This window comes from Loxodonta africana, chromosome 9 (assembly GCF_030014295.1).
Source record: "Loxodonta africana isolate mLoxAfr1 chromosome 9, mLoxAfr1.hap2, whole genome shotgun sequence".
Taxonomy (NCBI): domain Eukaryota; kingdom Metazoa; phylum Chordata; class Mammalia; order Proboscidea; family Elephantidae; genus Loxodonta; species Loxodonta africana.
This window is the reverse complement of record NC_087350.1, coordinates 95009670-95081758: the sequence shown is the minus strand read 5'-3', so window position 1 is coordinate 95081758 and position 72089 is coordinate 95009670.

Below are 72089 nucleotides of genomic sequence, written 5' to 3'. Positions count from 1 at the left end.
CTGCAGAATGTAGCTAGTGATTCTTAAATTTTGGTATACACCAGAATCACTTAGAGTATGCATTAAAATGAACGCTTTTTCCAATATTCTGATTATGTTTTGGATGTGCCTGATGGATCTGCATTTAGTCCATTTGCTAGATAATTCTGATGCAGGCAGTCCTTGATTTGAGTGATTTAACTTCATTAATTCCCTGCCCTTTAATATATAGTCTACTATATTGGTTTCTTCTATGAATATCTTTTGCATTCTGGAAAGCATTGTGTGTTAGCTAACTAATTGTGCCCAGAAATAAAGCTACAGTTAAAAGGAGAAGCTGTGTGGAAATAGCATTTTTCCCAGGATTAGAAATTTTTCATGACTCTGAATTCTTATATCAACAGCTAGATGGCCAGTAATACATTTTTGTCAACGTCTTAGCTTCCAGAAGACAAAAAAAAAAAGAGCCCCAGATTTTCCTAAAACTGCTATTCTATATTATTTCTTTCTGAATTATCTACAACCTCTTTAAAAAGAATCTATAGTCAGAAGACTTGGGAGAAAAATAAAATCATTCTCTATGCTTTTACCTTGAGTAAAATTCTTCTAAGCTTGAGTCAATTCTTTCCTTCAGTGTTTTTTTTTCTCCCCCCTTCTCTCATTTAGGCATCTTCACATGCCTACATTTGAGCTGCTTGTCACCACCACCAACCTTATGCCAGAGGCTATAAGAGAATAATAGAGCTTTCTCCATGGAAAAAAAGCTGTGTAATGCCACAACTTCACCTAGTCTGGCTGACCCTGGCCTATTTTGGAAGAAATTGAGCCCCCAATTTCCTGCCTGCATGACCTAGGTGAACTATTCTTTCCAGACCCCAAAGCTTCTTTCTGTGAAGGACTTAAACTACATAGACAACATTGAAATCCATTCTTGTGTCCTGGTTTCTCTGGTTTGGCAGATATTCCGTTCAATTACTGCCATGTGTTACCAAAAAAACTCATCGCCTCCAAGTCGATTCCAACTCACAGCCACCCTATAGGACAGAGTAGAACTTCCCCATAGGATTTCCAAGGAGCAACTGGTGGACTCTGCCAATCTTTTGGTTAGCAGTCTGAGCTCTTAACCACTGCGCCACCAGGGCCCAGCATTGTGTTATGTTTTATCATTTGCTAGAGACTGGCTAAGTGCTAGAAAAGGGCAGACATGGTCTCTGCCCTCTAGGAGTTCATCAGCTACCCAGGAAGTCAGCACAATAATTGACTACAATGCAACGTGACTTGTACGATAACCGAGATGGACCAAGTGCACAGAAGTGCTCTCCTGTACAGCCTCACGATTCACAGTGTCCTTGGAGCCTTTGGGACTACCAGAATTGAAGTACCACAGTCACCTAAACCTCAAACTTTCACTTTGCTCTGTTCATCCACTCTTTTCTTGATTACTGATACATTCCTAGAGTCCAACCTAATGGTGACACCTGAGATCTGCCTTTACTCCTCACCAAACATAAAAGGCTCTGCAGTCTTCCATCATTTCTCAATGGGAAATGATTTCTCCTTCTTTTGAAATCCCAAAATACGATGCCTCAACATCCCTGGGCTATTTACCAAAGTTTCCCTTGCATCATGACTATTTCATTATATATCTTCTCTCCCCTCCAGATTAGAAATTTCCTCAGGGCATTGACTCTGCCCATTTTAGTGCCCAGCACATAGCACGGCACAGAGTTGATGCTTAGTAAGTATTTGAATAAATGAATCAAGAAAGGAAACACCTTTTGACAACAGGTCCTGAACCTGAACTATCAGAGATCACCCTTATTTCAGTCGTTTCCTGTTTGTTTTAGCTAATGCAATCCTCCATCTCTGGCCATGAGACAAAAGTCCTAAGTTCAAGAACAAATTTAGCAGATCCATAGAATTTTTAATCTACATATAACGTATTGAAAGACAAACATCGCAGATTCTAATTACTCCATGTTTATATTTTAGTAAATGTGTTGTTCATTAAAGTCTCCTATATAATCCCAAAAGCTAAATTTTGTACTTTATTGAGAAACAGACACAATAAAAACAGTGACAGTAGAACTATCCCCAAAACTATTGAACTCAAGTATCCTACCTTCACCTTGTAGACCAATTGAAAAGAGTCAATACAGAGTACCTACTTAATTGCTAAGGCAGCAGGTGAAATAATGAAAGGGAAGAAAATGGAGCATTTACATAGAATGTTGCCCAGTGCTAGATACCATGCAAGTTGCTTTCATATACATAATCTATTTAATCCCTATGGAGACTGAACAACAGTGGCGTTATTAACTCTATTTTACAGATCAGAAACTGGGGCTCAGAGAACCTAAGTAACTAGGACAAGATCACCTAGTTAATATGCGGAGGAGCCAGGCTACAAACCCAGCCAGGCTACAAATCCAAGTCTCATCTTCTTTAATTAAGTTGGCTATAGATCAGAGATGTAGCTGAGCCACTAAAATTTTAGGTATCAGGGACAGCCCATTTGAATACATTTTTAATGTATTATGAGTAAAATTAATAATTCATTTACTCTGCAAATGTAGTCTTTTAGTGGCTACATTATTGTTCAAAGCTCTTACTGATTATAATATAACATGCAGGTATGGAGGTACATAATTGCACTAAACGGCCTTGGAAATGCAACATGAGGCATATTAGAGTTAGGATCTGGGAATACCCCCAAATAACTTATCATCCAATTTAAAAACACTCAGGTTATGGTTTGGCAACCTTCTGTAAGGGGCATGCCATAAGCAGTTGGCATTGACAGGATGGGGATTGGCAGAAGCATTTAGATTCTTTACTTAGTAACACTACCACTCATCTGTTGGTTTGTCATACTGTGGTGGTTTGCCTGTTGCTGGAAGCTATGCCACCAGTATTTCAAACACCAGCAGGGTCACCAGAGCTCAGCAGGGCTGAACATTGTGAAGAATGGGAATTCTGGAACACTTAATTGTGCTTATGTGGAACCCATACATAGACCAAGAGGCAGTTGTTGAAACAGAACAAGAGTTTAAAATCAGGAAAGGTGTGTTTCAGGGCTGTATTATTTCACCATAATTATGCAGAGCAAATTCTACAAGAAGCTGGACTATGTGAAGAAGAATGCGGCATCAGGATTGAAGGAAGGCTCATTAACAACCTGTGATATACAGATGACACAGCCTTGCTTACTGGCGGTGAAGAGAACTTGAAGCACTTACTGATGAAGACCAAAGGCTACACCCATTAGTATGGATTACACCTCTACATAAAGAAAACAAAAAATTCTTACAATTGGACCAATAAGCAACATCATGCTAAATAGAGGAAATACTGAAGTTGTCAAGGATTTCATTTCACTTGGATCTACAATCAACACCTATAGAAACAGCAATCAAGAAATCTATGTTGTCATTGTTGTTAAGTCTGGTTGAGTCAGTTCAGGCTCATAGATACTCTATGTACAACAGAATGAAACACTGACTGGTCTTGTGCCATCCTCACAACCGTTGCCATGTTTGAGACCATTGCTGCAGCCACTGCGTCAATCCATCTTGTTGAAGGTCTTCCTCTTTTTCTCAGCAGATTATCTCAATGAAATATGTCTTCTGATTTCTTGATTGCTACTTCCATGGGTGTTGATCGTGGATCCAAGTAAAATGAAATCCTTGACAACTTCAGTATTTTTTCTGTTTATAATAATGTTACTTATTGGCCCAGTTGTGACAATGTTTGTTTTCTCTATATTGTGGTGTAATCCATACTGAAGGCTGGAGTCTTTGATCTTCATCAATAAGTGCCTCAAACCCTCTTCACTTTCAGCAAGAAAGTTTGTGTCATCTGGATATTGCAGGTTGTTTATGAGTCCTCCTTTGGGAATTCCAGAGCACTTAACTGTGCTCATGAGGAACCTGCACATAGACCAGGTGGTAGTCATTCGAGCAGAACAATGTATATTATGTGGTTTAAAATCAGGAAAAGTGTGTTTCAGGGTTGTTTCATTTCACTATACTCATTCAGTCTATATGCTGAGCAAATAATCTGAGAAACTGGACTTTATGAAGAAGAACGTGGCATCAGAATTGGAGAAAGATTCACTAACAACCTGTGATATGTAGATGACACAACCTTGATTGCAGATGCAAATTTTATAGACCGTACAACTTAGGGAAACAGAAATGAAATTTTATTTCATTCCAAATGAAGTAGTGGATCCCTTGTCTATTAATGGCAGCAAACTTAAAATTTGCCAAATCGAGTTCACTGAAGCTCTTCTGGATTAAAACATGAGTCTCTTTGATTCTTCTTCTCTTCTAGGTTCTCTTTTATCCCCCCACCCCCAGACACATCTAAGCTCTGAGGGGTTTACCTTTGCTTCTCATTGTCTACTGGAGAGATTTCTGGAATATGCTTTTGATGAAACTTCTTTGTTCTCTTGCTCTGGAAGTACATGATGTTTGCTCCTGGAAACCCAGTGGTTGGCCTCTGTTGACTCATGCCCTACCTCAGCACTGGCTGGCACTGTGATCTTTTCAGACTTAGTCATATCCTCCTTTCACTCACAGCTTTGGCTGGCCAGCCTACAACTCCTGTTAAAGGCTCCCTTTGCCTCATTTTATTCTTTAATAACTGATCATTTTGACCCATTATCTTTGTACCAACCCCTTGCAGGAAGACTACTTATCAACTCTCAGCTATTTCTAATGCTTCATCCATTAGACATATAAAACTTTTTGTGGATCTCTTATATACCTCAAGGAAATGTAAGGAGTCTGAGAGGTGGGTACAGGAATTGGAGAGAGGCCATCTCAGTCCACAATCTGCCTAGATAAGCCCTGACATTTCCACTTTCCTCTGGCTATCCCATGACAGCAAAGACTCTCAGGCAATCTATCTCCACTCAGAGTTGAGAAAAGGAGCACAACCCAAAAGGACAAATATTGTATGATCTTACTTATATGAAATCTCTAGAATGATTATATGCATAGAGACAAAAGTTTATTAGTGATTACCAGGGACAGGGGAAGAGAAGGGACTGGGGCGGGGGGTGGTTACTGCTTAAGGGTACAGAGTTTCTGTTTAGGAGGATGAAAAATTTTGGAAACAGATAGTGGTAAGGGTTGCCCAACATGCTGAATGTAATAAATGTCATGGAGTTGTATACTTAAAAATGGTTAAAATGGCAAATTTTTTTATTATATACATTTTCAAAAAACACAATAAAAATTGGAAGGAAAAAGAAAAAGGAGTACATGCCCCCTTGCTATTCATTCCCCAAACCTACATGTGTGTCTTTCTCATCCACCTAGATTTTGACCCTGAGACAAGAACTCATGCTAACATTCAAACTTCCTTGCTCTCTTCTGCTATTCCGTCCAAGGTTCTTCCACAACCCACAAAGGATCCTTAACTGTATGTTGCAAAAGTCTGCTCTTGAGTCACGATAAATTCTCACAGATTTATAGCTTAAAGAATAAAATACTCTGAGTCCACCAAACTGCTACCTTTGGGAGGCTTAAAAAAAAAAATTCAGCCATTCAAAGTTAATGTCTGTATTACTGACTTTCAAGAACATCTTTGGAACTCAAAAAGAACAATCTGACACTTTTTTCTTGTCAGAATGTCCCCCACCCCTTTATTCTTTGTTTCCTTAACACATTAAGCCTCAGCCTCAGGATTTACAGTTAACTAGTAAATATGGCCTTGATAATAGAAATGATGCCAGTGATCACATGATTGAATTTTGCAAGACCAACGACTTCTTCATTGCAAATATCTTTTTTCACCGACATAAAGCACAACTATACACATGGATCTCACCAGATGGAATACACAGGAATCAAATTGACTACATCTGTGGAAAGAGGCAGTGGAAAGGCTCAATATCAGCAGTCAGAACAAGGCCTGTGGCAGATTATGGATCAGACCATCAACTACTCATATGCAAATTCAAATTGAAATTGACAAAAATTAGAACAAGTCCATGAAAGCTAAATTACGACCATGAGTATATCCCATCTGAATTTAGAGAACATCTCAAGAATAGATTTGATGGGTTGAACTTTATGATAGAAGACAGGAAAAGTTGTAGAATGACATCAAGAACATCATAAATGAAGACAGCAAGAGGTCATTGAAAGGGCAGGAGAGAAAGAAAAGACCTAAATGGATGTCAGAAGAGACTCTGAAACTTGCTCTTGAACATTGATTAGCTAAACCAAAAGGAAGAAATGATGAAGCAAAAGAGCTGAACAGGTTTCAATGGGTAGCTCAAGAAGGCAAAATAAAGTATTATGATGACATGTGCAGAGACCTGGAGATAGAAAACCAAAAAGAAAGTACACACTCAGCATTTCTTAAGCTGAAAGAACTGAAGAAAAAATTCAAGCCTCGAGTTGCAATATTGAAGGATTCTACAGGAAAAATATCAAACAACGCAGGAAACATCAAAAGAAGATGGAAGGAATACAAAGAATCATTGTAGCAAAAAGAATTGATCAATGTTCAACCATTTCAGGAGGTAACGTATGAGCAGGAACAGAGAGTACTGAAGGAAGAAGTCCAAGCTGCACTGGAAGCATTGGCAAAAAAACAAGGCTCCAGGAATTGACAGAATACCAATTGAGATGTTTCAACAAAGGGATGCAGCACTGGAAGTGCTCACTCGTCTATGCCAAGAAATTTGAAAGACTACCAGGCCAACTGACTGGAAGAGATCCATATTTATGCCTGTTCCCAAGAAAGGTGATCCAACCAAATGTGGAAATTATCGAACAATATCATTAATATCATACACAAGCAAAATTTTGCTGAAGATCATTCAAAAGTGGCTGTAGCACTACATCAATAGGAAACTGCCAGAAATTCAAGTTGGATTTAGAAGAGGACATGGAACAAGGGATATCATTGCTGATGTCAGATAGATCCTGGCTGAAAGCAGAGAACACCAGAAAGATGTTTACCTGTGTTTCATTGACTATGCTAAGGCATTCAACTGTGTGGATCATACCAAATTATGGATAACCTTGTTGACAATGGAAATTCCAGTGCACTTAATTCTGCTCAGGAGGAATCTGTACGTGGATCAAGAGGCAGTCATTCAAACAGAACAAGGGAATATTGCATGGCTTTAAAGTCAGGAAAGGCGTGCATCAGGGTTGTATCCTTTCACCATTCCTATTAAATCTGTATGCTGAGCAGATAATCTGAGAAGCTGGACTATATGAAGAACAATGGGGCATCAGAATTGGACGAAGACTCACTAATAACCTGTGCTATGCAGATGACACAATCTTGTCTGCTGAAAGTGAAGAGGACTTGAAGCAATTACTGATGAAGATCAAAGACTACAGCCTTCAGTATGGATTACACCTCAAAATTAAGAAAACAAAAATTCTCACAACTGGGCCAACAAGCAACATCATGATAAACAGAGAAGAAATTGAGATTGTTAAGGATTTCATTTTACTTGGATCCACAATCAACACCCATGGAAGCAGAAGTTAAGAAATCATAAGACGCATTGCATTGGGTAAATCTACTGCAAGAGGTATCTTTAAAGTGTTAAAAAGCAAAGATATCACCTTGAGGACAAAGGTGCTCCTACCCAAGCCATGGTGTTTTAAATCGCCTCATATGCATGCCAAAGCTGGACAATGAATAAGGAAGACCGAAGAAGAATTCACAGCTTTGAATTATGGTGTTGGCAAAGGATATCGAATATTCCATGGACTGCCAAAAGAACGAACAAATCTGTCTTGGAAGAAGTACAGCCAGAAAGCTTCTTGGAAGGAAGGATGGTGAGACTGTGTCTCACATACTTTGGACATGTTGTCAGGAGGGATCAGTTTCTGGAGAAGGATAATATGTTTGGTAAAGTAGAGGGTCAGCAAAAAAGAGGAAGACCCTCAATGAGATGGATTGACACAGTGGCTGCAACAATGGGCTCCAGCGTAGCAACGATTGTGAGGATGGTACAGGACTGGGCAGTGTTTTGTTTTGTTGTGCATAGGGTCACTATGAGTCGGAACCGACTGGATGGCACCTAACAACAACAACATGTACAAAAAGGAGTTGGCAAGCAGGAAAAATACAATACATTGGGCAATGTTTCAAAATATTCTGCTAGATTGTCCTTTCTTGTCAATATTGATGTTAATCAAGATATATAGAAAAAAACACTCTTTGTTCTTTTTATATGTTTTCTTTTGATGGCTAAATATACTTTCTTTTTTTCTTTAATAAAGATGATGCTTTATTTATTTAATTTTCCTCATCTTGTACTTTTGTTTGTGTGCCTATGCTTTAGGTGAAAGTCTACAGCCCAAATTAGTTTTTCACTCAAAAATTTACATACACATTGTTTCATGACATTGGTTACAATCCCTACAATGCAATAGAACTCTCCCCCTTTCCATCCCAGGTTCCCCGTGTCCATTTGTCCAGTTTTCTTGTTCCTGTCTTATCTTATTGCTTTTGGGCAGGAGTTGCCCATCTGGTCTTGTATGTTTGATTGAACTAAGAGGCACGGTTCTCGCTTGTGTTATTGCTTGCTTTACAGACCAGTCTAATCTTTGCCTGAAAAGAGGGATTCCAGAGTGGTTTCAGTTCTGAGTTAGTGGAGTGTCCAGGGGCTATAGTCTCAGGGGTTCCTCTAGTCTCTTCTTTGGGATCAAGTCTGGAATTACAACTAAGAAATTGTAATTCACTTAAGATTTATTTCTCAAATATGAAAACCAAAAAAAAAAAAAAACAAACAAACCTGTTGCTGTCAAGTCGATTCTGACTCATAGCTACCCTACAGGACAGAGTAGAGCTGCCCCATGGGGTTTCCACCAAGTGTCTGCTGAATTTGAACCGCCAGCCTTTTGGTCAGCAGCCAAGCTCTTAACCACTGATATGTAAAACTTACAGAACTCTGAGACATCCACCTTCGAATAGGTGGAGTGAGTAGCTGAAAAACTGGATATGTTGAGAGAAAAATAAATAAATAAGTAAAAATGATCATTCAGAGAGAAGCAGGAGCCAGAAACTCAGAATCCTGAGGGAGTATCCCCTAGTTCCTAGCTTCCCAACACCAGGTTCTTTTTCATTCCTGAAGTCCAGCTGTATTCCTGCCCTTGGGTGCTGTGGGCACTCCTTTTTTATTCTTAAAAATTTTAAGGAAATTCTTATTTCTTTGTTTGCTTACTCTGGCTTGTTGCTTTCTGTACCCCCCACCCCCACCCTGGGAAGTGTGTTAAAATAGAATTTGTCCTGTGTCACCTAGGCAAAATAATAGATGTTATATTTCAGACCTGCCATGTCTATAAACTATTGGCACCACTGTTGAACTTCCTCATTCATATGAGTCTATAAAAGCTGAAACAGTGGACAGCAAGAGAGAATTTGTGAGAGGGTTTCTATTCAGGGACTCCAACCTCCCAATACTGAGGCTCTTAATTCCTAACACTAAACCCGGTGAAAGAAACCTCAATAGAACCCAGTAATGTATTCATTTAAAAAGTGACCCTGCCCATAAGAGAAGCCTGAAGGGGGAGTCCACCACAGGGAAGAGAGGGGCAGTAGCCCGGGGTGAAATCAAGAGTTTTCAGACAGAGAAAAGTCACTGCTGTATCAAGAGCATTGCCCGCAAGTTGTACCTCAGCACAAATTTTGTGCTTGAAAACTCTAGTATTTACTTGTCTTTGTGTTCTGCTTATTCCCTTCTTTCCCCTCCCCCCCCCCGCCCCCACCAACTTAATATCTTACTGTCTTTTAAACTGTAGGCTTGGACGGGAAGCCTGTTTTTGGCTTTTGCCAATTGTCTTGCTCCCACCATTTGGTAAAAAAAAAAAAACAACCAAACCCATTGGCATAAAGTCGACTCTTACTGCAACTCTAGGAATCCCTGGTGGCGTAGTGGTTAAGTGCTATGGTTGCTAACAAAAAGGTCGGCAGTTTGAATCCACCAGGCGCTCCTTGGAAACCCTATGGAGCAGTTCTACTCTGTCCTATGAGGTCGCTATGAGTCGGAATCGGCTCAACAGCAGTGGGTATAGGACAGAGTAGAAGTGTCCCCATAGTTTCCAAGGCTGTAATCTTTATGAAAGCAGACTGCCACATCTCTCTTCCTCAGAATGGCTGATAGGTTCAAACCTCTGACCTTTTGGTTAGCAGCTGAGTGCTTAACCATTGCACCACCTTCTGGCCAAGATGTCTTAATGGGATGTTCCTGGGAAAAGTGTGACAACTGTATCTCCTATTAAAGCTGCCACTGATCAAAACTTAGATTTATCGTCACACCTATCTCACAGGAAGTTGGGAAATGTTGACTTTAGCTGACTGCTGTTTGATCGGCTAATACTCTGGTGTTCTCTTGTTAGTAAAAGAAAGGGATAACAAATACTGAGTCTTATGGATTGCATTGTTTCCCCAAAAATACCTGTTGTAAATCCTAACCTCAATGCCTGTGGTTATAATCCTATTTGGGAATGAGTTGTCTTTGTTAAGTTAATGATAAATGATAAATGATTAGTGTAGGAAGTCTTAAATCAATCTCTTTTGAAATGTAAGAGATTAAACAAGCAAGTGAGTAGCAGAGATGAGGGGAGAGAGATGCCAAGCCACATGAAGATTGCCCAGGAGCAGAAGATAAAGGAGATAAGGACCTTCCTCCAGAGTCAATGGAGACAGAAATCTTTTCCCTAGAGCTGGCACCCTGAATTTCGACTTCTAGCCTCCTAAATTGTGACAAAGGAAACCTCTGTTTGTGAAAGCCGTACATTTGTGGTATTTCTGTTATAGCAGTGCTAGATACCTAAGACAGAGGGCAACTGGTAATCTTACCCACAATTCTCATACTAGTTCAGTTGACTCTACAAACTACTGTCTATTCTTGCTACAGAGCAACTTGATCATTTTGCTTATCTCCTCTAAAAGTTTCAATAGTCTCCAGCCCTCTACTAAATAAAGTTTAAACTCAGCCCTCCCCCTTAAAATGAATTCTTGGTGTTTTATTAGACAAACATACAATAGATTTACTTGTCGTTTTGTTGAACTTTTATACTATTTTCTTTCTTTTAGTATTAGGAGCACTGTTTTCTTAATATCCTTGTAGTTAATATCTTTGTGTACATCCGCAGTGGCTTCTAACAGGACATTTAAAATTTTTCACTTTTAATCCCTTTTGATGCTTCACACATAACACAAGATACCTTTATTAGACACTTGCTGAGAAACAAATGGACTAATTCTGTCATGGAAAATGAGCTATCATCTACAGAAGCTCAAGTTCATGAATTAAGTTCAAATAATTAAGCACATCCTTGTTATTTCCCAAGGGCTCCAGACATCCAATTTTTTAATTCTACATGTTATAAGAATTTAGAAAAAAAAATCTTTACAAGATAATATCCTTTATTTTAAATTATTTTCCATCCTCCTTTTCTTTTTCTTGGAAACCCTGGTGGCTTAGTGGGTAAGTGGTATGGCTGCTAACCAAAAGGTCAGCAGTTTGAATCCACCAGGCACTCCTTGGAAACCCTGTGGGGCAGTTCTACTCTGTCCTATAGGGTTGCTATGTGTTGGAATTGACCCAAGGGCAACGGGTTTGGTTTTCTTTTTCTTAATCTAAAGTATTAAAAATGAAGCAGGAGAAAAGAGAAAAATAGGCATCAAAGAGCCTGGATAATTTAATTTAACTGTTTTAGTTGAAGTGATGCCAGCTGCTATAACAAACCGACCTCCAGATAGCAATGGCTTAACACAAAATAAAACTTTCTTACTTGTGTAAGAGTTCAATGTTGGTCTTCACGACTGGGGAGGGGAAGAGGGTGGAGATGATGGTAGGTTTGGCTCCATGCAATTCTTCAGGAGCGAGGCTGATAGAAGCTCTGTGGTCTTCAACAGGTGGCTTCCAAGGTCATTCTGGCTGTTAATATCTAGCTGGAAGAGAGGGGAAGAGGGAAGGTGAAGAAGGCACACCTGTTTCTTAACCATCTGGAGGCATATAATTACATGGGCCTATTTAGATAAAAGGCTGGAGAGTGTAGGCCCTTGCTGAACAACAACCCTACACCAAGGAAAAAGAGTATAAATCTTTGGAGGACAGCAATCTATCTCTCCCATTTCAGCACTGGTTCAATAATCAAAAAATGGCTTGAAATCTGTATGTGCGTGTTAGACACCACCGAGCTGGTTACAACTCATAGCAAACCCATGTACAACAGAACAAAATGCTACCCAGTCCTGCATCATTCTCAAAATCATTGCTATATCTGAGCCCTTTTTTGCAGCTACCATGTCAATCCATCTCGTTGAGGGTCCTCCTCTTTTTCATTGACTTCTTCTTTACCAAGCATTATGCCCTTCCCCAGGGACTGCTCCCTCCTAATAACATGTCCTAACTACGTGAGACAAAGTCTTGCCATCCCTACCTCTAAGGAGCATTCTGGCTGTACTTATTTCAAGACAGATTTGTTTGTTCTTCTGGTAGTTCACAGTATATTCAATATTCTTTGCCAACACCACAATTCAAAGGCATCAATTCTTCTTCGGTCTTCCTTATTCATTGTCCGGCTTTCACATGCATATGAGGCAAGTGAAAATACCATGGCTTGGGTCAGGTGCACCTCAGTCCTTGTCTTAAAGTGTTAAAAACCAAAGGGTCAGACTACGATCACATCAGATTACAAAATGGTGGATAACCACATAATACTGGGAATCACGGCCTAGCCAAGTTGACACACATTTTGGGGGGACACAATTCAATCCATAACAACCCTCAAAGAGACATCTTTGCTTTTTAGCACTTTAAAGAGGCCTTTTGCCACAGATTCGCCCAGTGCAATACATAGTTTGATTTCTTGACTGCTGTTCCCATGGGTATTGATTGTGGATCCAAGTAAAATGAAATCTTTGACAACATCAATATTTTTTCTGTTTATCTTGATGTTGCTTATTGGTCCAGTTGTAAGGACTTTTGTTTTCTTTGTATTGAGGTGTAATCCATACTGAAAGCTATAGTCTTTAATCTTCATAAGTAAGTGCTTCAAGTCTTCTTCACTTTCAGCAAGGAAAGTTGTATCATCTGCATATCACAAGTCGTTAATTTGCAAAGACCTGGAGTTAGAACAGCAAAAGGAAAGAACATGTTCAGCATTTCTCAAGATGAAAGGCCTGAAGAAAAAATTCAAGCCTCAAGTTGCAATATTGAAGGACTCTATGGGCAAAATATTGAATGAGACAGGAAACTTAAAAAGAAAGTGGAAGGAATACACAGAGTCACTGTACGCAAAAGAATTGGTTGATGCTCCCCCATTTGAGGAGGTAGCATACAATCAAGGAAACTGTTGTTGTTGTTGTGAGGTGCCGTTGAGTCAGTTCCGACTCATAGCAACCCTGTGCACAACAGAACGAAACACTGCCTGGTCCCGAGCCATCCTTACAATCATTGTTATGCTTGAGCTCATTGTTGCAGCCACTGTGTCAATCCACTTCATTGAGGGTCTTCCTCGTTTCCTCTGACCCTTTTCCAAGCATGACATCCTTCTCCAGGGACTGATCCCTCCTGACAACATGTCCAAACTATGTAAGACTCAGTCTTGCCATCCTTGCTTCTAAGGAGCATTCTGGTTGTACTTCTTCCAAGACAGATTGGTTCGTTTTCTTGGCAGTCCATGGTATATTCAATATTCTTCACCTACACCACAGTTCAAAGGCATCAATTCTTATGTCTTCCTTGTTCATTGTCCAGCTTTCACATGCATATGATGCAATTGTTTTTTTGGGTCAGGTGCACCTTAGTCTTCAAGGTAGCATCTTTGCTTTTTGACACTTTAAAGAGGTCCTTTGCAGCAGATTTACCCAATGCAATGTGTCTTTTTATTTCTTGACTGCTGCTTCCAAGGCTGTTGACTGTGGATCCAAGTAAAATGAAATCCTTGACAACTTCAATCTTTTCTCCATTTGTCATGATGTTGCTCATTGGTCCAGGTGTGAGGATTTTTGTTTTCTTTATGTTGAGGCGCAATCCGTACTGAAGGTTATGATCCTTGATCTCCATTAGTAAGTGCTTCAAATCCTTTTCATTTTCAGCAAGCAAGGTTGTGTCATCTGCACAACTCAGGTTGTTAATGAGTCTTCCTCTAATCCTGATGCCCCGTTCTTCTTCATATAGTCCAGCTTCTCGGGTTATTTGCTCAGCATACAGATTGAATAGGTATGGTGAAAGGATACAACCCTGATGAACACCTTTCCTGACTTTAAACCAATCGGTATCTCCTTTTTCTGTCTGAACAACTGCTTCTTGATCTATGTAAAGGTTCTTCATGAGCTCAATTAAGTGTTCTGGAATTCCCATTCTTTGAATGTTATCCATAATTTGTTATGACCCACACAGTCAAATGCCTTTGCATAGCCATTAAAACACAGGTAAACATCCTTCTGGTATTCTCTGCTTTCAGCCAGGATCCATCTGACATCAGCAACAATATCTCTGGTTCCATGTCCTCTTCTGAAACCAGCCTGAATCTCTGGCAGGTCCCTGTCAATACACTGCTGCAGCTGTTTTTGAATGATCTTCAGCAAAATTTTGCTTGCTTGTGATATTAAAGATATTGTTCTATAATTTATGAATTTGATTGGATCACCTTTCTTGGGAATAGACATAAATATGAATCTCTTCCAGTCATTTGGCCAGGAAGCTGTCTTCCATATTTCTTGGCAGGCACAAGTGAGCACCTCCAGCGCTGCATCCGTTTGTTGAAACATCTCAATTGATATTCTATCAATTCCTGGAGCCTTGTTTTTCACTAATGCCATCAGAGCAGCTTAGACTTCTTCCTTCAGTACCATCGGTTCCTGATCATATGCTACCTCTTGAAATGATTGAACATCAACGAATTCTTTTTGGTATAATGACTCTCTGTATTCCTCCCATCTTTTTTTGATACTTCCTGCGTCGTTTAGTATTTTCTCCATAGAATTCTTCACTATTGCAACTCGAGGCTTGAAATTTTTCTTCAGTTCTTTCAGCTGGAGAAACTCCGAGCGTGTTCTTCCCTTTTGGCTTTCTATCTCCAGCTCTTTGCACATGTTACTATAATACTTTTACTTTGTCTTCTTGAGCTGCCCTTGGAAATCTTCTGTTCAGTTCTTTTTCTTCATCAATCCTTCCTTTTGCTTTAGCTGCTCGATGTTCATGAGCAAGTTTCGGAGTCTCCTCTGACATCCATCCTGGTCTTTTCTTTCTTTCCTGTGTTTTCAATGACCTTTTGCTTTCTTCATGTATGATGTCCTTGAAGTCATTCCGCAACTCGTCTGGTCTTCGGTCACTAGTGTTCAATATGTCAAATCTGTTCTTGAGATGGTCTCTAAATTCAGGGGGGATATACTTAAGGTCATATTTTGACTCTTGTGGACTTGCTCTGATTTTCTTCAGTTTCAGCTTGAACTTGCATAAGAGCAATTGATGGTCTGTTCCACAGTCAGCCCCTGGCCTTGTTCTGACTGATGATACTGAGCTTTTCCATCGTCTCTTTCCACAAATGTAGTCTATGTCATTCCTGTGTGTTCCATCTGGCGAGGTCCATGTATATACTTGCCGTTTATGTTGGTGAAAGAAGGTATTTGCAATGAAGAAGTCGTTGGTCTTGCAAAATTCTATCGTTCGATCTCTGGCATTATTTGTATCACCACGGCCATATATTCCAACTACTGATCCTTCTTCTTTGTTTCCAACTTTTGCATTCCAATCACTAGTAATTATCAATGCATACTGATTGCGTGTTCGATCAATTTCAGACTGCAGCAGCTGATAAAAATCTTCTATTTCTTCATCTTTGGCCTTAGTGGTAGGTGTGTAAATTTGAATAATAGTTGTATTGATTGGTCTTCCTTGTAGGTGTATGGATATTATCCTATCACCGACAGTGTTGTACTTCCGGATAGATCTTGCAGTGTTCTTTTTGACAATGAATGCAACACCATTCTTCTTCAAGTTGTCATTCCCAGCATAGTAGACTTTATGATTTTATAATTCAAAATGGCCAACACCAGTCCACTTCAGCTCACTAATGCCTAGGATATCGATGTTTATGTGTTCCATTTCATTTTTGATGATTTTCAATTTTCCTAAATTCATACTTCGTACATTCCAGGTTCCGGTTATTAATGGATGTTTGCAGCTGTTCTCATTTGCTGATGTGGCATGACTCAAAATGAGAAGAAACAGGTACAAACATCCATTAATTAATAAATAAAACTGTATAGATAGTATATTTGTGGAGGGGCTGAATTAGGAGCCATGTACTTGTTGGACCCCTTTATTCTACTTCTCTCCACCAAAATGGTGTTGATACATTTTTTGTTTCCTTTAAAATTTATTAAGGCTCTCAAGAGTAGACTCTCTCTTCTATTTAATGCTGAGGTTGGAAATAGAGGCCAGAGCAGGGTAGTTTTCTGAATTCAAATTTCTGAATTTGAAAGCCATTATTATAAATTAAAAAGAGCCTGAGTTTTTGAAATACAGATCTGGGTTTAAATCCTGCCTAGCCAACTGCTAAGTACGTGTTTTTGGACAAATGATTTAACGTCTCTCAGCCTCAGTTTGGCCATCTATAAAATTTAAAAAAAACGCTGCCATCAAGTCAATTCCAAATCATAGCAACCCTATAGGACAGAGCAGAACTGCCCCATAGAGTTTCCAAGGAGTGCCTGGTGGATTCGAACTGCCAACCTTTTGGTTAGCAGCCATAACACTTAACCACTATGCCACTACGGTTTCCACCTATAAAATAGGGATGAGCATTTAGCTGGTGTGAGATTAACAAATGTAAAATGCTTGATTTCAACCTGTTTTGCCTTTTTAAAGGACTTGATTGCATCCAGACTGTATGTACTAGGTGCTCTTACACAACACTGAAAGATTTATTTTCCTATTTCACAGTTGCATATTTATTCTATAAGTGGCTTCTTGTTCTATTCTTTCTCCTCCCCTGGTAACTGACCTATTTGTTCATTCTGTTCTTTTTTTCAAACCCCTTTAGTTCAATGCCAAGTCTAACTTCTCTCTGCTAACAAAATCCTGGCTCATCATCTGAGTTTGTTTTTTTATCTCTGTTTTAGCCATATTCACTCATTATTTCCTCTGAGTAATTCTCCTCTGAACTTAATCTGGACCCTGAAATTCCCTTTCTTGTAGACTCCCTTCTTGAATTTCCCTGTTGGTTTCACAAAGCAAATCAATAGATACTATTCCCGTCCTCCGATTAAATCCTAAAGCCCCTGAAGCTATTGTCTTGTTCTCTGCCTCATCCCATTCCTAGTCTTCCTTTACAGTCTATGGAGAATCACCTGCTAGACTGCACACATCAAACTCTCATCCTCTGCTGAGGATGTCATGCGGGGAATTCATTGAAAGGCTTTCTTGCATGTCACTCTGAAAATGCTATTCTTATACAGACCATCAGGTTGTAATCTTAGCCTGAAAGAAGACTCATGTAACATCGACTTTCACACCGTCATCTTTTCTGATTGCTTTACACTGATAGATAAATGCAGCCATTGCTGCCATGGACACAAGGACAAGTCCCAGCCTTGAGCAGGCTCTTTCCTGCTTTCTGCACTTTTTTCCCCACCTCTCATTCACAAGCTACAAAGGGCAGAGTGTGAACCACAGAATGTGAACTGCACTCACCGTTATCTTGTGCTTGATGGGGCATTCCTTGCTTTCATCTCCTAGCATCCTTGCCTCAAACCATTGCATGTGCCCAATGAGAATTGTGTCTTCCGTTAGGAGCCTCAAAATAGATTGAGTGGAAAAATGAGGTCACTGAAGGTAAAAGTGTATACAGCGGACACTTGCTGTTATTTTTGGTTATCCAGCAATCAAGCCTTCATTGGGGCAAGTTCACCCTCCCCCACACATATGTGCCTTGGTGAGAGAGAGAGACACAGGCCTAGATGATTCTTCTGTAAACAACTTGGCAGCTTGGGCATGTGGCCCAGACTTGATCAGTCAGATCCTTTCACCTGGGACTTTAGTTCTTGAGGGATGACACAAAGACTCCAAGATATTCACTGAGATTGTGAATTAATACATTAATACAAGAGTTGGTGGCTCCAAGTGTCCAGAGCCATTAACTGCTAGTGACAGTCCCTAACCAGACTCTTCCTGTGGCCTGATCATGACTCCCTCAGTATTTTCTGAAATTGGCTCTCCAGCTTTCCTATCCATGCAGAAAGCCTTCCAATAAATTTCCTATCTGCTTACACTAGCCAGAGCAAGTTTTTGTATTTACAACCAAGAACTCTGACAAGGAACAGTATATGACATTTTGTTTAGGCAATCTCATAACATGGCAGAAACTGTCACTGAATTTCTAGCTTTATGACCGGAGCTTGAATCCTGGCTCTGTCACTTAACGAACATGTTGCCATTGCGTTGACTTCAACTCATGGTGACCCCATGTGTTACAGAGTAGAATTGCTCTGTAGGATTTTCTTGGCTCTAATCTTTATGGAAGCAGATTGCCAGGCCTTTCTTTCATGGTGCCACTGGGTAGATTCAAACCACCAATCTTTAGGTTAGTAGTCAAGTACAAACCATTTGCACCACTCTGACGCTTAGCTAGCTATGGATTTTAGGGTAAGTCACTTAATCTATATGTGCCTCCTTTCCTCATCTATTAAATGAAGATAATAAAGCCTTTCTTAAATGTCTAGTGAGTTTTCATTAAAGCCCCTTCCCCCTGACTCATGTAAGAATTCCGTGAAAATGAACTCTAGTTTGAGCAGTGTTCACAGGTTCATTTCCAAGCTGCCACACTTCTCACTTTCACATATGATATTCTTCTACTAAATACTTGGCAAATAACTGCACTCTCCTTTTCCTGAGCTTTTTGGACAACATTTCATTCTGTTGTACATAATGTCACTATGAGTTGGAGCTGATTCGACAGCAACTCACAACGCCTTTCATCTCCAGTACCCAATTCTTTGCTTCTGCCTCTTACCCTATGACTTGGTCTGCTAAGAATGCTGCATACCTCTGGAAAAATACTCCCAGGGATGGAGTTACCAGTAGTAAATGATGTCTTCCCTTGGAAAATCATTGGATCTTCTTTTCATGTTCTGCTTTTAATGCTTAACACCCTCACGCCACTACATTACAGGTATAGTGAGTGCCATTGCAGATAATCAAGAAGATTAAAATAGTGTCAGTGAAAAAGCCTGGCTCAGAATTGGACTCCAAAAGTGGTGATTACTGTTATTATTATTATAATCTGTCTCTTACTTAGAGACAGATTGAAACAGCTGCTTGAAAATAACTATCCATTGTTTTTATCTACTTGAGACCAAAGTCAATGGGCAAAGTTGAATTGAAGAGGGGTTTAGCTTTCTGGGGTGCAAGAGGCAGTAACTCTGGAAACTTTAATGGCCATTGGTGTGGTCCTTGAAGAGGTTTCGGTTTTTTACAGAACATCACATAAGAATTGTTTGCTGTCCTTACTGTATCCCTTTAAAATCAATACTCTGACTTGCTTCGTAGCTCATCTGAGAGGTTGCTTCTGGCCAAAAATAGCGCTGGGTCTGCCTTATTCCTGCCTGTTGGGCACAACCAGGAACTGAGTCCTGTACAGGAAAGCAAGGCTGTGATGGCAGTAAGAGGTCTGTTTTGCTGTTTACAAAACATTACAAATGTGGCCTTTCAGGAATTGCTGGAGAGAGCTCTGAATTATTTACTGAGTAGCAACAGTACTTAAATGTCCAATACCCAGGTTACAGTTTGCGTCGACTACAAAGGGACCACAGGTATCACACAGGTACATATGAGACCTTCAACTAAGGAAGGCAGCTATTGCATTTATATATGAATTTTCATGATCGTAGAATGGCCTTAATGCTCAACGTTCATCCTTTAAAATCTAATCGAGCACTACCTGGAAGCTTCTCTGATCCTGATCATCTTCCCACAAACATCGTTCACTGTGTTTAATCCCACAGAGCTGCAATTACTAATTTACACTACTTCTACCAGGGTGGGAGCTCCTGAATAACACGGTTCCTCTTTGCATTTTTGTATCTATATTGCCTAGCACACAGTAGGTGCTTAATAAATATGAGTTAATTAAATTAGTCTGCTCAACATGAAGCCTAACATATGCAGTGTTAGAAATATCTTAGACAGTTTTTCTTCCCCTGCATTTGCTTAATAGAAGCTTAAATTAGAGGAGTTTAAGACAGAGATTAGAAAACACTAAGTTCAACCAACGAACATTCCACATGAAGATTCTAAGAGGCAGAGAGGTGATATAAATTACCTAAAATGTCAGCTCTGATCAATGGCAGAGGCAATACTAGAATCAACTATCTGACTCCTAATTCAGTATTTTCAGATGATATGTAATAAAACATCATTTTAGAACCAGAAAAACCATTTCTCTCAACCATAGTGTTTCTTTTGGTTGCCTATGGTAACTCAGGTTTCCATGGGGTTTTATCCTACAGAGGCACCCACAGGGCAGGCACTCACGGGGCAGACCCCCTAATCTCCTGTCCATCCCACTCCTTTAAAATTCTCCCTGAAATGCTCCAAAAAACAAAATAAATATTCTCCCTGAGAATCCCACTCTGATTTTCCATTTGAACATTCCTTTTCTTTTTTATCAGAATCAATTGAAAATCAAATTTAAACTAATGTTGTTTTCTCCTTTCCTTTTTGGATATTTTCTCTCAAGATTAGAGTCCACCCACCACTGCCTGAAAGTATTGAAACTTGGGCTGTTTGTGATAGATTTTATAAGTGAGATATTCTGGTTGGCTTTTCATAAGCTTAAAATGGTTTTATCAATCTTGCCAACTATAGCCATAAATAGCATTTAAAACTGCTATATTGGCTATATTAAGATTTGAATACTTATACAAAGGTGGCAAAAAAATATTTCTATTTCTATAGTATTTTTTCCACATGGTTTTAGCCTTAAAAGAATAATTTTAAGAGAAAAAAGTTTAAAACAGATGGTCTAACCCAGAAAAAAATGGCACATAAACTATCAACTTTAAGTAGAATTGCCTTATAACGCAATAATAATAATAACCAACATCTATATTGAGGGCTTATGTGTCATGATTTGGAGTGCTTTGCTTTTAACTCATTTACCGCTCATAACCACTCTATAAAGTGTGCACTACTACTGTCTCTATTTGACATAGCAACAACAATATCTAGCACTTCTGACATCTTCTGAGCTCCATTGCTTTGGACCCATCATCAGGACAGACCCGTGGCTAGAAAAGGACATCGTGGTTGGTAAAAGTAGAGGGTCATCACAAACAAAGGAAACCCTCAGTGAGATGGATTGACACAACAGCCACAATGGACTCAAACGTGCTAGTAATCATGAGGATGACACAGGACTTGGCAATGTTTTGTTCCGTTATACCTAAAATCACCGTGAGTTAAAGTCAACTTGATGGCTACTAACAACAACAACAATATCTTGTCATATTTGCTGCCAGTCTTTTTTTTTTTTAAGAGATAAAAAAAAATTGCAGACAAATCTAAATCTCTCTTAAATATGACTGCTTCGAGCTTATTCTTCTCTTTTCCAGAGGCCATGCCAAAATGGTTTTTGAATGTAGACCTCCAAACCAGATTTTCATCCTTCTATATGCTTATTGGATTCATAGGAACCCTATAGGACAGAGTAGAACTGCCCCGTAGGGTTTTCAAGGAGCAGATGATGGATTCAACTACCAACCTTTTGGTTAGCAGCTGAGCTCTAAACCACTATGCCACCGAGGCTATAGGGTCACCATGAGTTGAAAACCACTGGGCGGCAAGAGGGCTTTTATGGAAGGAAGTCTGGTGGCACAGTAGTTAAAGCGATCAAGTGCTAACCAAAATGTCGGCAGTTTGAAACCACCAGCGGCTCCTCGGGGGAAAGATGTGGCAGTCTGCTTTGGTAGAGATTTACAGCCTCTGGTCGCTATGAGTCGGAATCTATTCGATGGCAGTGAGTTTGGTTTTTGATTTTTATATTAGTACCCACAAACTGTCGTCTCTTCTGTGCTTTTAAACTTACATAAGTAAATATATCGTTCTGTAATTTTTTTCACCTAATATTATTTTTAAATCCATTCATGCTCAATATATTTGATCTAGATAAGTATATGAATACAACATGATTTATTTATCTGTTCTTCTGATGGACATTTAGGGGGCTGCCAATTTTTTGGCTGATACAAAAAAATGCTGCAATTAACATGTCTGTTTCCATTGGGTTGAGAGGGTTTTTTTTGTTTTGTTTTTTAAGAAATATACCCAGGTGAAACTGCTGAGTCATAGAGCATAAGCATTTTCGGTTTTACTGTACAGTCATCAAATTGTTCTTCAGAGTGGCTTTAGTAATTTACACCTGTGCCAGCAGTGTGTGAGAGTATGGTTTCCCCCATATCTACACCATCATAAGCTTTTTTCAGGCTATTCAAGTATTATAACTAATGGCCGAAAATGGTATCTCATTCCAGTTTTAATTTCTGTTTTCCTAATTGCAAGTGAAATTGAATTATATATAGACTGTTCTGTACTGGGAAACCCTGGTGGCATAGTGGTTAAGGGCTATGGCTGCTAATCAAAAGGTGAGCAGTTCGAATCCACCAGGTGCTCTTTGGAAACCCTACGGGTCAGTTCTACTCTGTCCTATAGAGTCGCTATGAGTCAGAATCAACTCAACGGCAAAGGATTTGGTTCTGGTTTGGTTCTAGATTGAATTGTGTTCCCTCAAAATATGTAATATAAATCCTAAAACTTTATACCTGTGGATGTAGTCCCATTTGGGAATAGGACCTTCTTTGTTATGTTAATGAGACCGTATCAGCATAGTGTGTGTCTTAAACCAATCATCTTTGAGATATTAAAAAAAAGCAGATTAGGCACTCAGAGAGAAGCACAAAAGGAGGGAAAGATAGACACCACATGAAGATCACCAAGGAACCAAGGAACGGAAGCTAAAAAGAGACAAGGGCCTTCCTCCAGAGCCAACAGAGAGAAAGCCTTAGAGCCGGTACCCTGAATCCTGATTTATAGGGTTTTTTTTGCAAACGTGAAAAAATAAATTTCTATTTGTTAAAGCCATCCATTTGTGGCATTTCTATTATAGCAGCACTTTAAGAAGTTAAGACACAGGCTGTACCTCATTATTTTAATACTTGAGTGCCTGGAGAAGCCTAAGGTGGATAACTAACCCTTTTATGGAATTGTACCTTGAAAAGATTCTTCCTCTCAGGGTAGGATCCACATCACATCACATCTGTGCAGACTTTGCCATCTAGAACCTGTTGCTGTCAAATTGATTCCAGCTCATAGCTACCCTATAGGACAAAGTAGAACTGCCCCATAGGGTTTCTAAGGAGTGGATGGTGGGTTTGAACTACCGACCTTTGGGTTAGCAGCCCTAGCTCTTAACCACTGCGCACTCAGGTAATCTTAGGTGAGTGAATGCATAATGAAAAAGTGATAAGTAAATGGAAGAAGGCACAGTTAATAAGCTACTTCAATGACTTGTATTTTGTTTATTTATCATAGATATTTTTGATATACTCATGAATAATACTACTGGGAATTCACATCTTTTTAAAATAAGCTATTGTTATTTTTCTTCAAACTATTATTAAATATCTTTTGACTACGTTTTTTTGTAAGTAAATGATTTTTTCTAAAGAGCTTGAAACTAATTTATTTTTAACTATTGCTTTCCTGGGGTACCTGCTGAGAAAGCTCTTTTTATTTTTGTCATGGATAACACCTCAGCAGTCTTTTCCACATGGTCACAATTTTTTTAAATTAAGTGTTCCCAATTTAATCTCTACAGTGAGTTCACAATGCTGAACTTAGAGAGAAGTATCCATAATTTCTTTCTTTTAAAAATTTTCTTTACTTTTCACTTTTGTTCTCTTTAACTTAAGAAAATTACAAACACTATTCATGTTCATTGTAACAAGTCAAACAATATAGGTGGTTATTCATTCAATCCACAAATATTTATTGAAGGGTCATTATATTCTAGGCAGTGTGATAATGAGTTGAATAGATAGGAAATTGGAGAATCCTACCCATTCATTCAACAAATACTGCCATTTACCAGGCACTAAATTACACTCTGAGGGTACCAAAATGAAGAAGACACCATGACTGCTTTTTGGAGCTTAAAAAACAAAAACAAAAAAACCCATTGCCGTCAAGTCAATTCCTACTCATAGCAACCCTATAGGACAGAGTAGAACTGCCCTATAGGCTTTTCAAGGAGCAGCTGGTGGATTCGAACTGCTGATCTTTTTGTTAGCAGCCTGAGCTCTTAACCATTGCACCACCAGGGCTCCTTTAGGAACTTACTGCCTAGTGGAAACGTAAAGATAATACAAGGTGATCTCTATTAGGAAGAATAAAGCACACAATTTTGAGATCCCTGGGGGAACTGGTGCTTTTATGGTTTGGGGGAACTGGGGAATTCTTTGTTGAGTGAGGCTGAGGTAAACTTAGGCCAGGGCCCTGGCCTAGAAAGTCTGATAAAATATTTAGCCCCACAACTGAGAGTGGAATAATACAGATAACACAGATGATAACTGACGACTAGTCAGAACCAGAGAGGCAAACCAACTATATGGTCTAAGGGATGAAGTGGAGGTCAGACATTGGCAAGACTCAGAGTTGGGAGATGAACTTGAGACACGTAGCAGTAATAAGTTCAGCAATGAGTTCAGCAAGAAGCTGTGGTCAGTGTTAAGGGTGGCCAAGGTCTGTTTCTATGTGGTTTCAGCTGTGGGATGTGGAACCAGGACTAGTGAAATAAAGGATCCCAATAGGACCTCACAGACTGATAGAGTGGCATGAGGTTTGGTTATTAAAGAATGAGTAGTAATCTGGTAGACAGACAAATAGGGGTGCAGTTCTGAAGAAGGTGTAGGAACTGGTCAAGGCACTGGGTGGTGTCAAGGGCCTGGAGGTCCAGGCAATGGTGGAAGGTGTGGTTCCAGTCAAGTGTAGGTAAGGGCAGGAATGGTGCAGGAAGAGGCTTCCAGCAGGACTTTGGAGACCATCAAAAGGCATTAAGTTAGGAGAGAACATGATTAAGTCTGTGTTTTAGTCATGGGCGGAAGCTTAGGAACATTTAGTAAACTATTAAAACAGCCCAGCAAGAAGAGAAAAAGAGGGCTTAAAGGAAGGCCGTCAACACATGGATAGAGAGTGAGGAGGCTGAGGAGTTGAAAAACATTTCAGGACATGGGGAAAAACCATATGTCAAAGTGTTTCCTATGCTTTTTCCTCTGAAATAACCAACTGCAGAGAAAAGGTAAGAGAGAATGGAATTGAACATTTCTTATTCCTTTTTATACATCTCATATTCTGGGAAAATTTAACTGGATTATGCCTTTTATGCAAATCAAGTTTTTTTTTTTTCTTTATAATAATTGTTTAAAAGATTTCCAGAATCATCTGGGCTCTTTAAAGAAGTTGTTTCTTCCAAAGAACAAAGACAAAGCCAGGTAATGACATATTAATTTAAATGATACATTTATTGGAGTTGTGCCTTTTCTACCACGCTGGATTAAATAAACTTGTCAAAAGTATGGTTTTGTCAATAGCAACAACAAAACTAGATTGAAGATAATATTAAGAATGCAGTGAGAAACATTTTCCTTTTACTTCCAGCTAAAGGCAAGTTATAATCACATGAAAAAAAAAAAAAAGGACAAAGGAGATCTTCAAATTCCTAATAGGGGTATGTGACTGTCCTTATGTGTCTTACCTACAAACTTTTTTCTAACAAACTGAAACTGATTTTCAGTAAGGCTGATGGAGTCACTGGGTAGTACAAGCAGTTAACTCGCTCAACCGCTAACCAAAAGGTTGGAGGTTCGAGTCCACCCAGAGGCACCTTGGAAAAAAGGCTTGACAGTCTGCTTCTGAAAGATCACAGCCATTGAAAACCCTGTGAAGATACACATGGGTTCATCATGAGTCAGAACTGATCCTACAGCAACTGGTGGTGGAAAGCCTAATAATGGTTTTAATGTGTCTTAGATATTTTGTTATTTTAAAGAAGACTTACATTGCTTTGTATCCTCTATCCTATTATATATACGTTGGTGTGTATAATTTATCACACTACTGATGGATAAATAAACAAAACGATACATTCCATCCCTCACAAACTGAATTTCAAAGCCTAGTCTAGAAACATTTCACACCCTCCAAATATGATAGAAAAATCACCCACTATATTCCCTTAAAAACCCTGGTGGCCTAGTGGTTAAGAGCTATGGCTGCTAACCAAAAGGTCATCAGTTTGAATCTACCAGGCACTACCTGAAAACTCTATGGGGCAGTTCTACGCTGTCCTATAGGGTCGCTATGAGTCAGAATCAACTCTATGGCAACAAGTTTGTTTTTTGTTTTTTTTTATTCCCTTAGAAAATGATTTTAAATCAGGGCTTTGAACTGTTTCAAACCAGCTCAGTGATGGCCAATGAAGCAAAACCAGAACAGACCCGAATTTTTACAATTTGGGTGATCTAGAACGATAACCAAAATAGGAAAAATTACAGGCTGAAGCCCTGGAATGGAGGCTCAGAAGAAGCGTGGTGAGTCCTTTCAGGAGCCTGATGCATGAGATTGGATTATTAGCAGGACTGTGGAGAGTAGCACACATTCAAAGCGGCGTGGTTCGTCTCCATCTTTGAGCAGGGCACCAATGTTTACAACCCTGCTCAAAATCCATTGGGCGAGAGATTTCGTTGCTATGCAACACGTACACTGCCTTTGTTTTCTAAGAGGGCAATTAGGTTTCTAGCAGGGCTTCAACCTTTAATCTTTCCCATTCCAGTTATCGTTCAGATTCACCCAAATTTAAAAATTTGGATCTATTCTGGTTTCCCTCCCTCGGCCATGACTGAACTGGGAAGAACCAGTTTGAAGCCCTGTTTTAAACAGTTTTTGAAGGAATTGTTAATTCCAGAGTATGTCCCTGGCTTCAATAAGAATATAATTTTCTTAATCTTTCTTTCCTTGAATCTGTTTCTCTCTCTAATCTGTTTTGTTTTCCACAACGTTCTTTTAAAACATGAAATGCCATGTGTGCTTCTTTTTTCCCTTCAGCAGCTGCATTCTCCGCCACATATTTACATAATCTGGTGGCCAGCTCATTAGTCCATCGCTCTCATGTGGAAATCACTGGAGTCCAAAGGCCTCTCCGGGTGGCATTGCACTAATTATTTGTACGACATCGCTGGGGGAGCCATGCTCACTCCGGACTCATTTTGAATTTACCAAGGAAGGATGTGGATGACATCAGGGAAGGATTTTACAAGACTCTGTCTAGACTGCCAAAACAATCTGTGGTGGGAGAAAATTGCGTAAATATGGGCTACCAGGAAACAGTCATTTTTCTTCTCTCCTCCTTGTGGTCTTTTTTTGGTGTGGGACAGAGTGCAGCCTGGGCTAGCAATTCTGTAAAATTATACTCTTTGAATCATGTAATAATAACTCAAGGACCAGAATGATTTAATGCCATATGGTAAGTGAATGTGGGAATCATCTCAGACCAAATAAATAAATATAAGAAGTGACTTTGAGCTAGTTTTAACTTACATACTTTTAACTTACATGTTTCTTCCAAATTTCTTAGTGTTATCCAAGCCCAGAGTTTCATGGGCATCCTACATGGACAGATACTCCGAGAATCTGCAATAGACAGACAAGTGGTGGTCCAGTTTTTCTACTCTTGGTGGAAGACAGGGCATACAACAAATCCTTTGCTTGCACCCTAGCCACTCAGGAGTCTGGCAGAGCCCCTGGTCAGTTAGGTTGAAAAGAAAAGCTCCAAATGCCCACTATGTGCTAAACAATATGTTCTTTTCCAGAAACACAAAGATCCATCAGCTAAGGTGCTTATTTGCTTGGCTCCACCCCCAAAAAACATGACTCAGTGCATTTTTTTCATTGAGTGTCTTTTTTTAACCTTGCACCCAGGAATGATCACCAAAAGTAAATAGATGCACTCCTTGAAGGGTCAGGGCCAGGCAACCTATGCTAGAAGCAACATTTGTCTCTATTTTAAACAAAACCTGGAACACAGGAAAGAGATTCAGAGTCACACAGAACTGAATTTGAAATCGTAAGAACTGTTGGTTTTTCTTCCTTTTACCTCTGTATTTCCCTTTTCTGAGTTCTTATTCTATCTTTGGCATGAATGTTCTTTCCTCTACCCACTATCCAACAGATACTTTCTATCCTCATGCTGCCTTAGATCATGCAAGTCTGTTCCAAACTAGCGAGCTTTAGGCCCAAAATTTTGAAGGACCTGCTAAAGTCACAGAACATTCAGACTAGGGTGTAAGTGATCAGTTAAGCCATCTGAAAACTTAGTGTCCCTAAAATACAAACATTTTCTTATATTTCACAATTCCATGGGTTGGTTGGGACTTGGCTGGGTGATTCCTCTACTGGTCTCATTTGTACTTTCTCATAACGTTACAATCAGATCGCATTTGGGCTGCAAATGGGAATTGGTGACTGGCACCTTGGTGTACCTCCACGAGGCCTTCCTCCACCTGACCTCTCATTCTTTAGGGCCTCTCAGTATGATCTCTCTATCAAAGTTGCCTGGACTTCTTCAGTGATGATGCATGACTTCAACAGGATGGAAGTAAAGTCTTCCGGACTTTCTTAATGCCTGGGCTTAGAAATCTCAGAGCATTACTTTCTTCACAGGCCCAGCCTGGATTCAAGGGAAGGAAACATAAGGTTCGCTTCTTGGTGAGAGGGTCAGCATGTATGCACGAGGAGGGACAAAATTGTTTGGAGACATCTTTAAACATTAACCACCACACTGAGTCTCTAAATTTAGAAAGAGAGGGAGAGAGAGAGGGAAAGGAGGAAGGGAGAAAGGAGGGAAGGAAGGAAGGAAGGAAGGAAAGAAGAAAGGAGTGAGGGAATAAGGGAGGGGGAAAGGAGAAATGAAGCAAGGAAGGAATGAAGAAAGGAAAGAAGGAGCAAGATTTTCACAGAAAAGCTATTCCTTAAGAGTGAATCTGTACAGTTGCACACATTAGGCAGTGTGAGGATACTGTAGAGATGACTTGGCGTGCCCTTTTAGATCAAATCGTACCATGTGGGAACATTATGCATTGACTCCATCAGTCTATTCTGATCACACCTCCACATCTCTCCTGAGAACCACGCATCCCCACCCTCCCTCACTCAGATACAGTTGGGCTCACTCTTAACTGATGTAGAATTTAAGTGGACCAACTACATTCCTTACGTAGTACAACCCCTTCCTACACAGTGCTGAAGCTAGGAGAATCTGTGAACTGGATAAGAGGTAGAGGCTAAGGTAACAATGGTAAAATTAGTGTACACAAATGCTCAGACACAGGTAAGTGTGTGGAGCAGATAGGTTAAACCAGTGAGCAGTTGAGGCTAAAAGGGAACTTGGCAGTGGAAATCCAAGGTTCCAGTCCCAGTTCTGTCATTTGGTGGTAATGTGACCTATGACAAAGCATTGGGGCTCTTGAACAAGAAATGGGGATGTAGAGCTTCCAAACTCACAGGGTTGCTGGATGAAAATAAGAAGAGATACGTGTATAAAATTTGTTTGTAAACTCTGAAGTGCTTTGCAAAAGCAAGGTATCAAAAGTGTAAAATTAGAAGTAGTAGGGATATGCTGGAAAAATGGTTTATGACAGATTATAAAAACAAAATAATAGGAAATTTAAGTTCAGTGAAGCTGGAAGAAATTAGGAAGCACATTAGCCATGTAGATGGTCTAAGTTATGAATCTGTTCAAGCTACACAATGCATATTATGTTGATTTTACAGTCTAAATTGTACTCCTTATGGCTTACTCTGCAAATAAGTAGACTAGACTCTTAAAACATTTTAGTTGAAAAAAAATTTTTTATTTAGCTAGTGCTATATGCAAAGTCTCAATGATTGGTTTAAAGCAGAGATGATCTATCAAGAGCAGAAATTATCCCATTATTTAAAATTTCATAGGCATTTGCCTTTCAGATCCCAGGAGAATTAGCAGACATTCAAGGCTTACACTAATGTTACACTTGGTACCTCTAAGATCTCATCAAGGACAAATGAAGCACAGGGAAAATTGTTTTACATAGAGCAGTTAACTCTTTGTCCTTAACTCAGATAAGTTGGCTCAGGCTAAGGAGGACAAAAGGGAAGAAGCTGTTTCCTCCTGCCTTTAGGACATGGGTTCAAAGGTGTGTCTGCACATAACTCCAGGGCCAGTGCTGACACATAAGTTTTCACACGTATGTGGAGTGACGAGTTGGTGAGGGTGTGCCTGCAGGCCTGCCTGGGTTTTCCCTTGCCTCCTTGTTGAAACACAAAATGCCGCGTTCACCTGTAGAGAATGACTCACTTATAGAGCCTCCCTTGAAGCCTGAGGCTCCAGGAACCTGTGTGTAGGCTCCAGGAGGACCACAATGGGTCCAGGGCTGAGCAAGCATGGGGCACATGCCAGCAGCCAACTGTGCAGGATTTAAGATGGTGCAATTGGTAATGAGTCAGAACTTGGGAAAGTGGATTCAGGCTGTAGGATTTTCTTGCCTTGCTCCATTTCACCCAAATTGACACGGATATTGATGCCTCCCTGAAAAAGCGGGCAAGTCAGGGTGACTCAGGTTTATACTTTAAGGCCTGTTCCTAAGATATGAGTCACAAAAACCTGTTGCCATCCAGGTGATTGCGACTCACAGCAACCCTACAGGACAGAGTAAAACTGCCGTATGGGGTTTCCAAAGAGTGCCTGGTGGATTCCAACTGCCCACCTTTTCATTAGCAGTGGAACTCTTAACCACTAGCCACCAAAAAAAAAAAAAAAAAAAACCTGTTGCCATGGAGTTGATTACAACTCATAGCGACCCTATAGGCCACCAGAGTTTCCAAGTTATGAGACCAGTCCTTAGAATTCTCCTTTATATTTGCAAATCTAGAAGATGTTACACCTGAAGAACGGAAACAGGCTGTCCAAGAAGAACAAAAGAGTGAGATCCACAAGCGATATGATGGACGGGTTCTTGGAGAAATTTTACTTAGACAGCAAACCCGATTTTGACTTCTAGTGGTACAGCCTCAGGTAAAATGCTTCAAATGTGTCATCCTTGGATTCAAAGAACAGGCACAAAAAATTGTAAAATAATACTCAAAAAAAAAACACTGTTTTGTTTACACATTTACAGCCCTGAAACGAAAATATCTTCAGATTTATTCATTCAATGAGAATTTTCTGATATCATCTATGTTATTTGAATGCAATTTATTAGCTAAAAATGAAAGAGTGAGCTCTTGGAGAAAGAAAGGGACAGAGTTATTTGAGGATAACTCCTTAAAATAAATCACAATTACAATTATAATTAAATTGGAGGATACTAAGGAGAAAATTGATGTGATAGCAGAAGAGGGGAAGGGCTATCTGAGCTTCAAAGGCCTAACATACACTCTATTAAGCCCACCAAACTCCTGGTGGGCTCTGTGAAATCATGGCTCTGTGGCGAAGGAGAGCTATGCTTTGTAAGAACAAGAACTATTGAGTCAGTCACAGCAGCAGTTTCTATTGGCAGAGTTCAAGACCAGTATAGGAAGCCAACCCCATATCCATAATGCCAGAAGGTTTCCACCTGAAGATGATTCATTTGGCACCCTTCAACCCAGTGGGGCATTCATTTAATTTTTTTTTTTTAACCTCCTACTAATTTCTCTTTCCTTGTGTGAGCTATCTCAGGTTGTGTTCGAAATGCAAAGATTTGATTCTTTGTTCTCCCTGGCCTTCTTAAGAATTAGTTCTAGAGGAAACGGGGGTGGGGAAAGGAGAGGGGAAATACCGTGTATATATATATATGTATAGAGCGGCATCTACATGAAGCCAGAATGATTCAAATCAGTTTGGCATCCCTTTTAGCAAACAATCCTTTGTTGCCTTCAGTTTTAAAATCGGCATTATGTATAGGTACAGCCTTAAGTTTTCTTAAGGATGGAAAAGAAAAATACTGAGTAGAAAAAGTTTTTTTTTGTTTTTAATTTCTGTCACATTTCTTGGTTTTAATTTGCTCTGTCCCTGCTTTAACTTAGAATGTTGGGGTAAATCCCCAAATCCCACTTATTTATGTAATTGTTCCTGGTAATGTTGCTTCAGTCATATTCTGTTTCTGGATTAGGGATTTTTTCTTAGTTTAAAGAGTAATAGGAAAAAAAAATGTGCCTGTTTAAAGATTAACCTCTATAGGTAATGACATGATTTTTGAGGGCTGGGGCAACCAGTACTTTTAAGAGGATTGGTAGTATGTTGTAGGACAAAGAAGAGTAGATTTGGGGTCAGGAGACCTGGCTTCTTGTTCAGCTCTGCCATTACTTAGATCTACTTAGCAAGTTAGTGAAGCATATTGGAGCTAGATTTTCTCAAGTGTAAAATAAGAGGGTTGAACCCAGGGCTTCGGTTCTTCTGGTTCCAACTCCTGCTGAGAATTTGCATTTCCACCGCAGATATACTGAATCAGAATCTACATTTTAACAAGATCCCCAGGTGATTCTTCTGTATAACTTTCTGAGAGCTTATTAGAAATGCAAATTCTCAGCAGGGGTTCAAAGCAGAAGGAGCAGGTTCAAAGCACTGGTTGAATCCTGTCATCTTTACAGTCTCCTGCAGCTTTTGTGTTCCGTTTCTTTTAATGGTATTTAGGTTGAAAATGTAGAAAAGCTCCAGATATGAAAAAAGTCAAGTCATTGTTTCCAATAACATGATTTTTTTCACTACACAGTTGATCCAACATTTGAGGTCCTATTAAATAATTTTAAATGTTTAAAAAATATTCAGTTGGTCAGAAAGTGAATGATTTAAGTTGAAGGCCCTATTAGCCTACAAAAAAGATAAAAATATATGTGGTAAAAAATACCCTAATGGGGATCAGTTTATTTAGTCCAATTTTTCTTTCTCTGATATGAGCCCCAAGAAGCATTTTATGGTAAAATATGTCGATGTATGCTGAAGACTTACAAAGCTTAGAGATAACCTTTAAATGCCCATAACATTGCCTTAACAATAAAGTTCTTCATACTTTAAGTTGCCGAGATCCCACCCCCCCACTCATTTTCAGAAAGTAATTTAATATATATTTTTCTTAGCAAGTTAAGAACAAGACTCCTATTCCTTTTCTTTACTCTCTCTGATTGCTTCCTGAGCAAGCTTATGCAATTCCATAAGTTTAACTGTTATTTTCGTGCAGACAAGTCCAGTCAAAGTTTATGTCCCAAATGTAACTTTATTACTGAATGCCAAACCCATGTTGTCTCTGAAAAATCTCCACTTGGAAGTCTGTGACAATATAAATTCAACTTCATTATCCTCGCGCCAATATCCGCTCCACCGCCTGGGTTTCCTACGTTGGTCAATGACTTTTTCTACCCAAGTTAAAAAGCTAACCATCGTCTCTGGCCCACATTTCTACCTCACACACCAAATTCAATTGTTTTATGATCTGCCAAATTAGGCATAACTCCATTTTCTGTGTTAAACCATTCTTTGTGGAAATTACAAAGTGCAAAGAGGCAGAGTCCAGTTAAAAAATTCACACTAAATATTGTTTCTTATCAAATGCATTACCCTGTAACCCAAAATTGGATATTGTCTACATGGCTTTTAGCCCTCTGCTTCAGTGTGGAAACTTTAATTGTTCAGGTGATCCTGAGCCTGGAATCACTATGGCTCATTCAAATTAGAGCAAATGGCAGCACTCAGTGACCAAAACCTACAAACTGAAACTCTGAGGGAAATTTCCAGTCTACTGCTCCAGCAAGAGGAAAAGCATGGGCTAATCCCTTGATCATTTCTCTTAGAATAGAGATTGAAATACTTTTTTCATTACCCTCAATGGTCTAATCCCATTAACCCTTATGCAGGTAAAATCCACTAGCCCTTAAAGGAAGAGGTTTTTGTATATGTGCTTACACACACCCACACACCAGGGGTTCTTATAGTCTCAAGATCAGTAATTCTCAGGCACTGCCCTAGACCTCTAGGTGATTCTGATGCTAAAGTCTAAGAATCATCGCCCTCCTTCGATTACAACCACACCTTCTATTACAGTTCTGTAGCTTCTTCTGTAATACCTTCGCTGATTCTTTTTACCAGACTTAATCGCTCAAAATCCTGGGAAGAAGGAAAGGAATATAATCTCTTCTAGTTTAGTGGTATGTGTAAACGATCCAAATCGAATCTTTATGACAATCAGATAAAACAATTCTTGTGAGCCCCACATTACAGATGAAGAGGCTGAAGTTCAGAAATTAAGTAACTTTCTCAGGATCACAGAGACGGTAACTGGTGGAAACATGGTTCAAACTCAGACTTATATTTACGACTTAGGACCGATTATCTCTTGACTTTATTATGCTATTATCTAGCTTTATAAGTACCTTGGTGGTGCAGTTTATGCTCAACTACTTACTGAAATGTTGGCTGTTAGAATCCACCAGTGGTGGCGAAGAAGGAAGGTCTGATGATGCGCTTTCAGAAGATTACAGACATTAAGAACCCCACGGAGTGCAGTTCTACTCTGAAACACATTGCGTTGCCATGAGTGAGCTGAATCAACGGCAATGGGTTTGGTTTGGTATCTAGCTCCTGTTTCAATACTTCGCATTATTGTCATTGTATGTGACAGTATCTTCCATAAATTGCTTGAAGGAAGGTATCATTTACCTTATTTGTCCATTGCCCCTTCGATGCATTATGTATGTAAATGCTCAATAAAACTTTGTTGTAATAAAATTGAATCAAATTCCTTTCCATTTCCCTTTCAAGGGACATACTTTTCAGATACAGTAACCTCTCTTTAACTCTGAGTCTTCATTGAGCATAGAGATGCTCCTCATTAATTTAGTCACTGTGTAAGGGGTGAGTGAATCAATGATGACGCTGGTGAATTTTCACTTTTTACTTCTACAGTGCTGACAAGGCTGCTGATATATGGCAACAAACGTATTGGCTCAGCTCAGATTTAACAAACCAAATGGTTTGTACATACTAATGTAGTAGATGTCCCCCTTTCTTCTTGCAGAAATTGCAAGGTTATTAATTATAAACACTCTAGGACTATGTGCTTTTTGCAAGCTACAAGTTTTTCCTTGTCTGAACTCTCTTTACTTTTCAGAACGAAAAATGAAGAAATGAACCATATTTGTATCCAGGTGCAATAGAGAACTGAACAATAGTTGTGAGAATTTAATTTCTATGGTCCATGTGCTTAAAAGTGATGGAAGCCAAATAATTGGCTCAAATTTCTGTTTCGTGAGTTCTTTATAGATGCAGAATAGGCTGACCCTTCCAGACCAACAAATTTTGGCCTAATGTCCAAGCAGCAACTGGCTTGGCTCTTGGACTGTATAATTCTCACCTAGTTGATGTCCTCAGGAACTATATAGCACCAGCACATTTGCCCAACTCCCACTTGCCCAATTAGCATCTCTGGCTGTCCTGTCTACACAGGTTTATCGGGTGATTGAAGTTCTGACTCGATACATCCTGGCAAAATGCTTTTCTCTAGATACCACCTTCCCTTCCTTTTTATTGGTTTTTCTGGGGTTCTGCCTTTGAAGTTATCTGTTTCTTTAAAGGACTCAGCAGGCTGCTTGGCTTCAAAGCAGATGCAAGGGCTGAAAAAGTCCAGCGAACTTGTACTCTAAAAGCAAAGTCCAGAGAGGCAGATAGAAGGAAAGGTAGAACAAAGATGGTTCCAAGAGAGGCCTCTGTGGAAGTGAACCGCTGATCTTTCTGTAAAAATCAGGTACCGTCAGGGAGGTAGAAGAAGAAAATTAAGTTGAATCAGTCATCTATTTTAGGAAGTGCAAGCCAAGTGATCAAAGCAAACACTTTCATTGAGTTTCTTGAACCACCATTAGTTGTGAGAGAGATAAACATTTTTTTTTTTTTTTGTACTGTAGATAAAGGTTTACAGAACAAACTAGTTTCCCATCAAACAGTTAGGACACACATTGTTCTATGACATTGGTTAACGACCCCACAACATGTCAACACTCTCCCTTCTCAACCCTGGGTTCCCTGTTATCACCTTTCCTGTTCTCTCCTACCTTCCAGTTACTGCCCCAGGGGCTGGTATGCCCTTTTAGCCTTGTTTTGTTCCACAGCGCTGTTCAGTCTTTGGCTGAAGGGTGAATCTCAGGAGTGACCTCATTACTGAGCTGAAAGAGTGTTCGGGGGCCGTACTCTCGGGTTTCTCCAGTCTTTGTCAGGCCAGCAAGTCTGGTCTTTCTTTTTGAGTTGGAATTTTGTTCTACATTTTTCTCCATTTCTGTCGGGGACCCTCTTTTGTGATCCCTGTCAGAGCAGTCAGTGGTGGTAGCCAGGCACCACATAGTTTTACCGGACTCGGTCTGGTGGAAGCCGTGGCAGATGTGGTCCATTAGTCCTTTGGACTAATATTTCCCCTGTATCTTTAGTTTTCTTCATTCTTCCTTGCTCCCAAAGGGGTGAGACGAGTGGAGTATCCTAGATGGCTGCTCAAAGGCTTTTTTTTTTTTTTTTTTTTTTTTTTTAAATTTTTATTAATCTTCAAGTGAACATTTACCATTCCAATCAGTCTGTCACATGTAGGTTTACATACATCTTACTCCCTTCTCCCACTTGCTCTCCCCCTATTGAGTCAGCCCTTACAGTCTCTCATTTCGTGCCAATTTTACCTTCTTCCCTCTCTCTCTATCTTCCCATCCCCCCTCCAGTCAAGAGTTGCCAACACACTCTCCCGTGTCCACCTGATTTAATTAGCTCGCTCTTCATCAGTATCTCTCTCCCCCCCACTGACCAGTCCTTTTCATGCCTGATGATTTGTCTTCGGGGTTGGTTCCTGTCCTGTGCCATCAGAAGTTCTGGGGAGCATTGTCTCTGGGATTCCTCTAGTCGGAATCATACCATTAGGTGTGGTCTTTTAATGAGAATTTGGGGTCTGTATCCCATTGGTCTCCTGCTCCCTCAGGAGTTGTCTCTTGTGCTCCCTGACAGGGCAGTCATCGATTGTGGCCGGGCACCAACTTGTTCTTCTGGTCTCAGGATATTGTAGGTCTCTGGTTCAAGTGGCCCTTTCTGTCTCTTGGGTTCTTAGTTGTCGTGTGACCTTGGTGTTCTTCCTTTGCCTTTGCTCCCGGTGGGTTGAGACCAATTAATGTATTTTAGATGGCTGCTTGTTGGCATTTAGGACCCCAGGTGCCACAATTCAAAGTGGGATGCAGAGTGTTTTCATAATAGAATTGTTTTGCCCATTGATTTAGAAGTCCTCTCAAACCAAGTTCCCCAGACCCCAGCCCCTGCTTCGCTATCCTTTGAAGCTTTCATTTTATCTCGGAAACCTCTTTACTTTTAATCCTGTCCAATTAGGCTGACCTTCCTTGTTTTGAGTGTTGTCTTTCCCTTCACCCAAAGCAGTTCCCATCTACAGATTGATCAATAAAAAGCCCTCTCCCTCCCTCCCTCCCTCCCTCCCCCCTTTGTAACCACAAAAGTATGTGTTCTTTTCCGTTTTTTCTATTCCTCAAGATCTTATAATAGTGGTCTTATACAATATTTGTCCTTTTGCAACTGACTCATTTCGCTCAGCATAATGCCTTCCAGATTCCTCCATGTTATGAAATGTTTCAGAGATTCGTCACTGTTCTTTATGGATGCGTAGTATTCCATTGTGTGAATATACCACAATTTATTTACCCATTCGTCCGTTGATGGACATCTTGGTTGCTTCCAGCTTTTTGCTATTGTAAACAGAGCTGCAATAAACATGGGTGTGCATATATCTGTTTGTGTGAAGGGTCTTGTATTTTTAGGGTATATTCCGAGGAGTGGGATTTCTGGTTTGTATGGTAGTTCTATTTCTAACTGTTTAAGATAACGCCAGATGGATTTCCACAGTGGTTGTACCATTTTACAATCCCACCAGCAGTGTATGAGAGTTCCAGTCTCTCCGCAGCCTCTCCAACATTTATTATTTTGTGATTTTTGAATTAATGCCAGTCTAGTTGGTGTCAGATGGAATCTCATCGTAGTTTTAATTTGCATTTCTCTAATGACTAATGATCGAGAGCATTTTCTCATGTATCTGTTGGCTGCCTGAATATCTTCTTTAGTGAAATGTGTGTTCATATCCTTTGCCCACTTCTTGATTGGGTTGTTTGTCTTTTTGTGGTTGAGTTTTGACAGAATCATGTAGATTTTAGAGATCAGGCGCTGGTCGGAGATGTCATAGCTGAAAATTCTTTCCCAGTCTGTAGGTGGTCTTTTTACTCTTTTGGTGAAGTCTTTAGATGAGCATAGGTGTTTGATTTTTAGGAGCTCCCAGTTATCGGGTTTCTCTTCATCATTTTTGGTAATGTTTTGTATTCTGTTTATGCCCTGTATTAGGGCTCCTAGGGTAGATCCTATTTTTTCTTCCAAGATTTTTATCGTTTTAGTCTTTATGTTTAGGTCTTTGATCCACTTGGAGTTAGTTTTTGTGCATGGTGTGAGGTATGGGTCCTGTTTCATTCTTTTGCAAATGGATATCCAGGTATGCCAGCACCATTTGTTAAAAAGACTATTATTTCCCCAATTGACTGACACTGGTCCTTTGTCAAATATCAGCTGCTCATACGTGGATGGATTTATATCTGGATTCTCAATTCTGTTCCATTGGTCTATGTGCCTGTTGTTGTACCAGTACCAGGCTGTTTTGACTACTGTAGCTATATAATAGGTTCTGAAATCAGGTAGGGTGAGGCCTCCCACTTTCTTCTTCTTTTTCAGTAATGTTTTGCTTATCCGGGGATTCTTTCCTTTCCATATGAAATTAGTGATTTGTTTCTCTATTCCCTTAAAGTATGACATTGGTATTTGGATTGGAAGTGCGTTGTATGTATAAATGGCTTTTGGTAGAACAGACATTTTTACTATGTTGAGTCTTCCTATCCATGAGCAGGGTATGTTTTTCCATTTGAGCGTGTCCTTTTGAATTTCTTGTAGCAGAGTTTTATAGTTTTCTTTGTATAGGTCTTTTACTTCCTTGGTAAGATTTATTCCTAAGTATTTTATCTTCTTGGGGGCTACTGTGAATGGTATTGATTTGGTTATTTCCTCTTCGGTGTTCTTTTTGTTGATGTAGAGGAATCCAAGTGATTTTTGTATGTTTATTTTATATCCTGAGACTCTTCCAAACTCTTCTATTAGTTTCAGTAGTTTTCTGGAGGATTTCTTAGGGTTTTCCATGTATACGATCATGTCATCTGCAAATAGTGATAGCTTTACTTCCTCCTTACCAATCTGAATACCCTTTATTTCTTTGTCTAGCCTAATTGCCCTGGCTAGGACTTCAAGTACGATGTTGAATAAGAGCGGTGATAAAGGGCATCCTTGTCTGGTTCCCGTTCTCAAGGGAAATGCTTTCAGGTTCTCTCCATTTAGAGTGATATTGGCCGTTGGCTTTGCATATATGCCCTTTATTATGTTGAGGAATTTTCCTTCAATTCCTATTTTGGTGAGAGTTTTTATCATAAATGGGTGTTGGACTTTGTCAAATGCCTTTTCTGCATCAATTGATAAGATCATGTGGTTTTTGTCTTTTGTTTTATTTATGTGATGGATTACATTAATGGTTTTTCTGATATTAAACCAGCCTTGCATACCTGGTATAAATCCCACTTGATCAGGGTGAATTATTTTTTTGATGTGTTGTTGGATTCTATTGGCTAGAATTTTATTAAGGATTTTTGCATCTATGTTCATGAGGGATATAGGTCTAAAATTTTCTTTTTTTGTAATGTCTTTACCTGGTTTTGGTATCAGGGAGATGGTGGCTTCATAGAATGAGTTGGGTAGTATTCCGTCTTTTTCTATACTTTGAAATACCTTCAATAGTAATGGTGTTAAGTCTTCTCTGAAGGTTTGGTAGAACTCTGCAGTGAAGCCATCTGGGCCAGGACTTTTTTTTGTTGGGAGTTTTTTGATTACCATTTCAATCTCTTTTTTTGTTATGGGTCTATTTAGTTGTTCTACTTCTGTATGTGTTAGTTTAGGTAAGTAGTGTTGTTCCAAGAATTTATCCATTTCTTCTAGGTTTTCAAATTTGTTAGAGTACAATTTTATGTAGTAATCTGATATGATTCTTTTGATTTCATTTGGTTCTGTTGTGATGTGGTCCTTCTCGTTTCTTATTCGGGTTATTTGTTTCCTTTCCTGTTTTTCTTTAGTCAGTCTAGCCAATGGTTTATCAATTTTGTTAATTTTTTCAAAGAACCAGCTTTTGGCTTTGTTAATTCTTTCAATTGTTTTTCTGTTCTCTAATTCATTTAGTTCAGCTCTAATTTTTATTATTTGTTTTCTTCGGGTGCCTGATGGATTCTTTTGTTGCTCACTTTCTATTTGCTCAAGTTGTCGGGACAGTTCTCTGATTTTGTCTCTTTCTTCTTTTTGTATGTGTGCATTTATCGATATAAATTGGCCTCTGAGCACTGCTTTTGCTGTGTCCCAGAGGTTTTGATAGGAAGTATTTTCATTCTCGTTGCTTTCTAAGAATTTCCTTATTCCCTCCTTGATGTCTTCTATAACCCAGTCTTTTTTCAGGAGGGTATTGTTCATTTTCCAAGTATTTGATTTCTTTTCCCTAGTTTTTCTGTTATTGATTTCTAGCTTCATTGCCTTGTGGTCTGAGAAGATGCTTTGTAATATTTCGATGTTTTGGATTCTGCAAAGATTTGTTTTATGCCCTAATATGTGGTCTATTCTAGAGAATGTTCCATGTGCGCTAGAAAAAAAGTATATTTTGCAGCAGTTGGGTGGAGAGTTCTGTATAAGTCAATGAGGTCAAGTTGGTTGATTGTTGTAAGTAGGTCTTCCGTGTCTCTATTGAGCTTCTTACTGGATGTCCTGTCCTTCTCCGAAAGTGGTGTGTTGAAGTCTCCTACTATATATGTGGAGGTGTCTATCTCACTTTTCAATTCTGTTAAAATTTGATTTATGTATCTTGCAGCCCTGTCATTAGGTGCGTAAATATTTAATATGGTTATGTCTTCCTGATCAATTGTCCCTTTTATCATTATATAGTGTCCTTCTTTATCCTTTGTGGCGGATTTAAGTCTAAAGTCTATTTTGTCAGAAATTAATATTGCTACTCCTCTTCTTTTTTGCTTATTGTTTGCTTGATATACTTTTTTCCATCCTTTGAGTTTTAGTTTGTTTGTGTCTCTAAGTCTAAGGTGTGTCTCTTGTAGGCAGCATATAGATGGATCGTGTTTTTTTATCCAGTCCGTGACTCTCTGTCTCTTTATTGGTGCATTTAGTCCATTTACATTCAGCGTAATTATAGATAAGTAAGTTTTTAGTGCTGTCATTTTGATGCCTTTTTATGTGTGTTGTTGGCCATTTCATTTTTCCACATGCTTTTTTGTGCTGAGACGTTTTTCTTAGTAGCTTGTGAGATCCTCATTTTCATAATGTTTAACTTTGTGTTTATTGAGTCGTTACGTTTTTCTTGGCTTTTTTCTTGAGTTATGGAATTGATATTCCTTTTTGTGGTTACCTTTTTATTTACCCCTATTTTTCTAAGTAAAACCCTAACTTGTATCCTTCTATTTCGCCTTGTATCACTCTCCATCTGGCAGTTCAATGCCTCCTATATTTAGTCCCTCTTTTTGATTATTTTGATCGTTTAGCTATTGATTTCCATGATTTCCTGTTGTGTGTATTATTTTGTTTATTTATTTATTTTTTAGAATTAGTCTTAATTTGTTTGTTTTTGTGCTTTCCCTGTTTGAGTTGCGTTGATATCAGGACGTTCTGTTTTGTGACCTTGTATTGTGCTGGTACCTGATATTATTGGTCATCAGGCCAAACAATCTCCTTTAGCATTTCTTGCAGTCTTGGTTTAGTTTTTGCAAATTCTCTAAACTTGTGTTTATCTGTAAATATCTTAATTTCTCCTTCATATTTCAGAGAGAGTTTTGCTGGATATATGATCCTTGGTTGGCAGTTTTTCTCGTTTAGTGCTCTGTATATGTCGTCCCATTCCCTTCTTGCCTGCATAGTTTCTGCTGAGTAGTCTGAACTTATTCTTATTGATTCTCCCTTGAAGGAAACCTTTCTTTTCTCCCTGGCTGCTTTTAAAATTTTCTGTTTGTCTTTGGTTTTGGCAAGTTTGATGATGATATGTCTTGGTGTTTTTCTTTTTGGATCAATCTTAAATGGGGTTCGATGAGCATCTTGGATAGATATCCTTTCTTCTTTCATGATGTCAGGGAAGTTTTGTGTCAGGAGTTCTTCAACTATTTTCTCTGTGTTTTCTGTCCCCCCTCCCTGTTCTGGGACTCCAATCACTCGCAAGTTATCCTTCTTGATAGAGTCCCACATGATTCTTAGGGTTTCTTCATTTTTTTTAATTCTTTTATCTGATTTTTTTCCAGCTATGTTGGTGTTGTTTCCCTGGTCCTCCAGAAGTCCCAGTCTACATTCTAATTGCTCGAGTCTGCTCCTCTGACTTTCTATTGCGTTGTCAAATTCTGTAATTTTATTGTTAATCTTTTGGATTTCTACATGCTGTCTCTCTATGGATTCTTGCAACTTGTTAATTTTTCCACTATGTTCTTGAATAATCTTTTTGAGTTCTTCAACAGTTTTATCAGTGTGTTCCTTGGCTTTTTCTGCATTTATCCTAATTTCATTCGTGATATCTTTAAGCATTTTGTAAATTAGTTTTTTATATTCTGTATCTGATAATTCCAGGATTGTATCTTCATTTGGGAAAGATTTTGATTCTTTTGTTTGGGGGGTTGGAGAAGCTGTCATGGTCTGTTTCTTTATGTGGTTTGATATGGACTGCTGTCTCCGAGCCATCACTGGGAAACTAGATTTTCCAAGTAGTCAGCTGGTGCGTTGGCTCCTAGTTCTGAAAACAGTCGCTGTCTGCCCGTATTTGTTCGTCCTCCGTCTCTAAGTCTGTGCTTGTTGTTCAGAGTTCATAGATTGTTATGTATGTGATCGATTCCCTTGTTTTTCCGAGTCTTTGTTGCAAGAGGGATCCGCGGGAGCGTCCACCTAGTCCGCCATCTTGACCCCCCCTTACCTGCTCACAGGCTTTTAAGACCCCAGACGCTACTCCAAAGGTAGAATGTAGAACATATTCTCTATAAACTATGTTATGCCAATTGACCTAGATGTTCCCCAAGACCATCGTCTGCACAGCCCTCAGCCCAGTAATTCAGTCTCTCAAGGAGTTTGGATGTGTCTATGGAACTACCATGACCTTGCCTTCTACCGGTTGTGCTGGCTTCCCCAGTATTGTGTAATGTCATTAAGACAACCTCTGCTTGTCTAATTTAACTGAACTGTTTGATGTTTACCTAGTTTTTCAGTACAGCAGAATGAATATGAGAATGAGCAAAATTCTAGTTATTTTTTACAGCCTTATTTGCTTTCTTACATTTCCAAATGACAGCAATTCACTCCAGAAGGCCCCACCCTACTGAATTTCCTGCTCTTCCTCTATTTTTCTCCAGTTTCTCTTTCTCATCCTATTCTTTCACTAGCTTTTTTCTCTCAAGGTCCTTAGGGTAGGAAGGTGTGGTTAGGGTGGAGGTGGTACAAAGGCATTCTAGTTCTTTTATTTTCTCCTTTTGGGTCTTTGTAAAATGCAGGCCTTTGTATGTGTGGGTGTTTTTCTATGATGCACAGGTATGCACAACTCTGTTCTCTCAAATGACTAACTGTGAGTATGCTCATCTTGGAATAGCCCATGAATTCATATTAGCTACAGGAGAAATCATACTCTCTGAAACAATTTGGCATGGATACTCAATTTTTCAAATTATGCAAACCAGCAAACTAGTCCACAAAAACAAATTAAGGAGATTGTTCTCCCCTCCCCCATTAGATTATTATTTTGAGTGGGAATAACCATATGCTAAGTAAAAAAAAAAAAACAATCTTTCAAAAACTTCACTCTGGATTGATAAATACTTTCATAGGCAGTAAACCAAAACAAACAAACAAACACATTGCCATTGAGTTGATTCCGACTCATAGCCACCCTATAGGACAGCGTAGAACTGCTCCACAGGGCTTCCAAGGAGCAGCTGGTGGATTCAAACTGCTGACCTTTTGATCAGCAGCCATGCTTTTAGCCACTGTGCTACCAGGGCTCCTCACAGGCACTAACCAAATGTAACTCAGCATTTTATTGACAATATTAATGTATCCTTGGGGTATTAAGTTCCAAACACAAAGGGAGATAATTTAGTGAGACACAAGGAATTTCTGAGACCATATCCTCAGAAATCGTCACAAAAAAAACATTTTGTTGATGATTTATGGTTGTCTTCCAAAAAAAAAAAAAATTTTTTTTTTCCCATGGGGTTAGAAATGATAACCTAGAATCAAAGAATGTTAAAACAGGAAGAGACCTGGGAGACCAGTTGGTCCAGTTCCTCATTTTATACTCAGAGATTCTGTAGCTCTGAGATGAGTGACTCCCGGGCCACCCCTCTTTAGGGGCAGAGGCAAGCTCTAACTTGTCTGTACTTTCCATTAAGGCATACTGCCTTTTGAGGCCCCTTTTTTTTCATTCTAGAATACTAGCTGTGGGCAAACTCTCTCAGGTTCATAAGTGTTGAAAGAAACAAAACACTCCTGAGTTGTTTTTTTTTTTCCTATCATGTGTTTATTGAAACTTTAAATTCAATCAAGTATAGTTATGTTCTTACGTTAATGTTCATATGCTTGTTTTATCTCCTGCCAAAATAATTATTTTATGGTTATGACCATCTAAGAAAACCACAAATCAATGTAAATAGATTTTTATAATATATGGGAGCACTCAGATTCCCAAACTCACTATAGATGACTTTTGAATAGCACAAAAGAGGTTTAATATCTCCTTTTTTTTTCTTTCATGTTTAAAAAGACTCAGTCAAGTTTCATTACAAATAGAAAACTCAGTATTAAATTGAAATTCCCACAGAAGTAGATTCTTAATAGAAAAAGGAAACAGGTACATCAAGATGACTCTGGACAAAATTTACGAGATTCAGTGGAAAAGCCCTTCACTAAATCCTAGGAAAGGATTAATTTCATTCTGAGCTTACTAAATGGCATGCAGTCTCTAGATTTCTACATTGAAAATTTAACTTTCTTCTTAAATCTACTTTTAGAGTTCTACTGTTCTTTCTACCCCAAATTGGTAACATGTTTTAGATTATTTGACAAACTTTAGTTTGAGAGAAACAAGAAAACAAATACGAAGTACACTCAGGGGTGAAAAACAGAAAATATTTCCCACAATCACCAGTTTGTCAATTTGTGAACATAGATCTGCGCAAATTACATACTCCTCTGTGCTTTTCTGTTTTCCTTTTTCCTAATTTTCTCAATGACAGCTGAGAAAAACTAAGAGAAACACAGAAAGAGAGAGAAAGAGGACAGATTCTGGAATATACACAAAGCTTATTCTGTTTTTATTTTCTCTCATCAGATAGTTTAGGCTCAGACTCTAGCCACTCTCAACCTCCAGACCCTGCTGGACATCCTGGGAGTGATATGAACTTGGGCAAAGTGCTCAAATTCTATAAACTTTTTTTCTTATTTGTGAAATGGAACTAAAATTGCTCCTTACTTAGCATAGCTGTGGTAAGGATCAGTGGCAAAACAGGTGTGAAAGAACAAGTGAAAGTTGGGATCCATTCCCCCTTTGGACATTCTGACTGCTCTAACCATCCCCCTCTCCCTCAGGCCATGGTGTCATCTTTCAAGTTACACCAGCTGGCTCTGCAGGTTCCTGGGAGTAGAGTTCATTTCAGGGTCCCAGATGAAGGCCCATGTGCAACGTGATTGGCTCTAATTTTTTCCTGATCAGCCTTGTGGTGGTGGAATGGGCTTGGTCCTAAACTACACATCTGATGCAAGCATAGGATCTGTGGTCAGAAAGCCAGCAATCAAAACCCCCATCTACCACTCTTTGCTACATCAATTAATATCTCTATATCTCAGTTGGAGACCTGGTGGCACAGTGGTTAAGAGCTCAGCTGCTAACCAAAAAGTCAGCAGTTCAAATCCACCAGCCACTCCTTGGAAACCCTATTGGGCAGTTCTACTCTGTCCTATAGGGTTGCTATGAGTCAGAATTGACAGAATGGTACCTAACAACAACAGCAATATATTTAAATTATTTCAGCCATTAAATGGAAATTATATTACTCACTGTGCCTACTTCCCATATCATCACATATTAAAATTATTCCCTTACCATTGTCTCTACCATAAGACAATAAATTTCTTCATATCATTAAGAAGCTCTCGTTTACAGTTATGCATTCAGAATTTGTCATTTATTAGGTGCTAAGCAAATGACTGGTAAATTCAATTTTGAAATTTCTATGTCCCAAATTTCACATTCATGACTAAATCCATTACCTCATGTAACCTCAGAAATTAATAGGTGGGTATTAATTCGCCCATTCTACAAATGTTAAAAAGGCATTCAACTGTGTGGATCATAACAAATTATGGATAACATTTTGAAGAATGGGAATTCCAGGACAATTAACTGTGCTCATGAACCTGTACAGCAATGATTGTGAGGATGGCACAGCACCAAGCAGTGTTCGCTGTATTGTATATAGGATCACTATGAGTTGGAACCAACTCAACGGCACCTAACAATAACAGCAACAACTGTGGCTCTGAGAAATGACAAAGTTTTGTTCATGCAGTGAACCCTCTATCCCAAAGACTAACTCAGGTCTCATGACTCCCTCTCTAGCATTCTTTTCCCTTCCTTCCTTCCCTCCTTTCTTTCCTCCTTTCTTCCTCCTTCTTACCTTCCTTACTTTCCTCTTTCCTTCCTTCGTTCCTTCCTCCCTTCCTCTAACCAAATTTTTTTAAGCAGCCACTATATACCAGCCATTGTGCCAGATGCTTAGGTGCTGGGCATTTACTTAACAGTTAACAAGACAGACATTACTTCTACCCTCATGAATATTTAATTAAACAGGGGTGCTAGTCATTAAATAAGTAATTAAAAGTGCTCTGATTATTATAAAAGAGTACAAGATACTAGGGAATAGACAATGAATGCAAGAGCCTAGTCAGAGAGGTCAGGCAAATCTCCCTGGAGTTAGTAAGACACAGTAGTAGCAAAAGCAGAGGGTTCCTGTGTTGAATGCCAAGGGGCAGGAAAGAGCAAAGTGCATTTCAGAAACCAAAAAGAAGCCAATATGGCTGGAAAAAGTGCTCACTGCCTGCCTTCCCTCCAGGCTTGATGGACAAACTGTTCATCCTAATAGCTGAGGCCGATCCCTTCCCTTGCGCCCTAGATTTCTTCCCTTCCTTTGTCTACTCAAAATATTGTTCCAGCAATCCTTGCTTTTCTCCTGCATCAGTCATTCTTTCTTTTCCAACAGTCTACAAACATTTTTTACCTATTAAAAAAAAAAAATGCTTGACATCGTTTCCCCTGCTAGATACCATTCCATCTCTTCTTTCTCTTTATAGCAAAACTCTTCAAAATGGTCCTCATAGTTTCCAATTCCTCTTTTCCATTCTCTGTGAAATCCATCTCAGCTAGGTATTTGCCCCATCATTCCACTGAAACTGCTGTAATCTCCAGTCAAGTTGCCAGTAACCTTCGCTTTGTTAAACATGATGATAGTTCTCAGGCTTCATCTTACTTGAATGATCAGTGGGCTTTGACCCAGTTGATTACTCTTTCCTCATTGGCTCACTCTTCACTTGGTTTCCAGGACTCCGCACTTGCTTTGTTCTCCTCCTACTCACTGGCCACTCCTTTTAAGTCCCTTTTGCTGGTTTCTCCTATTTTCTCTGACCACTTAATGTTGAAGCGTCCATGGCTTAACCATTGGATCTCTTCTTTAGTAACACTCTTCCCCTGTGACCTCATCTAATCTCATGAATTTAAATATCACTGTTAAACACTCAGATTTTTATCCCCTGCCCAGACCTTTCTCCTGAATTTAGACTCACATATCCAACTGCCTACTTAAAGTATTTATTTGGTTGAATAGGAACATCAAACTTAAAATTCAACTCCATTAAGAACATAGAGAGTCCAATTTTGACATGTCAAAAAATAGAGTCATAAATCTGACCTCTTCTCACCTCTTTATTGCTACCCCCTAGTTTAAACCAGTATCATCTCTCACCTGGATTATTGTAATAGACTCACAATTGTTCTCCCTGCTTCCACCCTTACCCCCTGCCGTCTATTCTTAACCCCAAAACCAGAGTGATCCTATTAAAATGTATCAGATCATTTTCACTTCCCTGCTCAAAACATCTAATGGATGCCCAACTTTCTCACAGTAAAGGCCAAAATCTTTACTATGGCCACAAGCCCTAAATGAACTGGCTCTTCTTTCTGACCTCATTTTCTCTGTCCACTCCAGCTACCCTGTCCACTCTTGCCTTCCTCAAACCCTAACATGGGCTCCCATTCCAAGCATTGACTCTTGCAAATCTGAATATCCCTGTCTGGAACACTCTTCCCCAGATGTCAACATGGTTCACTCTTTAACCTCCCTCATGTTTTTGCTCAAATGTCTCTTTGTCCTTTAGGACTTCTCTAACCATCCTATGTAATATTTCAGATCTTATTCTTATCCCAGAACTTTCTCTCCCCTACCCAGTGCCGTCAAGTCTATTCTGACTCATAACTACCCTATAGGACAGGGTAGAACTGCCACATAGAGTTTCCAAGGAGCACCTGGCGGATTTGAACTGCTGACCCTTCGGTTAGCGGCTGTAGCACTTATCCACTACGCCACCAGGGTTTCTTCCTCTCCCTTAGCCTGCTTTATTTTCTTTACATAATTATTATATTTAATTTGCTAAATAATCTTTAATTTTTTAATTTATTTAATTTTGAAATTTCTATGTGCCAAATTTCACATTCATGACTAAACCCATTACCTCATGTAACCTTGGAAATTATTCTGATGGGGGCAATTCCACACAGAGACACACACACACTAGAATGTAAGCATCTTCAGGCCAGAAATTTTTGTCTGTTTTGTTTACAGGTATAACCCCAGGGTCTAGAAGAGTACTTGGCACATTGAATGAATGGATGAATGAATGATGCAGGTTTAGCTCAGCTCTGCCACTAGCAGGATGACCTTAGGCAAGATCATATGTCTCTTCTTCTGTCACTCCCATTTTATGTTACGGAGGGCCTCAACAATGAATAAGAGATTTTTAAGTGGAGTGTTTTTATGTCTTTGTGGGCTATTGTTCTTATTGCTCTTGTTTTGTTTGTTTTAACGTCATTTAGATCTCTTCACTAGAGATTAGGACTATTACTTGGAATTCAAGAAGATCTTAGATCCCCTGAATGAAATTTCAGCTGCCTAGGCTGAGTCATGGAGAAGGAATTAAAATAAAACCAGGGAGGTTTCTTTATTACATGTTCAAAGAATTGTTAGTTTACAAAGTCCTATTTGTGTCAAGAAAAAAAGAAATACGGGAAAAAAAAAAAAGAGAGAAGACAAGAATGATGGGGAGAAATAGTTTTAAAGCTCAAAAGATTAATGATAAGGGTGGGGAAGGGAAGGATTTGAAGGTCTGAAAGACAATTAGAAAAGAAATTGTATTCCCCAGAATGTCTTTCTCCTCTTAACTTGTTTTGCCTTGAGAAATCCAGTTTACATAAAAACGTTTTGAATTTCTGGAATGTGAAAGTGCGCTGTAATGAATTACATAATACGGCCCTTCTACCCATGGTCTTTGTGACTCACACAAAATTGAGGGGGACTATTTTTTTTTATTATGGTGGCGTAGCGGTTAAGTGCTACGGCTGCTAACTAAAGGGTCGGCAGTTCGAATCCGCCAGGCACTCCTTGGAAACTCTATGGGGGCAGTTCTACTCTGTCCTACAGGGTCGCTATGAGTCGGAATCAACTCGATGGCACTGGGTTTTTGTTTTTATTCTAATAAGGTATATGGAACCTGTGATGGTTGGGGCTATGTGTCAACTTGGCTAGGCCATGATTCCCAATAGTGTACGGTTGTCCTCAATTTTATGTGTTCTGAATCCTGACCTCTACATGTTGATGAGGCAGGATTGGTGTAGGGTGTGTTTTAGGTCAAAGCCTTTCACGAGGGCATGACTCAAGTTCCACCCTTACTCAAGTTACACTCTTCCATGGGGTGTTGTCCGCATCTAAGGTATATGTATGGATGACGTGGTGGGGCTTTCTTTCTCTGCATCTGGATCCCATGTCCAGTTCATGATCACTTGACCTCTAGTTCTTGGGACTTGAACCAGAGGTCTGCTGTCTGACCTAACAATTCTGGGATTTGCTGTGAGCAGGCAGCCTATGGCCTGACCTGATTTGCCAACTTCCACAGCCTTGTGAGCCAGCAGCCTGTGGTTTCAACAGCAGGTTTCTGTTCATCAACTCCTGCAGCCACGTGGGTCAAGAGAAGCCCAAGCCTAATCCATAGATTTGGGGCTTACGAGCCTCCACAACCACATGAGCCATTTCCTTTATATGGTTCATGAATTCTCTGAGGTGTTGCAGTGAATTAAGGCACTCAAAGATGGGAAGGAGAATATTGAGGGGAGAGGGAGTAATTATTGTCAGATATGGCGGAGTGGTACAGCAGTTTGGAAAAGTGGGACATTTGAGACGTCTTTAATTTCTGCCTCATAGGAACCAGCTTTGGGCTGATCCTTAAAAAAGAAATTACTCATTTAGTTGGTGTCAGGAGTGGGAATACAGTACCTTGGGCTTCTGTGTGCAGGAGCTCAGGAAGGCCTCTTTCCCATCTATATACAACAGGACGAAACACTGCCCAGTCCTGTGCTGTTTTCAGATTAGGAGTATTACTTGGAATTCAAGGAGATCTTAGATCCCCTGAATGAAATTTCAGCTGCAGGCTGAGTCTTGGAGAAGGAATTAAAATAAAACCACTATTATGCTTCACCCACCCACGGTTGCAGCCACTGTGTCAATCCATCTTGTTGAGGGTCTTCCTGTTTTTCACTGATCCTCTACTTTACCAAGCATAATGTCCTTCTCCAGGGACTGGTCTCTCCTGATAACATGTCCAGAGTGTGTCTCACCATTCTTGCTTCTAAGGAGTATTCTGGCTGTACTTCTTCCAAGACAGGTTTGTTTGTTCTTTTGGCAGTCCATGGTATATTCAATATTCTTTACCAACACCACAATTCAAAGGCATCAATACTTCTTCTGTCTTCCTGATTCATTGCCAGCTTCTGCATGCATATGAAGCGATTGAAAACGCCATGGCTTGGGCCAGGCGCACCTTAGTCTTCAAGGTGATATCTTTGCTTTTCAACACTTTAAACAGATCTTTTGCAACAGATTTGCCCAATACAATGCCACTTTTAATTTCTTGACTGCTGCTTCCGTGGGGGTTGATTGTGGATCCAAGTAAAATGAAATCCTTGACATCTTCAATCTTTTCTCTGTTTATCATGATATTGCTTATTGGTCCAGTTGTGAGGAATTTTTTCTTTATATTGAGGTGTAATCCAAACTGAAGGCTGTGGTCCTTGATCTTCATCAGTAAGTACTTCAAGTCCTCTTCACTTTAGCAAGCAAGGTTGTGTCATTTGTATAATGCAGGTTGTTAATGAGTCTTCCTCCAATCGTGATGTTATATTCTTCTTCATATAGTCCAGCTTCTTGGATTATTTGCCCAGCATACAGATTGAATCAGTATGGTTAAAGGATACAACCCTGACACACACCTTTACTGACTTTAAACCACACAATACCCCCTTGTTCTGTTCAAACAAATACCTCTTGATCTATATACACATTCCTCATGAGCACAATTAATTATTCTGGAATTCCCATTCTTTGAAATGTTACCCATAATTTGTTATGATCCACACAGTTGAATGCCTTTGCATAGTCAATAAAACACAGATAAACATCTTTCTGGTATTCTCTGCTTTCAGCCAGGATCCATCTGACATCAGCAATGATATCCCTCATTTCACATCCTATTTTGAATCCAGTTTGAATTTCTGGCAGTTCCCTGTCAATGTACTGCTGCAACTGTTTTTGAATTATCTTCAGAGAAATTCTACTTGCATGTGATATTAATGATATTGTTCAATAATTTCTGCATTCTGTTGACCAACCCTTCTTGGGAATAGGCACAAATATGGATCTCTTCCAGTTAGTTGGCCAGGTAAGCTGTCTTTCATATTTCTTGGCATAGACGAGTGAGTACTTCTAGTGCTGCATCTGTTTGTTGAAACATCTCAGTTGGCATTCCATCAATTCCTGGAGCCTTTTCCCCAGTGCCTTCAGTGTAGCTGCCACGTCTTCCTTCAGCATTATCAGTTCCTGGTCATATATTACCTCCTGAAATGACTGAACATCAATCACTTCTTTATGGTATAGTAACTCTGTATATTCCTTCCATTTTCTTTGGATGCTCCCTGCATTGTTTAATATCTTCCCCATAGAATCCTTCAATATTGCAACTCCAGGCTTGAATCTTTTCTTCCGTTTTTTCTGTTTGAGAAATGAGGACCATGTTCTTCCCTTTCAGTTTTCTAACTCCAGCTTTTTGCAGTTGTCATTATAATATTTTACTTTGTCTTCTTGAGCCACACTTTGAAATCTTCTGTTCAGTTCTTTTACTTCATCATTTCTTCTGTTTGCTTTAGCTAGTCGACGTTCAAAATAAGTTTCAGAGTTTTTTCTAACACCCATTTGGGTCTTTTCTTTCTTTCCTGTCTCTTTAATGATGTCTTGCTTCCTTCATGTGTGATGTCCTTGATTTCATTCCACAACTGGTCTTCAGTCATCAGTGTCCAACGCATCATATCTATTCTTGAGATGGTCTCTAAATTCAGGTGGGATATATTCAAGTTCATACTTTGGCTCTCATAGACTTGTTCTAATTTTCTTCAGCTTCAACTTGAACTTGGATATGAGCGGTTGATAGTATGTTAAACAGTTAGCCCCGGCCTTGTTCTGATGATATTGAGCTTTTCCATGATCTCCTTTCACAGATATAGGTGATTTGATTCGTGTGTATTCCATCTGGCGAGGTCCACGTGTATAGTTTATGTTGTTGAAAAAATGTATTTGCAATGAAGAAGTCATTGGTCTTGCAAAATTCTATCATGTGACTTCCGGCATCATTTCTATCACCAAGGCCATATTTTCCAACTACCGATCCTTCTTCTTTGTTTCCAGCTTTTGCATTCCAATCGCCAGTAATTATCAATGCATCCTGATTGCATGTTTGATCAATTTCATACTGCAGAAGTTGACGAAAATCTTCAGTTTCTTCATCTTTGGCCTCAGTGGTTGGTGAGTCAATTTGAATAATAGTCCTATTAACTGGTCTTCCTTGTAGGCGTGCGGATATTATTCTATCACTGACAACATTGTACTTCAGGATAGATATTCAAATGTTCTTTTTGACTATGAATGCAACACCATTCCTCTTCAAGTTGTCATCCCTGGCATACTAGACCATACGATTGCCCAATTCAAAATGGTAAATACCAGTCCATTTCAGCTCACTAATGCCTAAGATATTGGTGTTTATGCATCCCATTTCAGTTTTGATGATTTACAATTTTCCTAGATTCAAACTTCGTACATTCCAGGTTCCGATTATTAATGGATGTTTACAGCTGTTTCTTCTCATTTTGAGTCGTGCCACATCAGCAAATGAAGGTCCTGAAAACTTGACTCCATCCATATCATTAAGTTCTAGTCTACTTTGAGGAGGCAGGTCTTCCCCAGTTGTGTTTTGAGTGCCTTCCAACCTGAGGGGCTCATCTTCTGGCATTATATCAGACAATGTTCTGCTGCTATTCACAAGATTTTTGCTGGATAATTCTTTTCAGAATTAGTCTGTCTTAGGCTGGAAACTCAGCTGAAACCTGTCTGCCATGGGTGACTCTGCAGATATTTGCATACCAGTGGCAAAGTTTCCAGCATTACAACAAGACACGAGCCCCACAGTAGGACAAACTGACAGACTAGGAATAGAAGAGAAATTCCTCAACATAATAGGTTGTTTATGAAAAACTCATAGCAAATATTATATTAAATGGTGAAAGGCTGAAAGCTGTTCCCCTAAAATCAGGAACAAGACAAGAATTTTCAATGTTACCACTGCTGTTTAACATTGTACTAGAAGTTCTAACTAGAGCAATTAGGCAAGAAAAAGAAATAAAAGGCATGCGGATTTGAAAACAAGGAGTAAAACTATCTCTGTTCACAGACTACATGGTGTTACACGCAGGAAATCCCAAAGAATACACACGAAAGCTACTAGAGTTAATAAGTGAATTCAGCAAAGTTAAGGGTACGAGGTCAACACATAAAAATACTTGTGTTTTCTATATACCAGCAATGAATACTTAGAAAAGGAAATTAAGTAACCAGTTCCATTTACATCAGCATCTAAAAGAATAAAATTATCACCAGTCATCAGTTGCCAATGAATCGGTTCAGACTCATGGACACCCCATGTGTGTCAGGGTAGAACTGAGCCCCACAGAGTTTTCATTTGTTGATTTTTTTCAAACATAGACTGCCAGGCCTTTCTTTCAAGATGCTTCTGGGTAGACTCAAACCTCTAACCTAGGAATAAATTTAACCAGGGGGGTGAAAGACTCATACACTGAAAACTATAAAACATTGCTGAATGAAATTAAGGAAGATCTAAATAAATGGGAAAACTTCTGTGTTCATGGATTGAAAGACTTAATATTGTTAAGATGTCAATACTACCCAAAGTGATCTATAGATGCAGTGCAATCCCTATCAAATTTTCAACAGCTTTTTTTGTGGAAATTGAAAAGCTGATCTTCATATCATATGAAATTGCAAGGGGCCCCAAAAAACTAAAACGATCTTGAAAAAAAGAAGAGCAAGATAGGAAGACTTACACTTTCCAATTTTAAAACATATTATAAAGCTACAGTAATCAAAACAGTATAATGACAGACATATAGACCAATGGAATAGAATTGAGAGTTCAGAAGAAAACTTATGGCCAACTGATTTTCAACAAAGATGCCAAGTCCATTCAATGAGGAAAAAGAATAGTCTCTTCAACAAGTAATGCTAGGACAACTGGATCTTTATACACAAAAGAATGAAGTTGGACCCATACTCATACCATATATGACCTAAATATACGAACTAAAAACCACAAAATTCTCATAAGAAGACGTAGGGGTAAGGCTTCAAGACCTTGTTTTTGACAAACGATTCTTAGATATGATATCAAAAGCTTAAACAACAAAAGAAAAAATACATAAATTAGACTTAGATTTTCATTGGCTGCCAACTCAAATCTAAGTCCCTAATTGGGAACTGCCTCAGCTTAAGGGATTTGCCTTGCCCAAGGCTGTCGCTTTTTCAGGATGCAGCTGACAATGTGAGGTACAATGGCCTGGCTCCCTTTCCTCAACTCTGAAGGACCATCCAGCTCCAAAGAAGCCTTTATTGAGACCCATAGCAGTCTGACTTCTCCCTCTGACCAATCCTGCTTCCTTTCCTTTCTCACAGGTATTTTTTCCAGAGAACAACCCTAACAAACTTCCTTCACTCAAATCTGTCTTGATAGAATGCAAATACCACAAATGTCTTTGTACTGTTCAGTGGAGCTAGCAGAGACATTTGAATATGTAGCATGAAACAGAAAAATGTGTTTTTACATAAGCCAATCTTCCTTGTTGACTTCTATGTTTAGCCATAACTTAGATAAGCACATGAAAATCTAAGTTAGTATTCATTTGGTATTTCATTCATTCAAAACACATTTCTTTATCATCTATAATATGTTAGAACTATTTCAGGTTATGGGAATACAAAAATGTGTAAAACGTAGCCTCTGACCACAAGGAGCTCACAAATAAATAGAAAAGGAAAGATGTATACAAGGAAATTAAGGACATTAAAAACAATTCAGTACATAAACAACGATATAGAGAAGTCAGCTGTGGGAATTTAGATCACTTTCAGTTGGGTACATTCAATAAGTTTTGTTGTAGAAGGTGACATTCGAGCTGGAACTTGGAAAATAGGTTAGGAATAGGGAAGAACACCTCAAAAGAGGAGGGAACTGAATGAGTAAGGCATCAAAGTGTTGTAATGTGTGGCTTATCTAGGGAATGGCAAGGGTTGAATTTGACTGGATTCTAGTTGGTTGGAAGAGTGGTGGTAGACAAGCCCGGAAAGAGAACTTGAGACTGGATTGTAAAGGCCTTTAAGTGTCAGGTTAAGGATATTGAATTGTATTCAACAAGTAGTGAAAAATCAAGGAAAATCTGAGCAAGTGAGTAATGATCTCAGCACTGTGTTTTAGGAAGATTAACCAATGAATTGCAGTCAGGAGGTCTGAATTCAATTCCAATCTCTTCTAGCTACATGTCCTTGGATAAACTAGATAACCAAGTTGTGTTTTGGATTTATGGATTCCTCATCGGAACATAAACCTGGGGTTTAATTTTCTTAAGCCAAAAATGATTGATTGACAATCAGAGATTATAGGAAATGCTGTCTCTGTTACATAGGCATTGAGAATTTATTTGCTAGCTATTAACATATTTTATGTCTTAAAACTGTGTGTGGGGGGGTAATTCCTTCATTCTCCCAACGTGAGACCTCAGGAAATATATTGGGTAGTTCTGTTCTAAAATGGAAATCTGACTCTTAAACACTGTTGTGTGCATGTTTAGGTGAGGTTTGGGGCTGGTGGATGTCTTGGCTGATCCTCAACAACAATAACTCATATATTATAGATTTACTATGTGTCAGACTCAGTGCTAAGTGCTTTAAACATACTTGCACATTTAGTTTGCACAATATTCATGTAAGATAGGTCCTGGGGAACATTGAGTGACACATCCCTGCATCTGCTATAAAGATGTTACTAAAGCAAAGCTTTATGGCTATATAACAAAGGCATTTGTCCCATATGTAGTGACTGCAAGATTCTGATTGTAATCAGCTAGCTCACAGAGTGAGTAGTCTCAGGGCCTATGTGTAGTTAACTGATGTGGGAAAACGGGTAGAGGTAAATCCCTAGTTGGCACCCTCTTCATTTTAAAGTGATGGGAAGGTTTTTGTTTTTGTTTTTGTTTTTGTTTTTGTTTTGGATTATAGCCTGGGAAAGAGAGTAAGGATGATTCACTTAGTAATTTGCTGAATGGCAGATATTTGAGCTACACATTGGTTACAGATGTTGGAGGAAATATATTCTTCCATATTATTTTTTGCATCTCAACAAGTACCATGTACATAAGCGGCCAGCTAAGATACAATTATTGGTCTCTACTCATCTCTTTTTTTTTTTTTTACTCATCTGGAGCAAAAGAGAAGGAAGGAAACCAAAGACTCAAAGAAGAAGCTAGTACATAGGACTAATAACCCACACAAACCCCAGCCTTTTCTAGCCCGAGACCAGAAGAAACAGATGTTGCCCCACTAACACTACCAACCGTTCTGACCAGGGACAAAATAGAAGGTCCTGGATAGGATGGGAGAAAAATGTAGAACAAACTTCAAGTTCCTAGAAAAGGCTAGACTTACTGGACTAAAAAAGACTAGAGGAATCCCTGAAATTATGGCCCTAAGGTATCCTTTGAACTCAAAACTGAAGCTATTCCTGGAGGCCACCTTTCAGCCAAATAATAGATTGGCTTATAAAATAAAAAAGATCACCCATGAGTAATGTGCTCCTTTAAACAATCGACCATATGAGACCAAATGGTTAGCATTTACCCAAAAGCAAAGATAAGAAGGCGAGAAGAAAAGCTAGATCAATGGAAACAGAACAAACAGAATGGAAATAATGAGAATGCTGATGCACTGTGAAAATTGTAACCAATGTCATGGAAAAATTTATATAAAAATTGTTAAATGAGAACCCAATTTGCTGTGTAAACTTTAACCTAAAACACAGTAAAATAAATTTACTACGAACAAAAAACTTCCACAATTTTTCTTTATGATAAAATTTAATAAGCATTGTTTTCCATCCCACTGGAAGAAGTCAGGCTTTGCTGAAATCTTTGAATGGGGCCACTTAATCTCTCTGAGCCTCAGTTTTCCCATCTGTAAAATAGGAACAATACTTAGCCTTCAGGATTATTGTGAGCATTAGAAACGATGTGTTCAAGGCACCTAATACAGGGCTTATCACACAGTAAGTGCTCAAATAAAGGTCTCCATCCAATAATTTCTGCCTACTTTCTATGCAAGCAGAGTGCTATGATTTTGCACAAGTAGGGCCATCTATGATTCCACTATAACATCTTTCAAATTGTTTGATTCCTTGATCCTGATAAGTGGGAGAACTTACAAAAGTCTGATAGAAAAAGCTCAAAGATACTTCCTTCAGACTATTCCTGTGGCTTACCAGGTTTTTGTGATGTGATCCCTGCTTGCTTTGTTCATCCTTCTCACCCGTTCCCTACTTGCACCCATATATGGCAACTAAACTTAGGTACATATATCTCTCCTACACATGGTATTCCCTCACCATGCTGAGTGTTTTTTTCTTCTTTTTCTGCCTGGCTAATTCCTATGCAAGCATCATATCATCCACAAAGTCCTCCATTATTCACCTCCACCTCACCCTCCTGGCTGAATCTGGCACATTTTCTCCATGTTTGTACAGCATCCTATGTTCATTTTTGTTATACTGTATAACACACTGAATAGTCACAGATAGTTCTCTTAAAGGTTTCTCCCACTTTGTAAGAAGTCCTGATACACCCCCTTTTTCATGGATGGTGCCTCACTAAAGTTTGCAACATATGGAATGAGCATGTGTTGGGATAATAAACGTTAGTGGTTTCCTTTCTAGGGAACAATACCGTGAACATGGTACTAACTGTGAATACCTTAAGGATGTCAGGATGAAAAAACCTTATTCTTTGCCAATTGAGTGCTGTCGTTTTCCAGTTGCACTATAGTATACATTTTGGAAAGAATAAAAGCCCCCCATAATGTTAATAATTCTTCAAACATCTTTATTGACATAATGACATGGAGCTATCGCTCATGAATTTATCTAAAATCTTTTCAAAATCATACATTCATCCTCCATCTATTCTTCAAGCTAACAAAAAGTCAAATATCTAAGTCAGCTACATAGGAGTATTTAATTTAGAGGCCCTAAACCATATTTTTTCAAGTTTCAAGGAGGTACCCCAAAGATTTAATATAAAGATTTTATTAATAAGTGCGTTTGTTTATAGTTACTCAGTTTTTTTTCTGAGCTGTTAAACTTCAATCATAGATCCTTTGCTGAAACGATCCTAGCCTAAAGAATTGTAAATTTTTATCTTTTTTTCTTTTGAAATCTGAGAGAAGAATTTTCAACGTTTTTATTATCATCATCCACAAATGGAGCCAAAACAAAGAAATGCTTCACCAGCAAATAGGCCAAGAAAGGCATTTTGATTTACATTTATGGGAATTTGAACGGTTATGAAATGCAAGATGACAACATCCAAAGTTGTAAACATAATGTGAATATATAGTTAAGGAAATCCGCTTGGTGATCTCAGGCCTGTAAATAACTCAGACTGATTTTCTCTTGGTTAAAAGCCAGTGTGCTAAGTTCCATGACTATTTTTGGGAAAATACGTATCTTAAAGACCATGTAAAAAATCTAATGCCTTTCTTCTCTGTTTACCAAGATCTTTTCCCTGTAATAGAGCCTGTCCTGTTTCAACAAGAGATTTTCCTTGGAGAGATTTCCTAAAAGAAGGTGAAGTTTTCTCCATGCATAGCAGGGGACACACTCTTATTGTGACCAATGGGGACATTACCACGGCAAAAGAAAAATTTTCTGATTTTAATTCACTTTTTACCATCCCTGTGTTGTGACTTCTTTCTGTCATATCTATATACTTTGTTTTCTGGTCTCCCAGACTGGCTATGGCAAGCTCTAGTTGATATCATTTAAATGTAGATGGTGCTGGAATCATCAAAAATAAACAGCAATGATTTGTCCTCCTTTCCCACTGACTTCACAAACAGAAATACGTGTCTTATGGTAGAAAGCACAAGAGTCTAGGAGTAAAAAAAGACAAGTTTCAGGCATTTTCTCATTGTTCTTACAGTAAATCTGGAATCCTTCTAAGTGATTATAGCAGTAGCATAAGCTAGAGGCCCTTTTTGCTTAAGGGATTCTAAGGGATTTTAGTGGTTATGGTAGTTGACTCCTTAGAAGCATTCCATTCCCAGATGATTAATCTAAGACAGAGGTTCTTGAATTTGTCTGTACATCAAAATCATCTGGGAAACTTTTAAAACTCTGGATGCATGGGACATATCCCAGACCAATTAAAAAAAAAAAAAAAAAACCTTTGGGGGTTGGATCCAAACATTTATATTTTTTAAAATTTCCCCAGATAATTTCAATGCATAGCCAAGACTGAAAACGTTGATTGATCTAGGTATTACCATGACCTTTGCCAGTAACCAGTTCATGAATGAGCATGTGATCCAATTCTGGCCAACAAAATGCAAAGGAAAGGATGCAGAAAAGCTTTAGGAAAAGATTTCTTCCTCCCAAAAGAAACCCAAGAGGTAAAGGGACTTATGAAAAAGCTGAGGTTTGAAAGCACCTTAAGAGCAGGCAGACCAGTCAAGAAAATCAGAGACAAGTGGAGCTGAAACATGGACTATGATCTACCTCTAAGCTTCAGATTATTTGAGCTTATAAATTTCCTTAATGTATGAACCAGAGTCACAGTTTTTCTGTTATTAGCTGCTGAAAGCATCCTAAGCAATTTAGGGGATGCTTTTTTTTTTTTTTTAGCAATTTACTCCAAATGAGCAATACTGATTTCATTCCTGGCTTCTGTAACTCTCGTCAGTGGTTCTTAAGCCTGGCTGCATGCTAGAAGGAGTATCATCTGGGAGAGGCTTTGAAAAAATGCAGGTTCTTGAGCTCCACCTCACACCTACTGAATCAGAATCTCCAGGGGTGGAGCCTAAGAATCTATATTATTCACAAAGATTACCAGAAGAGTTTAATACTCTACTTTCCTGAAAGAAAAAAAAACCACTTAGTATTCGCCTCAGAAGAAGAAAAAAGGTGCCATTGAGTGGATTCCAGTTCATGGAGACCTCATGCGTGTCAGAGTACAACAGTGCTCCATAGTGTTTTCAATGGCTGTGATCTTTCGGAAGTAGATCAACAGGTCTTTCTTCTGAGATGCCTCTAGATGAACGTGAGCCACCAACCTTTTGGTTAGTAGCTGGGTGCTTAACCGTTTGCATCACCCAGGGACTCTTCATCACTTCACAGATGCAGAAACTGAGACTCAGAGGAGTGAAAATATTTGCTGACACCAGTAAAAAAGTATATATTTGAGTTACAAGGAACCACACTTATAACTGTCCTTTTGTGTGTATACATCTAATCATTAGTAATATTTACTACATGCAATGTTGCAGCATGTAATTTGCTGATATTATCATTACCTATCAGTATATAGGAAGCCCTGATGGCATAGTGGTTAAGTGCTACGGCTGCTAACCAAAGGGTCGGCAGTTCGAATCCACCAGACTTTTGTGTTTTTTTGTTTTAGCAGTATATATGTAACATTTCCAACCCCCAAAGACAAATAAAGATCAGATTTATAAAGGTACTGATAATAAAAGGCAATAACAATGAAAACAAACAAACAAAAAAAATGAGTTATTTGACTTATATCAGAACTGACTTATAGTGGAGTTGCTGGAGTGGAACCCCATCATAATTTTGGGACTACCTGTATAAGGGTGTGTGTGTGTGTGTGAATACATATATATGTATATATATATATATATATGAATTTTTTTTTTTTCAGCCCTGATGGCACCCGGGTTAAGTACTCAGCTGCTAACCCAAAGTTCGGTGATTTGAACTTACCGGTCACTCTGTGGGAGAATGATGTGGTAGTCTGCTTCCATAAAGATTTACAGTCTTAGAAACTCAACGAGGTGGTTCTACTCTCTCCTATAGTGTCAGTATGCATTGGAATTGACTTAACAGCAACAGGGTTATTGTTATGAATTGAATTGTGTCACCCCAAAATATGTGTTATAAATCGTAACCTCTATGCCTGTGGTTATAATCCCATTTGGGAATGGGTTGTCTTTGTTATGCCAATGAGACAGTATTAATATAGGGTATATCTTGAGTCAATCTCTTTTGAAATATGAAAGAGATTAATAGAAGTGAGAAAGCAGAGATGGGGGAAGAGAGACACCAAGCCACATGAAGTTCTCCCAGAAGCAGAAGTTCAGAGACAAGGATCTTCCTCCAAAGCTAAAAGAGAGAAAACCTTCCCCTAGAGCGGGCACCCTGAATTCAGACTTCTGGCCTCATAAACTGTGAGAAAATAAATTTCTGTTTGTTAAAGCCACTCACTTGTAGTATTTCTGTTGTAGCAGCACTAGATAACTGTTATGGATTGAATTGTGTTCCCCTAAAATGTGTGTCAACTTGGCTAGGCCATGATTCCTAGTATTGTGTGGTCGTCCACCATTTTGTGATCTGATATGATTGTCCTATGTGTTGTAAATCCTGACCTTTATGATGTTAACTAGGCAGGATTAGAGGCAGTTATGTTAATGAGGCAGGACTCAATCTATAGGATTAAGTTGTATCTCGAGTTAATCTCTTTGAGATATAAAAGAGAGAAGTAAGCAGAGAGGAGAGGGACCTCCTACCACCAAGAAAATTGAGCCAGGAGTGGAACATGTCCTTTGGACACAGGGTTCCTGTGCTGAGAAACTCCTAGACCAGGGCAAGATCTATGACAAGGACCTTCCCCCAGAACTGTCACAGGGAGAATGCCTTCCCTGGGAGCTGGTGCCTTGAATTCAGACTTCTAGCCCCCTAGACTGTGAGAGAATAAATTTCTGTTTGTTAAATCCACCCATTTGTGGTACTTCTGTTGTAGCATCACTAGATGACTAAGACAATAACTAAGATGGTTATATGCATACACATACACACACACATAAATACTTGCATTTGGTCTTCCTTCAACTGAATGTGTCTTTCATCCAGAAATGAGCACATGAATTGGGTACCCTATCTTTTAAAGCAAACTAGCTTAGAGACTTCCTAAAATATATATTAAAAGCTATATTAATATATTGTTCAGCTAACATGTAGCTGATACCTCATTCCAGAGAGACTAGTTTCATGCACTGCTTGTGCTTAAGAATGCTATGAGTTAATTCTGCTGGAATGTCCTTGCTCTTTTCTTTGCTGAGGTAGAACGTGGTTGGAAATCAGAGCCATGTGGAAAAAAAAAAAAAATGCTAAGAGTTCAAACAATATCTCCCGTCAGTTTGATCCGCTTGTGTTTATTATGCCTTAAATGTGCCTTGGGAATTTTTTTTTTTCCTGTGTTAGAATTCTTTATCATTCTACTGAGACCATTTTAGAGAATTGGACATCATGCGAAAACTTGTTTTAGATTGGGAGTTCTTATCTCGTATACTCACTTCTATAGAATGTTCCTTACGTTGTGCTACCAGTGATGGAAATGTACCCCTTCCTATCCCAAGTCCCAGAGGAACATAAATACAGTATCCTATTTTGAAGGGAGATGAAAGATAGAATGTCTTCATCAAGTAGGTGTATGTCTATGTAAGGCTTATAAGGCTCCTAAGGCTACTAAGGCTATTTTGGCTACTGAGGGCAAAGCTCAGCATGTTATTTCTGAAAAGCAGTAAAATATACCTCCTTCACACTCCTTCTAAAGTTTGACACAATCACGGTGTTAACTGTGGATCTTCAGACAGTCCTGCTATTTGTGGATTCCTTATCAGCTCAGAATATGCAGACTGAATATGTATGGGTTCTACACTCAGGTTACCTTTGAGTGTGATATATAGTGGTTTGGAGCTCTGTACATGGAGGATACATCTCCTTTTTGTCTATTGGATAAAACAATGTTTGCAAATATATAAATTTTAAAATATCAAGCTGATCAGGCTCTGTCTCTGGTTTTTAAGATTTTGTCTTTTTTTTCCCCCTCTCCTCGATTCTAAACTCAAGGGATTTAATGTACTAAAATTAATACATGGGCCATAAAAATCAAACCAGTAGCCATCGAGGTGATTCTTTTGATTCATGGGGAGCAGGTCCGTGACCCTTCAGAAGTAGATCACCAGGTCTTTCTTCCAGACATGGGCCATAAGATGTGGGAAAAGTAAACAAAAGCCAGGAAAGGAAACCCATTCTATTCTTTTCCTTTAGGCATGATAGCTTTATGTAAGGAGAGGTCATAGGGTAAAATGAGACTGTATGGAAAATGCTTGAATGAATAAAAATGCAAGCAATTTGTTAACATATATATAGGTATAGTGACATCTTTGTATTAAAACAATTTCACCTCTGTGATAGCAAGAGAGTTAAATCTAAATTAGTGTTTTCCAAAGTATATTCTGCAGGACACCAAATACAGTTACATGAAAAAAACTAGTGATCAAATAGTGTTGGGAAAATTGGGTTAAACAGGACCTCTTGAAGTCTCTAATACTCTCTGTGGAGTGTGAATATCCAAAAGGGAGGCTCTCATATGCAATTTTTCCAAATGTATGTAACCACACAAAGCATTCTATAGGAGTGAAGTTGTTCTGTGGTATCTCAGAGTCCACAATAAGGACGTATCAGCTCACCAGTCTGAGGTGAAGTGGGGTAGATTTCTGAAGGTAGGAGAGCAGGGCTAGAAATGTAGGGCTGAGGCTGTCCAGTATGATTTGTTCTTGCTGTTAGGTGCCTTCGGGTCAGTTCCTACTCAGATAACCCTGTGTACAACAGAACAGAACACTGTCCAGTCCTATGCCATCCTCCCGATTGTCATTATGCTTGAGCCCATTATTGCAGCTGCTGTGTCAATCCATCTTGTACTTTGGACATGTTATCAGGAGGGACCAGTCCAGTGTGACTACTCCTCAGTTAAGGAGTGCTAGAATGAGCCTTGATACATATGTACGCCAAAAATATGGAGCTTATTCTCTGCAGTCCCTCAAAATTTACTGCCCTCAGTTACAGGAAAAGGTTTTTACAAATTCTTTTTAGAATCTGCATACCTTATTTGATTTAATTCTTATTAAAACACCTACTTCAATTTAAACACACATGCACACACCATTTTATACTTCCCCAGTAGGAGTCATATTTCCCAATGATTGAGCTAATTTAATTATTGCTGCTGATGTCATGAATTTGTGAGCCAACTTTCCTATGAAGAGCTACCCAATTCATAGCTAGCTCTCTATAACCTAGGGGCTGCATAAGACGGTCAAATTGGGGGACCTCTTTCTGACTCTGGCTTTCTCTTCTAGCATTAAAATAACCATCATTTATTGAGCCTTGTACCACATAAAGCACTTCTGCATTATCTCTTTTCTTTAAAGCAACCCTCTAAGAAGACAATACCTCCATTTTACAGGCAAAGAAAGTGAATCTTTGAGAATTTGAGTAAATTTCCAGGGTCAAGCAGTTGTCTTCCAATAAACCTTCAATTTCATAGAAGTTGGAAAAAATGTTGATGGTCTCTGGAGGACAATAAAAAGGAAGAGTTACTCCTGATAATGTATTAAATTGTAAATATTTAAGAAATCCAAAGTGGCAGCTACTTTTTTTCTCTCTTCAGGCTTAATAAAAAAAAATTCTAAATCCTCTCTTCTTTTCAATTGCCAGTTAAACCATTCGCCTATAAAAATTATCAAGTCCAATATCTGTGTATTAGGATGGGTAGGTGACAAAATATCTAAATGATTTTCTAAACTAAATCTTATAATTTGGTAAGCCAACCATGGAAAGAACACCAAATATAAAATTAATGCATTAATGGTGTTCATGTTTTTATCACCCCGTAATTATATCGTTCCTGTGATTGTTTTTCTTCTCATGCTGGTCTATAAAATGTTGCTGCCTCAACCTGTTTTAAACATCTACATTTGTAGGATTAGGACTAGTGATGTTCTGCCAATTTTTGTGAAAGAAAAGCCAGATGCGTTGAACCTACCTTCTTTGATAGTTAACGTCCTTCATTAATTTGACACCTGGCACTTGAAACTGAATTCTTCTTTTCTGTGGGATTGTCCTGGTTAGGAAATAAGGGTATGCTCTTCTGTCATGAGAAATGTGTTATGAAGTTAATTATTGCACTAATTTTTATACTTTGCTGTTATAACTCACATACAGCTATTCTTTCATAGTGAATATCAGAATACTGCAAAGTTAAGCTTGCTTGTTTTTTAGGGTTGCTGGTACAAATAAAGCTTTCCCTGTGACCTTTTTCCTTGTTATAAAATTCTTCATTCCAAAGGAGTTTTTCACTTATTATCATTCAATCTGCAGAATTCCAAATGCTGCCAAAATTTGCATAAATGCATGGAGACATAATTAAGTCCAGGTTTGTCCAGATAGATAAATTAGTGTTTACTTTTCTTTTTTCCACAGAAAGGTTGATTATAGAGTTCCTGTAAATGGCAAGTTTTTAATACCACTGAGTTTCTAGAAGTCCATTTTTTAATCAAATTTTCAGTAATCAGTCTGTTACATTAAGAGAGATAAAAAAAAAAAAACGGTGTATATATGCCTGCATAAGTATAAAATGTCCCAGTTAGAAAGTTTGCATTTGTATCTGGAAATAAGAAACTGATTCTAGAAAATGCACTAATGTGAACCATCACTTCTATTGTCATTAATTTACTTTAGAGTAAATACTTTAAGTGTATGTGTGTGTGTGTGTGTGTGTGTGTGTTCTGGCATGAACCTAATATGACTCATTATTTTAACATCAGAATATTCTCAATAAATCACCATATTTTTACTTAAGCTAATAAATGATTAGCTTTTCCCCCAGAATTATAAAATAAATAAATAAATAATGAATTTGTTAATAGATATTCCCTGTTAAAGTTGGCTTCAAGGTCTATCTTCTCTGCTTTGGGGAGCGTCCAGACCCTCTCACTTTGACCTTGTAATTCAGGGTTTGCCAGTCAAAGCAGCATTGTGTGTGAGAGCATCCCAGGGGGCTTCCTTGACCTACAACTCACCAGCTTTCATATTCTCTTTTCACATCCTCCCCAACCTGCAGCATCTCAAGGGCAATGAGGGCAGTTCCTTGACTATTCCTCCCACTATGGAGAATTCTGTAAGAAAACGCTGCTGGAGGAACAGGAGCCCTCTGGTAAATGAGGAGACAAATGCTAATCTCTATATTACTTTATTATAGTCTAGCTCAAAACGCAGTCCATAGACTACTTGGATCTGACTCCATTTCTGGAGCTTGTTAACATAAAAATCTCTTGGACTCATATCAAATCTGTTGGAACTCTAGGGAAACTCCGGAATCGGCAATTTTAACAAGCTCCCCAGGTGTTTCTTACCCACGCTTATGTTGTTTTATTCACCACAAAAAAGTACACAGGAGACCTCCATGGAGAGGGTAAAGTGAAAAGACCTCTAAATCTCTTCTAGAGAAATTCCATTAAAATATTCATTAAACTATCAAAAATTGATGGTATCCTAAGCAAGAGCAATGAATGATGAGAAATAAGCGTATACTAGGTTATGTGACATTTTCACAAGTTGCTGAAGCCCAAAAAAAAAATCTTAGCTTTTCACCTCTGAAATGGAATTATGAATTCTACTTCATAGAGGCATCGTAAGGATTTAGCAGTGAGGCACAGAACTTAGAAACTGTCCATACTTCTCGCCTCTTCTCACTAAGATTTTCGTTAAGTCTCTGCCTACCCCAGGCCAGGCATGAAAGGGAGCCACTTGCTCTCTCTGTACCACCGAGGCCTAAGCCTATTCCTTACCAGTCAATAAAACAAACAAAAAACAAAACCTGTTGCCATTGAGTCAATCTGGACTCAGTGACCCTACAGGACAGAGTAGAATTGCTCCATAGGGGTTCTAAGGAGTGGCTGCTAGATTCGAACTGCAGGCCTTTTGGTTAGCAACTGTAGCTCTTAACCACTGTGCCACCACAAGTCAATAGGGCTTGGTATTATCCTGGGGCCCCATACTCAAAACCTTTAAGGCACCAGTTTCGCAGGTGTCTGGTTAGGGAAACTAGACTTCTGCCCTTATTCTCAGTGTTTGTGCGAATCTGCCTCGCTCCCATTTATGTCTTACATCTTCCGAGGCAACCCAGGACACATGATTTAGACACTCTTCAGACACCAACTAATGCTGAGTTCTAGAAGGCCCAGCTGATGCCCCCTGCTGCTTTGCATGTCAGTTCCACTAGCCTGAGACTCCCATTCACTACTTGGTCCTGGAATCCTCTCGCCCTTCCTTGCCTGCAGGCTCCTGTCTATGGGAGGATTTTCTTGGATGGCGGTGGCGGGGGCAGGGGAGGGGGTTCTGCTTAGGTCCTAGTCATTTCCCCTGCTGGCCTCAGCTACTCTCCCTTTAATCCCAGAATGTGTCATAGCTTGGGATTTACACCACTTTCAACAATCCACCATACAAATAGTATAAGGTTTTTAAAAACCCTCACCTGCCCTTTGGCCCCTTACCCAAGCTTGATCCTCTACTTACACACTGCCTCGCCTCCAGCTTTGATTTGATATTCATATACATCACCAACTAACCAACTGAAATTTAATAACAAAAAAGCAATGCCAACACAGAATACGACAAAATTTTAAGCTGTGCAAATAAAAAGAGAAATCTATAAGCATCTCAGCAAGAAAAAAATACTATAATTTACTATTAAAAGAGTTAAAATCAGGTTATTTTCAGATTTCTCCTGTGTAAACGTTAATTCTGAAAGGTCACAAAGTGCTTACATCTCTCTCAAGGAAAATAAAAATATAACCCAGGAGTTTTATGCCAAACTAAGCTGAGTAAAAACGGAATAGGATGTTATCAGACTCCTAACATCTCTGAAATATACAGCTTAAGTGGCTTTTCTACATAAAGAGAAATTTTGAGTACTTAATTGTATTTTTCCATTTGGTTTCTTAGTTATCTAGTGCTGCTGTAACAGAAATAGCATAAATAGGTGGCTTTAACAAACAGAAATTTAATTTCTCATAGTTTGGGAGGCTAGAAGTCCAAATACAAAGCATTGGCTGGAGGGAAAGTCTTTCTGTGTTGGCTCTGGAGAAAGGTCCTCGTCTCTTCTGCTTCTGCTTCTTGCTTCCTTATAGATCTCCATGTGTCTTGCCATCTATCTTACCCCATCTCTCTCTGCTCGCTTGTTTAATTTCTTTTTAAATCTCAAAAAAAAATTGACTCAAGATAGAGTCTACATTAATGCTGCCTCATTAACATAACAAAAACAATCCATTCTCAAATGGTATTATAACCACATGCCTAGAGGTTAGGATTTACAACACATATTTTGGGGGAACATAATTCAATCTATAACAATTTCTAATATATTTTCAGGGATATATTCCCATAGAGGGTTGGGGAGAGGGACAACAACCACTTGAAAAGAAGTTGCTGCTTTGTTAGTCTTGGTGTCTTTTATTTTCACATACCCCAATCGGCCCTCCATATCCACGGGTTCTTCATTCTCTGATTCAATCAACCGCAGATAGAAAATATTCAAAAGAAAATTTTTAAAAAAGCAAAAGTTGAATTTGACAGGCGTAGAGCGCTATGCTGAATCTATGCGAATGAAGGGATGTGTAGGCATCCCCTGCTGTAGCCCCCCACCATTTCACAGATCTTCAGTCTCTCTCCAGCACTTATCGCCTGAGCATTCTTCTCCTCGTGTCTTGTCATCATTCCGTAACAACACAGTGTAATAGCTGTGTACTTAACATTTACATTGTATTAAGTCTTATAAGTAATCTAGAGATGATTTAAGTATACCAGGATGTACATAGGTTATATGCAAAACCATACCATTTCATATAAGAGACTTTATGCATCCTCGGATTTTGGTATCCACTGGGGTCCTAGAACTAATCCCCATTGGATACCAATGGACAATGGTATATACTTCAGAAAAGGGGATAAGTATATGTCATTTAGTCATTTTTAACAAATACTCAACTGATAACACAGTTAAATGCTATTTCTTAGAGGATTCTCATTGACTTCAGAGAAGGTAAATACAGAAAGTCAATACACAGAAACGGCTTCATTGCCAACATCCTCATTGTAATTCACTGTCTGAAAGAATCAGCTAAGAAATTGTCTTGGATAGAATTCAGATTGCTCTGGTTTATTATCAAGTACAGATTTGGGGATTTGAAGCTCCTACTGCATCTGCAGTTGCAACTTCTAATCACTGCCCTCCTTAATGTACATGGTAATAGAACATTGAATATGAAAATGTTTTTCCCCTCTCTTCAGTTCATTTATTTGCTCAACCAAAACACACTATGTCAGGGACCATGCTACGTATGAAGAAAAAACCCACAGGTAAGACACAATCCCTGCTCTCAAGGAATTTAGTCCCAATCGAGCCAGGAAGTTAAAAGTTGGAAGCTGCTTCTTTAGCTTACATAAAGTTTTTGTTTTTCACTGGCTCTTAGAAAATACAAGATAGTAGTTATAGAAAATCTATATGCTGTGCGTATAAAGAACTGATACATAGGCCCCAGTGACTTCCTCAGTTTTTTAAATTAATATTATATTAATAGCGCTCATTTATTGAATGCTTACAACATACCTATGCTAAATACTTCACAAATTTTAGATCATATAATCCCCACGGCAATTTCGTTTTGCACAGGAGGGAGTTTTATCTCCTTTTTAAAAATTAAGAAAATGAGCTCAGAGAGGTTATTAGTCAAAAGTCACATAGATAATGGATGGCTGATCCTGGCTGCATACCACACCAGAGTTGGTTTCTCTTGAACTTTCTGTTGTCATCTCCCTTCTGAATGGGGAAGACAAATATGCTCTATGTCATGTGCACAAAGTGAGATTTACTTGTACTCAGAACTTTCTTCTCATGAACTCTTGGCATGCAGCATGATCTTAACATTTGTTCCAATGATGGCAGCATGGGGTAGATTCAGTAGTCTATTGTCGTTTGAGCTAATATAGAGGGTAAAGAGAAGATGGAGATTTATAGCCCTTTACACGTTGTGTTGAAAGTACAGGGTTATATAATTGTAGGTATTCACTTTTAAATTGTGAGTATCTGTAAGACATAATCTTTCTTATCTTTGTGTTAACAGACCCTATCACTATATCTAATAAAGAACAGCTATTTATTCAATACCTGATTTTGGAATACACCATACCAAAAGAAAGGTAAATATGCCAGATCTGCCCATAAGATTTGTGAAGCACCACGCAAAAATACAAATGGAGAAGAAAACTAAAGATATAAGGGAAAGATTAGTCCAAAGGCCTCCACCAGACTGAGTCCAGTACAAGGAGATGGTGCCTGGCTACCACCACTGAGTGCTCTGATAGGGATCACAACAGAGGGTCCAGGACAGAACTAGAGAAAAATATAGAACAAAATTCTAACTCAAAAAGAAAGGCTAGACTTGCTGGCCTGACAAAGACTGGAGAAACCCTAAGAGTATGGCCCCGACACCCTTTCAGCTCAGTAATGAAGTCACTCCTCAGGTTCACCCTTCAGCCAAAGATAGAACAGGCCTATGGAACAAAACAAGACTAAAGGGGCACACCATCCCTGGGCAGGACTGGAAGGCAGGAGGGAACAGGAAAGCTGGTAATAGGGAACCCAGGGTTGAGATGGGAGGGTGTTGACGTGTTGTGGGATTGTTAACTAATGTCGTAGAACAATGTGTTTACTAACTGATGAGAAACTAGTTTCTTCTGTAAACCTTCATCTAAAGTACAATTAAAAAAATAAATAAGATGGAAATCTCTAATCCATAGCCTATCCCCTTTATTTTTCCATTCCTCAGTCAGTACTATGCCATAAGCGACCCAGGAACTTGTACGTGGACACTCCTCCCCATATGTCCAAGGTCTGTCCACTCTCCCCATGAAAATAGGCCCCCTTGAACAATTCTTAAGGTCCCTGGGTGGCATAGTTCGCACTCATCT